Here is a 72,089-nt window from a genome sequence, read left to right on the forward strand (position 1 = left end):
TTCTTGTTCGGTGTTCTTCACACCAGTCGATTAGTTTTATTTTTATGGATTGAATGTGATCTATGTACCCTTAGGGGTCCCCCTTGTTATTATGTGCACATTCATCTTCTCCATCTATCATCGGTAATCTCTTTTTCTTTGTAAAGTTCAATCTTAACTTATCACTAGTGCAGTAAAATTATCTTTAAAAAGATTGAAAGTTAATAAACAAAACCAAGATAAAACCAACTCATAACTAAACTTCATTTCATCAAATATCACTTGAGATCATTTCAAAGGTCCAATGCCTTAACGATTCTCCCCGCTTTTCAAAATTCAAAACATCATTTCAAGGTCCAATGCCTTAAACGACTCTTTGTTCGCAATTAAAATAAATATTTCAAAAACATAAAATCAATTTAACACACAAACATTCAGACTTAAAGAACTACGTATGTCTGAATTTCTCATCGCACCTGAGGATAAATAGGAGCAAGGACAGCCCCTTTGTCGACGCCAAAAAAATAAAAAAATATAAAATGGGAAAAATAAATAATTTTGAAGTCACGTTGTGCATACTCGATTAAAGGTTGCCGCCTCTTGTGGCGGGCGTGTAGGGTGCTAATACCTTCCCTATGCGTAAACAACTCTCGAACCCTTATTTTCAAAATTTGCAGACCTCTTTTTAGTTTTTCTAATGTTTTCCTCGAATAAACGTTGGTGGCGACTCCCACGCATTTTCCTTTTTGGAAGACGCTCATTTGGCTTTTTCGCCTCGCCCTTCCGTCGAAGGGTAGGTTGCGACAGATGGCGACTCCACTAGGGAATGTTAGAGAGTTAAGTCATTCAATCAGTGTGCAATGTTTTATCGTGACCTTTTCTTTGTTTATGCTCATTCTTCTCTTTTATCTTTTGTTTTTTTTTCATATTTGTGTATAAACTTTGCTATGTTATTATGTTTGGTGTGTGTCTGCCTATCTATTACATTCGTAGTTTGAAATATTTTTGTTCTATGCACACATGGGACCTACAATTTTGCACACATGTTGAGATGTTAGGCCTTATACCCGGGTCTGTGTGAGACATAGGGAGAGGAGGTCGATCTGTGGTCATGCTGGGTCTCCAACTCTCTTGGTGACAGTGAAGCCTCGTCTAGAGTTTTCCTCTTTTGGTAAGGCATTGTCGCTAGTCCCTACCGTCATAATGTTGTTACCTAAGAGGATGATATCTCTAGAAGCCATTAAAGTTACATGAAAGTGCCATTGGGAGTTGTCACTAGAAGTGGACTTTTGGATCCTTTCCATTAGGTTCTTGAATTATGGGCACATAACAAACTCACTCTGGCTTGTTTCTTGATCGCATCATGCATCTCTTCATGGCATCATAATGGACATATCATTCCTACATTTATCATTTATCATATTCATGCATTGCATTTGCAAAGTCATTGCATTATCATACATCTTCATTTAGCATGCTTTTGTTCTGCCAATTGTGTACATTTTCATTGTTCGCATATTATGTTCACTCATGCATGATCCTGACATATATTTGCTCATGCCTTGCATTTTCTTAAAAAAAAAACAAAACAAAAAAATAGAAACAAAAAAAAGAGCAAAAAGAAAGTCATAATGAAGTGTGAAAGTTTACACCACATTCTTAGTTACATGTGTTGGGTACCATGATGATAGCTATAAACAAACCATGTTAGGATTATACACTCATTTCTCTTGAAAAATGATTGAAAATCACGTGAACATAGTACCTAACGCATTGTTAACTAGGAAATGATGGTTCTTTTCATGTCGATCTCATAATTACATTTGTCATGCATAGCATAAGTATGCCCCAATCATTCATCTCTATGATAGGTTGTCGAAGTATTGACAATCAACATTTCTATTCCGTGGATTATGGGGTCGAACCAAGCACGTGGTTTTAAGAAAAGGTTTTCATCAAGTCAAGGTCAAGTATGGAAGTAACCAGCTTGCAAAAGTTGGGGCAGAAGATGGATCGAGTTTACATAGCGTCTTTGGCTACTGCACTTTGACTCTGACAAGATGTATTGAACAATGTTGTTTTAATGAAAATCTGAATTGATTCGACCCTATGTTCTATTGAATGTCCTGTATAAAAATTTGCAATACTTCAACAATGTATCATCCATATACATCCATACTTATTTTTCTGTTCACATTGGTGGCATTGCTCATTGTATTCTTTCCTTGAAATCAGAACTGTAATCATTGTAATAAAAAAGAAAGAACGCGCTTTATGGTGTCCTTACCGAACACGTGCCAAAGCTAGAGTGATGAGTTAAATAGAGGAGGTACAGGAACAAATGAAGGCCGACATGGAGGCCATGAAAGAGCAAATGACCACAATGATGGAAGCCATGATGAGTATGAGAAAAATGATGGAGGTCAACACGGCTATAGTTGTTGTCGCAAGTACCGCCACTAAGGTGGACTTGACTCACCCATCTGGCCTCAATCAAGTAAATCGTCCAGTCTCTGGTATGGTAGGTCAGGGAGGCAAAGCATTGGGAAGTACGGGCGGTCCCCATTTTGTGCAGGTCCAGAGCAAGCATTCCTTCCCACCATATGGCTTGCCTCCCAACTATACACCACCTAATGTTGCACACGCTCCCGATGAGAATGTCGATAACTCTGCTCCCATACCCATTGAGAGCCAACATCCCTAATCTGGTCATGCATAGGTCCCTCAACCCATGGGAAAGACACATGAAGTACCCTAAGACCACACTCTAGCCGACTTCGAGCCTCACCTTGGATATGCCACTGAGGGGCACAAGCATTTGATGGCGTACCCCTGCCAGACACTTTAGGGGGCCCTTAGTATTGCCCACAACCATAACCCTTGCATTTTGCGGTGGGAAGAGTCCCTCCTGCTATGGTGGAAAGGGAGAAATTTCATCATATAGAGGAAAGGCTAAGGGTCATTGAAGGAGGTGGAAATTATGCCTTTGTTGACATTGCAGAGTTATGCCTAGTGCCTGACGTGGTCATTCCTCCGAAGTTCAAGGTGTCGGATTTCAATAAGTACAAGGGGACTACTTGCCCCAAGAATCACCTAAAGATGTACTGTAGGAAAATGGGGGCATACGCGAAAGATTAAAAACTATTGATGCATTTCTTCCAGAAAAGTCTTACTGGGGCAGGCGTCACCTGGTATACTAATCTGGAACCTTCCTGGGTCTATTCTTGGAAGGACCTAATGGTTGCCTTCATTAGGCAGTATTAGTACAATTCTAATATGGCTCCGGATAGAATGCAGCTATAGAACATGTGTAAGAAGGAGCATGAATCTTTCAAAGAATGCGCCCAAAGGTGGAGGGATCTAGCAGCTCAAGTAGCGCCCCCAATGATGGAGAGGGAGATGATAACAATGATAGTAAACACGTTACCGGTGTTCTACTAGGAGAAGATGATGGGTTACATGCCTTCAAGCTTTGTAGATTTAGTGTTTGCTGGCGAAAAGATTCAAGTGGGTCTGAGAAGAGGCAAATTTGATTGTCCTGCTTTGATGAATAGGAAGCCTGAGGCAAATGGAGAGAATAAGGAGGGAGGAACCCATGTCGTGACTGTCATTTCTACATGGCCAAATTTCCCACTAGCTCAACAATATCAATACTCAGCCAGTATCATCCCTTCTCATTACCCACCACCCTATTAACCAAGAACACCCAATCATCCATAAAGGTCACCCCTAAATCAGCCACAAAACCTGCTTGCTAGACATTCGAGGCTAGACACCACCCTTAATATGAACCAAAACACCAACCAGGGAAGGAATTTTCTAGAAAAGAAGCATATAGAATTCACCCCAATTCCGATGTTGTATGCTAACTTACTCCCATATCTACTCAATAATGCAATGGTAGCCATAATCCCAGCAAATATTCCCCAACCTCCATTTTCCCGAGGATACAACTCAAATGCAACATGTGCTTATCATGGAGGAATTCCAAGGCATTCCATTGAGCATTGTGTGACCCTGAAACATAAGGTGCAAAGTCTAATTGATGCGGGCTGGCTAAAATTCAAGGTGGACAATCGCTTGTGAATTCTGACGTTGTCAAGCGACACTATGCATGTGGCAATTTGAAGATTGTTGTTAGATGTCTCCAATGACTCATTAGGATTTTCAAGTTTATGCTGAAATTCTGATACCAATGACAGATGTCGTACCGGATGTCACGACATCACGCTTCAGAACATGCAGATTATATTTGACAGTATGAACAGATTAAACAAGTAAATAACACAAGAGAATTGTTAACCCAGTTCGGTGCAACGTCACCTACATCTGGGGGCTACCAAGCCAGTGAGGAAATCCACTAAAATAGTGTTAGTTCGAAGATCTAACAGCCACTGTTTACAACCTTCTCACCTAACCACTACCCATGCAACCTCTACCTAAGAGCCACTCTTAGATATGAGAACCCCTCTCACTCCCTCTCAATCACTCTCCCGTGTTTACAAATAAATCAAAGACACACCAGAGATTGCTCTCTGAACAATAGAGATCAACTCTACACACTCAGGTCCAACACTTGATGTTAGGGTAACATCAAGGTGGCTCACAAAACACTCAAGTCCCAAAACTCACAAAATAACTCTTCAATCTCGGACTTGGTAGAAAACTCGTGCAGCCTTCATGTTTATATAGCAGTGTGCGTATCTGGGCTGCAACAACTTGCGCTGGATAAGATCTATCATTCTCCTGAAAAATCTGCACTTAAAGATCTAAAAGATAAAGTTTGATCTTTTAGTTTTTATCTTTAATCTTTAATCCCTGAACGAACTATTCAAGTTTGTAATTCGAACTTTAATTATCTTTTAATTCGTTCCTAAAGATAGATCGCCAAATCTGTTGCTAACTGCACATTAATCTGTTAAAGATATAACAGATTTATGTGTCCAGTATTTTCGGGCAGGATGTCCTGGACATCGTATCCGACATCGTGGATCCTGCAGCTTCAATTCTTCATTTGACATTTTATCTTGCCTTGTGCATTGTGCAGCCCAATCTGATTCCTTGACATAACGTTGGACATCATGTGCAGCAACTCCAGCTTTCCTTCATTGTCTAAGTGCTTATGTTTTAACAAAATTTTAGCCAATCTTTTAAAACTCAGTAAAGCTAAGCACTAACATATGCCATTGTTGTAAACAACGGTCACAATGCTAATAATATGGATAAATTTGATGTCCTTGCCTCTAATTCTCTCACAATTACATCTTTGCATATTTATTTAACATTCACTAGAATGTGAATGTACGTCGTCTATTTGTTTTCTCAAGTGACTTGCGCTCCTGAGTTGATCTCCAAGTCTGTTCAATCAGAAATTGCTCATTCTACACGTTTGGTGGGGTGTCGTAAACGACGAGTAAAGTTCAAAAAAAAAAGAAAAAAATGTTTGATTGACTGGGTTTCAAATAAAAAATAAGAAGTACAGACATTCATGTGACCTCATTTTATCATTCTTAAAAGTTGTCTTTTTGAGAGAAAAGAGAGTTGTCAACAACAAGATTCATTTGACTTAATCTGTCAATCGAAAATCTTTTAAATATTTCTCATCCTTGAAAATTCATTTTCGAGAACCTGCACAGTTTCATTCATTTTTTCCTTGCTACCAGGTCATGACAATAGACATCCATAGATACCTCAGAGCCTTACAAGAAAAACACAAAAGTGCAATAAAGATTAATGAACAAGACAAAAGGAGTAGAGCCCAACCCAAAAAGAGGGAGTACAAGCGAGACTCTCAAGATTCTTACTCAATATAACTCTTAAACACTCTTTGATCCTTTCTTTCATAGCCCTCTTACCCCTGACCATGTTACAAGCCCAATAAAGCCCATGTGGATCAATGAATGAATAATTTTGCTTTTAAGTTTGGATTCTGGAATGGAACCCGCACACGCTTGTGATTGTTGAAAAAAAGATACACACACACACACACACACACACACACACACACACACACACACACACACATATATATATAAGGGAGAATCCTTGAGGTTTCGCACTTGCACATTTGAGAAGAAAACTCATTCGGCCAGGAGCTCATGGAAAATGCTCAAAGACGATTGTGACAGTAAGGTACATTTGATGTTAGCCGCTCATGCAGACTCCTTAGGGTTCCTTTTGAATCCAAAGGTGACCTTGTTGTATATTCTTTCAGGATCAGCCCATGTCATCAAGTTTTAGCAGGATTGACAGACCATTGGCATCACTCTATGACTTTAAATCAGGTCACATAGCAAAGGGTGACAATCCATTGCCATCCTTCAATGGGGAGCACGGTCGATCCCAAAGCCTTATGTTTCCTTGCCGTGCAGAATAATAGAACATTTTAAAATAAAGGAGCGAACTCTAAGATCAATATTTCAATTGATTAATTAAATGACAGATGGCTCCACTACCGTCATCCAAAATTGTCAAGTGATTAAATCAAAACATACACTTTGAGGGAGTCTCTGAAGAGATTTGATAAAGATAGGGTGAGGTTGCATGAGTTATCTCGTCTTTTAGAAAAAGACAGTCAATCCGTGTTTTTCACACACAAAAAAAAAGAAGGGGAAGAAAAAAAGAAAACAAAATTAAGATGATCAAAAGAGGAAAGAATGTCATGAACATTGCACAATTTTTCATTGCATTGCATTGTTGCGTACACAACCTACATTTACTTCATTTTAGGGCGAAGTCTGCATGCCTATGCATTCCAAGACCCATTGTCGCAACCTACCCTTCGGCGGGAGGGCGGCGCGAGACTCACGGGTGTGTCTTCCAAGGAAGGAAAACGCGCGGAGTCGCCACTTTGAGGGAGTCTCCGAAGAGATTTGCAAAAGATAGGGTGAGGTTGCATGAGTTATCTCGTCTTTTAGAAAAAGACAGTCAATCCGTGTTTTTCACACACAAAAAAAAGAAGGGGAAGAAAAAAAGAAAACAAAATTAAGATGATCAAAAGAGGAAAGAATGTCATGAACATTGCACAATTTTTCATTGCATTGCATTGTTGCGTACACAACCTACATTTACTTCATTTTAGGGCGAAGTCTGCATGCCTATGCATTCCAAGACCCATTGTCGCAACCTACCCTTCGGCGGGAGGGCGGCGCGAGACTCACGGGTGTGTCTTCCAAGGAAGGAAAACGCGCGGAGTCGCCACTTTGAGGGAGTCTCCGAAGAGATTTGCAAAAGATAGGGTGAGGTTGCATGAGTTATCTCGTCTTTTAGAAAAAGACAGTCAATCCGTGTTTTTCACACACAAAAAAAAGAAGGGGAAGAAAAAAAGAAAACAAAATTAAGATGATCAAAAGAGGAAAGAATGTCATGAACATTGCACAATTTTTCATTGCATTGCATTGTTGCGTACACAACCTACATTTACTTCATTTTAGGGCGAAGTCTGCATGCCTATGCATTCCAAGACCCATTGTCGCAACCTACCCTTCGGCGGGAGGGCGGCGCGAGACTCACGGGTGTGTCTTCCAAGGAAGGAAAACGCGCGGAGTCGCCACTTTGAGGGAGTCTCCGAAGAGATTTGCAAAAGATAGGGTGAGGTTGCATGAGTTATCTCGTCTTTTAGAAAAAGACAGTCAATCCGTGTTTTTCACACACAAAAAAAAGAAGGGGAAGAAAAAAAGAAAACAAAATTAAGATGATCAAAAGAGGAAAGAATGTCATGAACATTGCACAATTTTTCATTGCATTGCATTGTTGCGTACACAACCTACATTTACTTCATTTTAGGGCGAAGTCTGCATGCCTATGCATTCCAAGACCCATTGTCGCAACCTACCCTTCGGCGGGAGGGCGGCGCGAGACTCACGGGTGTGTCTTCCAAGGAAGGAAAACGCGCGGAGTCGCCACCAACGTTTATTTGAGGAAAATGTTAGAAAAACCGAAAAGGGGTCTATGAATTTGAAGGATAAAAGGTTTGGGAGCGTGGCTCAAGGGACGACAGCCTTTAATCAAGTGTGCAAAATCATGACTTCAATATTTGTTTATTTTCCCTTTTTTATGTTTTTTTTTTTAATTTTTGAGGTCTACAAGAGTGTGGCTCTTGCTCCTACGTATCCTCAATTACGATGAGGAACTCAGACCTACGTAGTTCTTTGAAAGCAAGAAAGTTACGCGTAGGGTTGATTTTAGACTTTTGAAAGGTTCATTTTAACCGATAAAAGTAAAAGAGACTGTTAAGGCGTTGGACCTTGAACGGATTCAAGCGATTTTTGTGGATAAAAGCTTGATTATGTGTTGATTTTAGCTTTGGTTTCACTTGGTTACTTTCAAACTCATTAAAAGAGGACTTGCAAAGTAAATGACCGGTTGAAACTTTATTTTTCAATTATTAACCGAGGTTACAGCATAAACGATTGATTGAATTTTTATTTTACGATGATTAAGTGAGATTACGACACAATTAATCGATGGAAACTCGCTTTACACAAGGAAATGAGATTATTGATGGTAGAAGAATAAAGATGAATATGCAAAAAATAAGAGTGGACCCCTAAGGGTGCATATAATGAATTCACAACTTCAAGTCTCCTTCTTCTTTCGATGAATATGTGAAAAACCAGTCGATGAATGAAGAATGAAGAACGATGAATATGCGAAAAACCAGTCGATGAATGAAGAACGATGAAGAACGATCACAAAATCGATCATGAAAACATTATGGAAGCGTTATGGAAATGCCTCAACTTTTTTTTCTTCTTCTTTCTACTTCTTCTCACTAATTTCACTGAAAATCTCTTAATCTCAGGAGTTGACCCCTTACCTCTACCCCCTCACGCCTTTTTATAGGAAATGAGGGGTGGAGGTTGCACAGCAACTCGCCCAGGCGAGCTGGTTACTTCATCCCTAAGCTTCCTAGTGGGCCCAAGGGCTGAAAAATGCCCCAAAAGTGACCCTTTTGCCCTCCTTTTGAGTATTTTGCACAGTTCCTTCCGAAATGTCGAAAAACCTTATGGATTGTCCTCGGACGAAATTAGGGTATGACAGTTGCCCCTCTTTACTTATCTTTTATTGGAAGTAAAATGGAAGTAAAGATAAAGACGCTAATTTCGTTCGAGCGATCTCACCATCCGACCGGCCACTAGCGGGAGCCCAGGCAATGAAACCTGTCAAAAGAAGGATTATAAGAGGCATCAGGTATATCAACAAAAGACCTTGAAGTCTTGCAAAGTAAGGGAGACATTGAAGTCTCAACAAAAGACTCTAATAGTCTTTGAAACAAAAGACTCTGATGGTCTTTGAAAGTGCAAAGGGCGGAAGACATTGATAGTCTCCGCAAGACAACAAACTTTGATAGTCTTGGAAAAGTAAAGAAAGCAAATGACCATGATTGTCTCTGCATGACGACAAACTTTGATAGTCTTGAAAATGTAAAGAAAGCATATGACTATAATTGTCTCCGCAAGCCAACAGACTTGATGGTCTCTAAGGCAAAGAACCCTGTGATAGTCTTGGTCGAAAGACAATGAAGTATTCGAAAAGAGACAGATGACCTTGATTGTCTCTACAGGCCAACAGACTTGATAGTCTTGAGGCAAAGAAGACTGTGATAGTCTTGGTCGAAAGACATTGAAGTCTTCGAAAAGAGGCAGATGACCTTGATTGTCTCTGCATGCCAACAAACTTGATAGTCTCTGAGGCAAAGAAGATTGTGATAGTCTTGGTTGAAAGACATTGAAGTCTTTGAAAAGAGGCAGATGACCTTGATTGTCTCTGCATACCAACGGACTTGATAGTCTTGAGGCAAAGAAGACTATGATAGTCTTGGTCGAAAGACATTGAAGTCTTTGAAAAGAGGCAGATGACCTTGATTGTCTTTGCATGCCAACAGACTTGATAGTCTTGAGGCAAAGAAGATTGTGATAGTCTTGGTTAAAAGACATTGAAGTCTTCGAAAAGAGGCAGATGACCTTGATTGTCCCTGCATGTCAACGGACTTGATAGTCTAGAGGCAAAGAAGACTATGATAGTCTTGGTCGAAAGACATTGAAGTCTTCGAAAAGAGGCAGATGACCTTGATTGTCTCTGCACAACAAAAGACTGTGATAGTCTTTGAAAAGTAAAGGAGTAGATGACCATGATTGTCTCTGCAAAACAACAGACTATGATAGTCCTTGAAAAGTAAAGGAGCATATGACTATGATTGTTTCTGCGAAACAATAGACTATGATAGTCTTCGAAAAGTAAAAAAGCAGATGACCATGATTGTCTCTGCAAAACAACAGAGTATGATAGTCTTTGAAAACCTTTCACTAAAACCCGAACACGCTTAGCAAAGAAACAAACCTCCAAATCAGTCAGAACAACATATATTTTTGAAGAGAAACAATGTGACTACTGGGGAATGAAAGCATGTAGATAGAATTTCTCATAACCAAAATGAGATTTAAGATATTAGCATTTCGTTTCTAAAAGAGCATTAGAAGAAACACTAGGTCCAACCAAATAGGGGAAAACTGCTTAAGGTGTATAAAATCTAACATAGGCAAGTGTTTCATCTTAATTCTATACCACAGACATGTCATAAATTGACTTTGCAAGTCATTTCCCATCAAATCATAATATGCACAATCATCATGGATCAATAGGGCTTTATGAGGTGGGATTTTGGTAGGGAATTTGGCTTTGGATATTCTGGCCTTTCCCTTTTCGATTTCCTTTTTCCTTTGGTTCGGTGTGGAATAGGAGAGGACACAAAGATTCGATTTGTAACTGAGACAGGTGATTGCTTTACACCCCCAAGGTCCAACCAAGTTATCATTGCTTTCCTTTTATATTCTTCTCTTTCGATAATTCTGCACATTGTTTAGATATTGTCAGATTCAAAGAGCCTCTCTTCTTCTTTTCTATTTTCCTTTCTTCAATCTTGATTGATTATTTTTTCTTTTTCTTTTTTCTTTTCTTTCTTTCCTTTTCCTTTTCTTTTTTTCCTCTTTTTTTTTTTTGTTTTGCACATCTCTAACCCAAGGTAAGAGAAGTTTCTCTTGGAAAATTTTCCTGTCCTCTCTTCCTAAGGTTGGAAATTTCCTTCCTAGGTCAAGGCTATCGCCAAAAATCGACACTTAGCTCAAAAGGCCTACAAATGGTGGGACATTGAAAGCTTTTACTCAAGTCAATTTTGTTAACACAAGTATAATTTACATTTTGACCACTAATTTAAGTAAGATTAAGAGCAAAAGAAGAAAGAAAGAAAGAAAGAAATCAAGAGTGAGAAATGGGATGAAAAACGTTGCATGATAGAGAACAAAAATGAAATGGCTCCTGAAGAATCCTGTCACAAGTGAAGCAAGAGTTGGCAGGATCTTTGCATGTCCTTGATTGTGACCTTTGATCTAAGAATATTACTTTGGCGCAGTTTATAGTATAGGGCTGCCATGTATCCAATACAAACAAGGAATGTCTATTTCAGTCTCATAACTATGATTATTCTTCTTTCAAAATAACAAAAGGATTATACAATTATTTTTTCAATCTATTTATCACAACCTGAAATTACTTCGATATTAATTTAATAATAATGCCATCAAATATTAGTATTTAATTGCATTTACTTTCTCGATGAAAATTAAATAATTAAAATATAGTATTGTGGACAACTCAATTGTTGTAGTATATAAATCTGCAAACTTTTTTAATGTTGTCCCTTGGCAGAAATTTGTCTGACCAAAATATTGGATGATGTACACTTTTGACACGCTTGGAGTTGGGTGATGTACAATACTTACAGTTACATCCACAGATAAATATAACTTGCACTTTGAATTTTCACAAGATGCGTGCCAAACTCACCTTTGCATGTAGAATTTGCCACGCAAGATAGATAAATTTGAGTGTCATCTCTGTAAATCTAGATATTTAAACTTGAATTTTCAGATAGGACATCTCAATCTTATACTACTGTTTGTTAATTTTTAAGTGAAATCTAGAAAACTAAATATGGTTTCAGTAATTATTTAGTTGCTTGTATTTTTAACTTTTGGCGCTATTGCAGTCTCCTCCACCATTACTTGCTCAGAAGGTTTCTGCTATAGCTGTAATTCTAAAAAGGTAATAATAGTAAGCATATTACATTTCTTGGCCTTTCACCTTTTCCCCTGTTTCCACTGGATGGTATTGTTTTCCAACTGAGTTATGTATGTGCCTAATGTATCATATAAAGACAACAAAGTATTATGTATGTGCCTGCTGATATAATAATAATAATAATAATAATAATAATAATAATAATCACTTATTGTCATCATTAGGTTTTTTACCTTGAGCTGCTTCCTTTAAACTGGTGCCTAATTGTGTCCAGCTTGTTGAAATCCACTGGGTTCCTTTCCCTGCCATAAGCCCAGAGATAATGTAAGGAATGACATGACCCAAAAGCATAAAAACGAACCTACGTACCTACAAGGAAGGTTATCAATCAACTATCAAGCAAACTAGTACATCTTATTTAGTTACTTGGTAATTAATTAATTACTTGCAAATATATGAGACTAGATGATTAATCATAGTTAAGTCTATGATATCTTTGTATGTACCATATGCTACTCATAAGGTACGTGCATGCCTTGAATATATATCTTCTCCACCTCAAATTCTATGAATATGAACTAATTCTAATCAAGGAATTTACACACTAGAAAAATACATAGTATAGTAATATAAAGCTTGTCAATATAGTTGTCCCTTGCTTAAAACTTATTTGTCTTTTTGTTTTCTTTCTAAATTTTAAGGATATGAATTTAAGTATCACACATTCATTACATGTTAACATTTTCTATATATGAAAAATATATCAGGTGATGAGAGTATAACAAAAGAGCTAATAGGAGGAAAACAAAGCATTTCCATAATTTCTTGCAACTTAGCTTGTTTTTTTGTTATGTTTCTCCTCATCAAAACTTGTATGCTGCCAATGGAAGTAGCTCAAGCTTAATGGTGGCTGTGGATTGAGATGGAATACATCTGATGTGGCCAATGCATGGTTTTAAATTAATCAGTGTTAGTTTTAACAAAGTCATAGAAATAACAAAGTCAAAGTTAGATCTTCAGAGTTAAAACCTGATAAATAAGAAACAATTAAACTGATCAAATTGTAATTTAAGTAGGAAAAATATTGAAACAAACTAAATATGAGCTCCAATGCAAGACCCTGACTCGACATAGTCAATAGTAAAACATATATTGACCTGCACAGGAAGTTGAGAATTTCTTTCAAACTCTTGTGACATCTCAGATGCAACAGAGATTATAATATCCTTCGGTGAACGTTGTCGCCAACTGGTTGCTTGCTTAAAGAATAATCTTGATGTAGTATTAAGCATAAAAACAAGGAGAAAACAACTAATTAACACCTTAGATTCAGATAATACACTAACAAACCAAGGAGACAAAAAAAGCTTACCTATATAATTGCATACTGATTGTCAATTGAAGCAATCAAACCGAATTATCTTTTAGATGGTATGTGAGGTGTACCTTTTTGTTCTCTCTTTCAAGAATTACAAGTATTTTTTGAGACAAAACTTTTTAATAAATATATTCTACAAATCTTTTTAATATTTTTTAAAAAAAATTATTAAACAAATATATATTTGTTGTCTTCAAAACTTTTAAAAACATTCAATATAATTATTCAAAATATTTTGCAAATTATTATTCAATAATAAAATGAAAACATTAAAACCCAATAATGAATGCTATGAAAATATTTAAGTAAATAAAAAATGCTATGCAAATATTAAAACAAATAATAAATGCTAATCAATATTAGAAAAGATAGTAAAAGCTATGCAATGTATTAAACCAGATAATAAAAGGATATGTATTAAAATACATTTAATCTTGTGATGTAAGTAGAGTACTCAACAAACCAGGGGAGGAAGCCAAAAGCAGAGTACTATTGTGATGAAGCCAGAGCTTTATGTATACCAAAGCTGGTCCTATTTATGTACCAGAAGAAGAAAAAAAATGGGGTAGGTCCAAACTAATAGGAAAAAAACTAAGCTTCCAACAAGAAGAAAAAAATGACGGTCCGAATTAATAGTTGAATTTGAAATTTGCAAATGTAAAAGAAAAATGCCAAAAGACCTTAAAAAATTATTGAGGTTCCAAGGCAAATGTAATAATTCAAAAATCTTTAGAAAATGAAAAGGCTGACAAAACAATCTTGGAAAAGTAATTCGAAAAACGATTATGAACTTGTCAAATTTCATCCAATGATGACAAATCATTAATTTAAAACTTCCCTCACGACTAGATTTCCAACACTAAAACCACTAAGCAAAATAATAGAGGTGATATGCAATCATCCACCACACAAAGTAAGGTATTTAGTCAAGAGCAGTGGAATAAAATTGTTCTTATTATGGCAACATAACACAGACCCAATTTTAGACCAGCGAAAAGTAAAAATCAATACATACAAGAGAAAATACAATTTCCATGAAGCCCTAAAACTTAAAAGTAGCTTTATTTTTTATATAGCAAGTCACAAAAAAGAGTCTTCTACAAAAGGCTAATTGGAGGAACTTCTTTTAAGGAAAAGGGAAACAAAAAAAAAAAAGAAACTGAGCCAAACATTGCTAGTCTCTCCTACAAAATGTACAACTTAACACTCATCTAAAATTATAAATTTTTTTGCAGCAGCCATAAATTTTCAAGGCTCCAGCTACTCATAGGGAAATTACACCAACTAAAACTTGTAGGCAATGAAAATTCATGAAGTAAACTTCTGCAGATTCCACCTCAGTGTATCTTCATTAGTTTGGACTTACAATATAGCCCCAACTTTTTAAATAGTTAAAGATTTGTGCATACATGTAATTATTTAATGTTAATTAAGCCTCAACTAACAAACACCACAAGCACGAGAGTACAATAATGCATTTAAGACTTGCACAAGATGGAACAAAATTAGAAGAAACTAATAAGAGACAGTAAGACATCTATCCCTAACCCTCGTAATCAACTTTTTTCCCCTCCTAAAACTCTTCCAAGGAGCTTTTGATTATAAGTTTTTTGAAGTACAAAATAATCTAATTCAAACACATACTACAATCAAATGATGACATTCCATACCTTGAAGACCATGCAGAATTGTCTTGAATTCTATTGCAACTATCTTCATTGCAGAATTGACATTCCATACTACAATCAAATTATACACATGTAACACTGCATCCCCCGTTCCATACATAATTACTAAAAAATTAAAACCATACTACTAAGTAGTTTCTAAAAGACGCAATTAATGAGATAACACGATATCCATGGTCTAAGGGTGCTCCCAATTACACAAATCAATATAACATGCTAGAATTCACACTCGAGCCTACCTTTGTTCTTCTATGCCTTTAGTGACTACTATGCAGCAGAGGAAAAAGGAAAAAAAGACCCGACAAAGTATATGTAACTGGACCACGGTTCTAAATTGTAACTGAAATATTGTTGTTGCAGTGCTGTCCGCAACCGCAACAATCCGCAATTGCAGTGTGAATTTCAATCACACAAAATTTCGCAACGCATCTGCTGCCACCTAGCCACAATAGAACTGTATTGGAGCAGCAATTTAGAACCATGGACTGGACTCATCTCCAAACCAATTGATTTTCAGAGTTAAAATAATATTTGTGGCAAATTGAAAGTGTCTATATGTTGAACACATGATATAAAACTTAATAGGACAAGGTCATATCAATTCTCACCTGAAAAAGAGCAAGAGCATTGCACACTCGAGTTGATTGTGCTGGAGTAAGGTTTGGAGGTGAAATAACAGGGAATATTGAAACTATTTCCTGGAAGAAGAAAAAAATCCTAGTGAGTGGTGGGCAACAAAGGTCAAAGATCTTGAAATAACTCCTAAAATATATAAAATATTAACCGTGTGAGCCTTGAAATGACGAGAGTGGGAAAATGACGGAAGATAAGTACTACCTTGAGAGTTCATGGAGAGCATTTTCTCAGAGATCGGGGTTGCCGAGTTCGAGAACGTGGTGTTCCATAGACGCCATGCATCCTGCCGCGATCCTTGTTGGTAGTAGAAAGAGCTCCAAACGATGTGCCGCTTGTCAATGGGGTCTTTTTCTCCTTTGTTTGCGACTATTTTCCTTCTCTGACCACCACCGACGAGAGAGCTCAGAGTCTGAGAATCGTTGTGCAAAGAGGGTTATCTGAAATTGAAAGGGGGTTTGAAGAAGGGAAGTCGAGGAGTGTGAGGATGCATTTTAGCTAGGGTTTCCAACAGGTGCGCTTATGTGTTTATTTAATTAAAAATACTGAAAAATATTCTAAGACGATTTTGTAAATAATCGTTATCGAACAACTCATTTGAAGACGGGTAAACAAAACCGTCTTTGTTTTGAATCTCAATATTTACAAAAATGTCACTGACATATTTTCTAAGATTGGTCTATGACAACCATCGTCAAAACCGCGTTATAAAAAATAATTTTTTTAGTAGTGGAAAAAGAAAAGGTAGGATCCAAGAAAGAAGAAAGTGTTGGAAGAAAGTCCAAATAATATGCATGGATCCCGATGCTATAGATTTTTCAAGAAGAAGACAATGAAGTATCAAATGATCCCAAGCAATGTGTCTTAGAGATAATGATTCCAAATTGGAATCCAAACGCTAAGACTCTCTTCCCATGAAGGAAAACATCATCGTGTGGGGCTTGGTACATTTGATACTAAGAAAGAGGCTTCAATTGGCTCTACAAAAATATTTTCTCATGTAGAGCCATTGAGCCAATCAAATATCATGTTGTGCATTTTGGTCTTGTCTCTTTTTTCTCTTATATGATATTCATTTTTTATCCTTTGTTGTCTTAACTTTATGCACAATATCCATTATTTTGTCTTATGGCTTACCTTGAATTAGATGGTCAAATTAGCAGATATGATAGACAAAATTGTCTTCAAATGACACGTGCACTACTAAGTGGTCTTGGTTTATGACCCATAATTTTTTGTCTTTGGTTGTCTTTTTAGAATGAGACCCTTTTATGACCTACTACCGAGTGGTCTTGGTTTATAACATAGAGAATTTCCTAACAATCAAATTGAAGATAAATAATAAGGAAAAAAAAGAAAGTAAATTGAACTAGTACTTAATGATAAAGTCTTGATAGTATTTGTGAATAAGATAATTAAGCAGTGAGCTCAATTACTATTGCAAAAATTATAGAGTAAATTAGGGTGCATGACATAAATTAGTCCACAGCAAAATAAAATTGGTCACCATTACTTGTCTTTGTGAACAAAACTTGGGGTCTTTCAATGAACTAGGAACCCCAAAATTAAAGTTTGGAGTAGACATTTTGTTACTTTGTATATACTAGGTGACTACTCAGCAAACCCAATTTATGCTGCGGGAGCATAATCATAACCACCATCATCATCGTCATCACCTTCCATATATGCAAAAACATAATTTATATTCCCGTTATAATCATCTCCTTCGGCGCAAGCTGTGGGATCATAATGATACGAAACACCGTCTTTCTTGTCACATGCATGCTTCTTGATTTCTGGGGTCATGGCCTTGGACATGGATGCCATATAGCTTGGTCGACTTGATATTGAATAGGGGTTGGAAAAGAACAATAAGTGGAAGTTATAAGATGCTACTAGTGAGTGGTGTGAGTTGAGTTGTTATGGACTTGTTTATATAGGAGAATAGGAGGAAGCTTCCCTTAAGGGAAGGTGTTAGACTCGTTTTGGCACATGCAAACCTCATGGAGAGCGTGTATTTTTACTTATGACTCAGTGCCTGGGCGTGTGATGCAATTTTTTGGAGCCACATAGAAAATTCTCTTTACAATTCAGCAACACGTTGGAGAGAGGGTGTAGTCAGGAATTTCAGGTATTGTCTGGGTTGTCAACCACTTAGCTTGGAATATTTGTGGCTCTTATTATGGTAAATCTATATTCTATACTATATATAATTTGTTCTTGGTGTGGGGTGAATGTTATCACAAGATTTTTTTTAGATGTATATATATAACATTTATTTTTTTCCCCATAAAGTATTTAATTTTATCCCGTAAAACATTTTTTTTCTTTAAATGAATATAAGTTATAAGAGATAAAAGAGAGAATAAATTGATATTAACTTTGTCATTTTAAATTTTCATTGTTTTTATAGTTTTAACGATAAAAAAATCATACAATATTTTCAAAATATAAAAATATGAAGAAATATAATTGAGAATTTTTGTTTGCTTTGGAAACAAATTTGAACACATATATATTCTGAATTTTATTTTTGAGAAGCACGAAGTTAGTTTAAAAAACAGTCTTTAAGGCCCCCAGAAAGCAAAAGAAAAAAAAAACACTTTTTAAAACTAAAAAGTGAGAAAGAAATCAAAGAAACCTATAAATTATTGGACTAAAATTCACCTTCAACGTACTATGGAATTTAGAAAAAGTTTGAAAGAATCCAAGGGAATTGGGGTATGCCACTAATGGGATTACACGTGGATGATTGAGAATAATGATTAGTGAAAAAGTTTGAATCAAACGGTGCAGATGGGAAGAAAATAAATCTTTGGGGTGTGGTTTCGGATTTGGCATCCGCTGTTTGAGAAGGAGCTAGAGAGGTAGGTCGCGACATCATCACAGAACGTTGCAGTGGCCATGGCAGTTGCCCAAATAGAAAATGTGGCTTCCATGGAGACGAGAAACAGTACAAAGACGATGACAGCGACACAGAGAATGATGACGGCATCGCAAAGGACAATGGTGACGATGGTGACATCGTGGAAGTGTTCACGGGGGACAACGACGATGTTGATGGTGCAAATGAGTTGAATAACCATTTTTCATAAAAGCGGTTTGTTGAACACCCAAAAATGTAGGTTGCACCTGGAAGATTGGATGCGTGAAAAGGGTACGAGGTTTCTTGTCGCCTTCCATCTAGATTTGCATTGTTACTGGCTTTGTCTTTGCTTCCATTTTGGTCACGAACTTTACTGTAGCTATGGGTGATTGTGATCAGGGTAAAAGGGTGTTTTGGCAATCAAAAAGTTTAGATGGGGCAGGCGGGTGTTTTGGAAGTTGCGGGTGGTAGGTGGGTTGATGATGGTGTATTATTGTAGTGATTTGTTGGCAAGGATATGGGATCAGTGGAAAACTATGTGACGTTTGAAGGTGTGTTTGTGAGAGATGATTAATGAAATGATCGTGTGGGCGTGGGTGTGATTTTCCAGAGAGAGACTCAAGCTTCTCTAGCAACCGTATCATGCCTGACATCAAGAATTCATAGTGCGAGTCCATAGTGGATTGAAGCTTGGAATATTGTAATTGCTACAATTGATGGTGTTGTCAGGTTGTGTTTGGAAGGCAGCCAACTTTTTGGTGAGAACATGGAGATGGTGGTCTTGAAAATTATCCAGCTAGAGTGTGGAGGTTTGTTAGCTTAGCGGTGATGTTATGGAGGTGAAGGTCGTCCATGATTGTGAAGATGGGTTGGGGAGGAGAGTAAGCATGTGAAAGCACCAATTGATAGAGTGCTAATTCTACTCTACCACTACTCTTAAGAAATACCATTAGAGCTACAAATAAAAAAGCTAAAGAGAATAAAATAAAATTTTGATTTCACTGCTCATTAAATTGCAAACCATGTATTAAATAGGAAATCTAATGAATGACAATCATACATGTGTAAACATCTTACATTTTAGGGAACAGAAAATATAACTAAATAATATAATAAAAAGATAATATTTAAGATATTTAATTCATAAGCCAAGTATTTGGGTCTTTCAAGGCCCATGCTATCATGACTGATTACTCTCTTTAGAATAGAGTCCGAAACACATAACCATCTCTGATGGTTCCCCTTTCATTTGTCATACTTTAATTTTTTTAACAACTCCTTTCATCAATCAAAAGCCTTCCCATCTATTTTTGTTTCACACCAAAGGCAAAATGGCGTAAGCGGGATCCTTTTACAAATAATTTATCCCAAAGGGTCTGTTTTGAAAGAATTTTTTTGGAGGGGGTTTGTCATTTCTGTTGGTGGAACCGTTATCCCGCCATCAGTTGTAGCGAGTTATCCCAAAGAATTACGCCAGCACGACTTGCGAAATACATGCATGTGAGTTACGCCACCAGCACTGGCGAGAAACCATGCATGCATGCATTCACCCCATGCACCCCACTTGGACACCAGCATCAGCATGGGTTATGCCAATATGGTTGGCGAAATACCCCTTTTATATATATATATATATATATATATATATATATATATATATATATATGAGAAAGTTAGAGAGGAAAATGCAATAGCTTAGTCGTGTGTTTCTATCTAAGTTGGGTAAAATTTATTTTGGATATTGGTCTACCTTCAACTTCAACTGTTGTTATTTTTTTTAGGTATGTTTTGTGCTATCTTTATTTTTAAATTTCTCACATTTTGTCATTTTAATATACGTGCTATCTTTATTTTTAAATTTTAGAGATCATTTATAATTTTTTTTAGAATTAAGATTTAATATTAAGTATTTTTTAGATTTAGATTATTTAATTTTTAAGGGATTAAAATTGATACCAGTTAATATTTTGTCAATTTTCGTATGTCACACATTTTAATATTGGTATTAGTTGTACCTGTTAGTTTTAAATCGTCATATGATTTACAAATTATTTGTTAGAATTAAGTTTTCTATCATATTATTTTGTAGATTTAGAATATTTAATTTTAAAGTTATTAAAATTGCTCCGAGATGAAGTTTTATTATTTTTTTGATATGTCTCTCATTTTATGGTATCTTTCATTTTAAAATGATGACATCATTTATAATTTTTATTTAGGATGAAATTTTATTCTGTAGTATTTATTAGATTTAGATTATTTAATTAAAGATTTGTTATTTTTTGGTATGTCTCCCATTTTAATATAGGTGGTAATTTTTTTTAAATGCTCACATCATTTATATATATATTTTTTAGAATTAACTTATAATTTGTAGTGTATTATTTTTTAGATTTAGAGTATTTAATTTTGAAGTTATTAAAATTGCTTCGAAGTTGAATTTTTGTTAGTATGATTAATTATTTATAATTTTTTTGTAGGTATATTTTGGTATAAGATGAATTCTGTTATAGCAGTCTTATATTTCAATGGAAGGGTATTTGAAGAGAATGATGATATAATATTTGAAGGTAGTAAAAAAGAAATTCAAATTAATCGTGGAATGAGTTATAATGCTTTGGAAAAAAAATAGGAGAAAAGGTAAGGTTAGCAAATAATGAAATTATTTCTTGTATAAGTTGCAGATTTTTAGTTTCATGAAAATATATTACATTACAAATTTGTGATGATGAAGATGTTGAAACTATGATCGAAAGTTTTCGGCAACAAGAACAAATGTCAGTTTTAGAATTATACATAGAGAAGTATGTTGCTGGTGGTTCTGCGTGTTCTGTGTTTCATTCTGCAAATTCTGTTAGATCATGTGGAAATAATTTATCTAATAATGAGTTGGAACTGCCAAGAAATGTAAGCAATTTACATGAGGATGAAGATGAAGATGATGATGATTATCTTGTGTCTAATTCATACATTGAAGACACTTTAGATGAAGATGATAGTGTCGATGGTATATCTAATACAGATGATGAAGTCGCCGACATGGTTCAACCAGTTACAATTGTTCAACCAAAAGAAGGTATATTTAATTAAATTTTAAAAAGAGTTGAATACATTAATCATTTTATAACATTTGTATTTAATGATAAATAAAAATTTTGCTGAAATTGACATGAATTTTATTTTGTTACATATTTGGTGTAGATGGAATTCAAAATCCATTTTGGAATGATGCTTTCCATTATAACAATATCAATTGGAGTCATCCTGGTGAGGAGGACATTTGCGGTTTGGAAATGCCATCTACTTTTAATGTTGGGTAAGAATTATATGTTGGTATGAATTTTGATAGTAAAGATGCTTTAAAAAATGCACTCAAACAATATGTTATAAAGGTGCATCAAAGTTTTAAAGTTCTTGAAACCAAATCGCACAAATATATCGTTTGTTGCCTAAATAAAAGCGCAGAGTGTCCTTGCCCATTTTATATGAGGGCAATTTTATCTAAAAAAACCGATTCATGAAAAGTGACACAATGGGGTGGACCACACACATGTCTGAATATGAGTATGACACAAGATCATGAGAAGCTTGATTTAGGTTTCATTGTCACTTATGTAGTAGGTATGTATTTTATGTTCATATTATCCTACTTTTTCGTTTTTTGGTTATTTAAATTTTTTTTATTTTATTAACAAACATGATTAGAGAAGATCCATCAATAAAAGTTTCTTTGATTCAAGAAAGGATAAACAGTGCATTTCCCTATAAGGTTTCGTACAAAAAAGCATGGATGACGAAACAAAAAGCGATTGCAATTGAATATGACAATTGGGAAGAGTCATATGCGAATCTTTCGTCGTGGCTAAAACACATGCAAAATCACTCTCCTGGATCCTATTTTCAAATATTACATGACGATTTTATTGTTGGCAACACGGTGAATCGTGAATACCGTCAGTTTGATAGAGTATTTTGGACTTTCGGTCAATGTAAAAAGGCTTTTAATTATTGTAAGTCAATCATACAAATTGACGACACACATTTATACGAGAAATACCATGGGACTCTGTTGATGGCCACATCACAAGAAGGAAATGGTGGTGTTCTTCCTCTAGCATTTGCCATAGTCGAAGGTGAAACGTTAACAGCGTGGTCATGGTTTTTGGCACACTTGCGTGAACACGTGACGAATAAAAATGGTATTTGTCTCATATTTGATCGTCACGTGAGTATAAAGTATGCTGTTGCTAACGAACATCTTGGTTGGAAAACTCCCCACGCTTATCATGTTTACTGCATCTGACACATAGCAAGCAATTTCAATCGCAAATTCAACAATGCCAAACAAAAAGAAATGTTGAAGAAATTGGGTAAGATTTAATTTATAATATGATGTTAATTGATGTATCATATATACTTCAAATTGTTGTTGCTAACAAAACCTTCTGATGCAGCCTACACTCCTTGCAAACATACATTTGATCAAAATTTAGAAAAGTTTTGTCAGTTGAGTCCAGTCATAGCTACATGGATTGATCACATTTCAAAGGAAAAATGGAGCATGGATTATGATAAAGAAGGACGTAGATATGGTCACATGACGACCAACCTCTCAGAATGTGTAAATAAGGTATTGAAGGATTGTCGCAACCTACCGATAACAGTTTTGGTGAAATCCACATATAGTAAGGCTTTATCGGGTTGGTGCCACTCAATGACTTGGAAACAAATTAGTGGCTCCCAGACAAACTACAGATAATTCCAATTTTGATTAATTTAAATGAAATATGAAATTTCAAATTGTTATTTAACCAATAAATTTAAATGTTTTTACCTCATGTTGTTTCATAATATCTAGTTTGCGACGAAAAAGTATCAAATCATCATTAACAATATGTTGATTTTCCCGTCGCAGCCACCTTAAAAAATCATAAATTAACATAACTTATATTATTAATTATTTTAAAATCAAATCTAATTTTTTAAACAACTAACCTGTGTCCAAGTGGTTTGTTTTCTATTATGGGAGGAGTCCTTCTTGGAGTCAGAGTTGTACATCGTTCTCATGCCCACATTTGTATTAAGATGTACATACCTCCAATTGATTTAGTTTTATAATTGGTGGCGTTGTATATCTCTCTATATAAATAACTAAGTACAACAGATCCATATGCATACGTGTTGCACTCTCTAAATTGAAGGTATCTTACAGAAACTTTGTTACTGCTTTTGTCAATAAATAAGACGCCTCCAATGAATCGAAGGATCCATGCACGGGTAAACCTTTCTACCTATTTTAAATTACCGACATGGTTATTTAAATCTAGAAAATGGTGAGCCAACCAACTTAATTTAATCATATTGCCTTGAAGTTCACCTTCTTCTGGTCTGACTCCTAACAATTCTTCACATAAATCAGCCCAACTAAGGTTTGTTGGACCAATTAACTGTGACCCATCCACATGGAGACCTAATAAAACAGAGACATCTTGAAGAGTAATAGTACACTCTCCGCATCTCATGTGAAAAGTATGTGTTTCCGGCCTCCATCTTTCAATCAATGTAGTGATTCATGCCGCATTTATTTTTAAATCTCTCATCTTCATAGTCCAGTAAAAACCAGATTGACAAGGTAGAGGAATAATCTCTTCTGGTATTTCTTCTTGACCTTGATATGTGGGGACAACTCATCTAATATGTAGTTTTCTATCTTCTTTCCCCATTCCAAGTATGCTGTGAAACATACTTATCTTGCATCCACAATACGTCACCATCAATAGGACCATAATTAATTGAAATATTTGACGAACATGATGAAGAAGTCATTAATACTGCACCACAAAAATTATGTATTTAGTTTAAAAAATTAATCTTGTCCTCTGAAGAAAAATGTCTTCCTACTTATTCATATTCAAATATATTTAAATAAAGATAATATTAATACCAAATTCTAGTCCTAAGGCTTGTCAAAATACACTAAGGATTGCAATTTCAACATTTCAATTAAAATTAGTATTAATATTAAAAATTCTAAAAATTTATAACTTGACAAAAAATTTCATTCAAATTTTACACTAAAAATAATTATGAAAGATTACATATAGATAATATTTTTTTAAACTCACCTACCTTATACTATCGATAATTTTTTTTATAACAAATGACATTAATTTATTTTTACACTACAAATAAGTACAAAAAATTAAAAACACATAGTATTTTTTAAACGCACATAACCTAATACTATCTATAATTTTTTTATGACAAATAAGATTGAATTATTTTTATATTAGAAATAACTACAAAAAATTATACACATATTTTTTAAACGCACCTACCTAATACTATCAACAATTTTTTTATAACAAATGACATTAATTTATTTTTACACTAGAAATAAGTTCAAAAATTTAAAAACACATAGTATTTTTTAAACGGACATAACCTAATATTATCTATATTTTTTTATAACAAATAACATTAATTTATTTTTACACTAGAAATAATTACGAAAATTTAAAAACAAATAATTTTTTAACGCACCTACCTAATACTATCTATAATTTCTTTTATAACAAATAACATTACGAAAATTTTAACACAAATGTTTTTTTTAACACTAGATATATGTATCAAAAATTAAACACATAGTATTTTATAAACACACTTATCTAATACTATCTACAATTTTTTTATAAAAAATAAAATTAATTTATTTTTACATTATACATAATTATGACAAATTAAACACACCTACCTAATATTATCTACTTTTTTTTTAAACACATCTACCTACTACTACCTATAAAAAATAATATTAGATTATTTTTACACTATAAAATACTTCGAAAAATTAAATACATCTACCTAATACTATCTAATATTTTTTTGAATTTAATTATATTTTATTTTAAATATAAGTACTAACTAAAATAATTACAAAAAATTAAATATAAATTCTAATTATATTACCTGATTCAAAATTTAACTAAAATCATTATTAACTAAAATAATTACTAACTAAAAGAATTACTAGCTAAAATTCAATAATAATAATATGAAAATTTAAATTCAATAATAATAATATGAAAATTTAAATCATACCTGATTAAAGCTTTCAATAATACCACCAGCAAATTTTTTTCAAGCACCACAAACTCTAACTCAAACTCAAAAAGCTCAAACAGAATAGAAGAAGAGAATGCGTAAGAAGAGAGTGCGTATTTGGTGGATATTCTAGGTGCAAACAGTCCTATTTAAAGGCAAAGGGAAGAGGATGGCTTCCCCTATTACGTTCAAAAAAATTAAAGCTTGTTCTGAAACCCTGCACCATGGTCAATTTTTTCTTCATTATTTCTGCAAACCCTATACCTGAACCCTAGCAAACAGTAGAAAGTCATGCATGAACCCTATATTGAACCTACTCCTTTGCATGTTGCATTGTTACTGCATAGCACGAACCAATGGAAGCCTATCTCGCCAGTACGACTGGCGGAACCAATGGAAGGCTATCTCACCAGCATGACTGGTGGAACCACGTGGACTAGCATTGCATGGGATCTCGCCAGTTTGACTGGCGGAAACAGCATGGATGGGCTGGATGGAATGGGGGTATTTCGCCAGTGGGATTGGTGGAACCCTTTGGGTTGCTTTACGCCAGTGGTATTGGCAGAACCATGCATGCATGGGTATTTGCGTTAACAAGGGTTTCGCCAGTCCAAGTGGCGGAACACCTTTATAAAATAGACCCCCTCGAGAAATTCTTTCAAAACAACCCCTCTGGCGTAAATTGTTTGTAAAAGGAACCTGCTTACATCATTTTGCCCACACCAGACATACCTGACAACAAACGCCGCACCACAACAGCTGCTTTGAATGCAGAGTTAAAATGGTCTATTAAAATATATTTCATTTTAATATAATTTTCAACCAAATTATTAGTTAGTACTTTTTAATCTACACCATCCAATCATTTTATTTTATATCCAATTGTAAAAAATGAGAGTGAAAGTGACTTTTAACTAATAAAAGAGAATGGTTCATGGGTGAGCCACCATAGAATTTGCTTTATATTTAGAGGCAGAAAAAATCTATGTTAACTAACTTTTACCTTTAATTTAGGCTTAATTGCAAATTTTATTATCAAAGTTATATTATTTTATAAATTTTACCACTCAACCTTCAAAATTTCACCGATTTTACCATCAAGCTTTTTTTCATTAATCTTATTATCCAACTTTCAACATTTCGTAGATTTTACCATTCAATTTTTTTTTCAAATTTTGTGCATTTTACCATCACGTTAGAATTAAAATTGTTGAGTCAAAAGATATTTATATCTTAAAGATGAATCATGACTCCTAATTATTTTGATTAGATGCAAATAAATACAAATCGTAAAAAGGTGTTTGATATGCTATGAAATCATTTTCTGTATCTCTACGACTGTATTTTCAGATGTTGCATCCATAAGACGATCTAACATAGCATTTAAGTAGTGTATTTAAGACCTTCATTTAATACTCTGTGTGTGAGATTCTTTTCTGCATAAAACATTCTCCTGGGATCTTTCAAAGTCTTAAGAATAATAAATGGAGACCACTGTTTGAAAGACACACATCCTCATCAAAAGGCACACTCTATTGTTACAATCATGTTATGTTGAAAGAAATGACTTTCCTGCTAAAGTACAAGACACACTAGCCTATTGGCATGGACTTTGAATGAAGAAGGGATGTGCATTTAGTACAAGCACTAAATGCTCCAACAGGCTCAAGACTTCAAACGAAGAACAAGAGTGAAGAATCCAACCGTTGTGACACAATAAATACTTGAATATCAAGGTTATAAATAGAAGAAGCTTTGAAAAAACAAGATATGAATCTACTTATAAATCACCCATTCATTTTCTTTTGTAGAAAGATTTCTATAAATTTCTGTATATATACAAAGCTCTCAAAACACCTTGTAAACCATAAGAGAAAATACTAAAAGTGTTAAGTGGTATATCTGTCTGTAAGACGGTCATACATTAGTCATTGTGCAAACTTCCAACAAATCTTGTTGATTTGTTTAGAGCCAGTAACGACTTGGTAGGACAAAGAATATTAAGTCAAGCTTGGGGTAGAACCTACATGTGTAAAGTTAAAAGTGATAGTGAAAAAAATACTTATAACTTCGATAAGTTAGTGGAAACATGGTGTGTTCCCAAGAACTGGATGTACTATTAGGTTTGAGATGAACCAATATAATTTTGTGTGCTTCTTCGTAGTGCTTTAATTAACAAAGGTTTTGAATTTGTTTTTAGATCATATATCTTGTTTTGTTTAACCAAGAAAACTTTTTTCTCATTGTTTGATAAAGTTTATATTAAAACCTTTTTTATTTGTTTAGATTGATCTGCATCAGATGATAAATGTGTTTTCAGTCTTAGAAAAATTTTAAAATTTCTAAAAACACAATTCGATCCCCCTTCTTTTGTTATTTGTTTCTATAAAAATGTTGTCATTTTGTTTTATCTTTAAATTTTTTTTACTAAAAATTGGTCCCTAAAAGATGTAAACTTCAAATTTAGTCCCCGAATATGCAAAAAGTTAAAGAAATTGGTATTATCGTTAAATTTGTGAAACCATTTTGTAATTAAATTATAATATTCAAGGACCAATTTAACAATAAGTTGTATCCACATTTTTATTCAAGGACCATTTTGTTTATGCAGAAAATTCTTCCAATTAAAAAAAATCAGAGATGAAATACCCTTCATCATTTCTTTCTCTTTCATACCCGTCATCTTTTTGTTAATGAAAAAATTAGGACAAGTATTATAAAAGAATTTTGATGTATTTGCCTGTGCCACCTAATAAAATTAGATGTCTGAAAGTCCACTCACATGTGTTCACTTTTAACTCTTCCACTCTCATATTTATATGCTATTATCACTTGTATCATCGTGCATAAGATTGTTGGACTCAGGCGAAGTTATGAACAATCCTTCATACATATCTCTCTAATCCTTACTCATACATAAGTGCAGTGAACTATCATTATTATGTTTTCCTCTATCAAAATGTATATAGTTTGTCATCATCAAAAATGATAATTTGTTAGAAATGGACGATCCATCATTGGACGATTGACACATCTCTTGAGTTTTGATGAAAACAAAGATATAAATTTATGTTGACTGATGGTCTAAGTCTAAGTAAATAAGATTGATCAGTGGAAGCAAACACATGGTAAAATCTATACTATTTTGTATACTCATCCACTGTCTATGAATGATAACATGTTTATTTTCAATAATAAGCAATCGTCCATTCAATCCAAACACTTATCATGTACCTGACTTAATTAAGTGTAATCCATTTGTGCTAAGTTATAAATGCCTTATTAAAAGGAACAAATTTGATAAGTGGTATTATCTTTCCTTTTACATATGTTTAACGTTTGAATTGAGATACTAAGGATAAATTTAGAAATAATTAATTCAAGATCTATCTCGATGTGCATATTCCAATATCATTTTTCACCAGCCAGAATCAGAGGATCAAAGATTGGTAACAATCATATTTTGAAGGCTCAAGATCCTACACTGATATGCTCATCTCTTAGTATAAAGAATGCACTAAGGCTTTGCAAAAGACTCATGAACGATTGATAGAAAAGAACATACAAAAGTCCAAGAGAAAGAAAAATAGAGAAAACACTTTACTCATAGAGTACATCCTTTGCTCAACAAAGTTACATGGAAACATCTCATTGTAAACACACCCACTAAGTGTTAGATTCAGTGACTGTAAAAAATGTTGTTTGTGAAAACCATGAGTGCTTAGTGACAAAATAATACATGGGTGTTCTTAGATTTAGGAGGAGTTTAAGGGTTGTGCCAATAATGGCCTAGAGAATACTTGTAAGCCAAGAGTGACAAGATAAAATACTTGCTATAATCAAGATTGATTAGTGGAACTAGTTAGCAAAGGAGAACTGGACGTAACTCAGGTTGAGTGAACCAATATAAAATTAAGTGCTTCAACTACTCTCCTTCGAGCTTGTCAAATTATTTTTAAACCATGCTATTGACACATCTTTGCACACAGATTTCACTTCAAAACACTGATTATAAAATGTTGGACGATAGTCCATTGCTTTCTGTGAAAACATAAGACTTGTTACTAGACGACAATCTTTGTGAACTTATAATTTTTTATAAAATCACTTTCATTGCAAAAAGTTTGTAAAGGAACCCTCCTTCTATTGGGATTCATTGTATTTTATTCCTTACTCTATAAAACCATGGGGGGTGTGTGGGTCTGTTGGACCTTGGCTCCCCATATGGATCCTATTATATTATTTTCATCGAATCCTATTATAAGGTAATTGTTATTGATAATGCCTAAGAGTATCCATTATCCCTTTCTTATAAAAGCTATTCCTTAAAAGATGTCTTTTGATTATTATTTCTAAAGTCCATAAATTCGAGATGTTACACTAGCTCTTTGTGCTTTCTTCTCTCGTGCAAACACATAAGCCCCTTTCCAGTCTATGCTGGTGTTTGGATGAGCATTGACATAATTGAATTTGTAAAATTTATTTTTGTTATAACTGATTTTGTAGTGATGTGATTTATGTTTGGATGCTTTTATTATAAAATCAAGGTAGGAGTAAAACTTGGATACAAAATAATTTTGAACTCTTCAACATAAAATCAAACAAGTAAAAACTTATCAAAAATCAATTATGGACTTAGAATCAATTCTCTAATGTGAAACCAAACACGCACTTCCTCAATTTTCTATCTTAAATCCCATTTTCCAAACACGTTAGTTTGAAAGGATTGTAATCGAAAAACACTATAAAGGGTAGTAAAAAGTGTTTTCTATTTCAATACTTAATGTGGGCTAATATTATAAGACAATTATATTAGCTATTTATCATTAGTGAGTTTTATTTTATGTGATCAAATTAATTGAGCCCATTAGACAACTAAACCAGATGATATGGACTTAAATGAGCAAATGTCAATGTTGTCCCATTGGGGGATAATGGGAATCCTATTAGGTTAATTTGCTATAAGAAGACTATGGTCCCCAATATACCGAGCCGTCACATATAGTTTCTCTTCTCCCCATCTAAAGAGTTACGAAAGTCCTATTAAGGAATAAAGAGGTTCTGGTTGAGGAAGAATCATGAAGCCACTAGTTACGTTACTAGCCGATTATCCGTTTCGTAACAGGTCCTAAGAAAAATATATAGATCAGAAATCACCTACGGATTCAGATTCCACTGCATTTGTTTGATCAATCATTATGGATTCAGATATTCCTAAAACTCTTCTTAATAATCTAACGTAATATGTTCCTAGTGGTTATATTGATATTTTATAAGGATCCTCTAAAATTTTAACAAGTGGTATCAGAGCCACCATTATTGTTAGATTATTGGGAATTAATTTTTTTTTTTTGCAATAGACTGGTTTGTAGGAATTGAGTTGTTTTTCTGTTTTGTAAAAAAAAAATGTTGCTTTTCTGTTTTCTTGATCATGGTTTTTGACGACTGGCTTTTAACATCATCTAATCGTGTATTGGTTTGTTTCACTTCCTTTTGGATAAAATTTGTGTTTCATGTTTCTTGTAATGCTAATAAATTAAAGGAGAAATATTATTATATATTTTATTTATATAACTCTGGTTTTCTAACATAGGAGCAAATTAATATTGAAGGTGAAGTGAAGTTTCTATGGTCTCCAAGGTGCATTGCACAAACATCACAAACATAAATGAGTACTAAGGAAATATTTTGTATGAATAATCATATTTTTTTATTTATATAAAATCTTTTAAAGATTTCTTTTAGGAATTTATACATAATTTTTTTAATTCCTTTCATAAATTTGTGATAACGTTATTTACGGATGCAATATTTACTTAGGATATTTTAAGTATAAATCAATTATAGCATTAAATATAATTTAAGGATATGATATTTATTTGTCATAATTAATGTTTTATATTTTTTTGCTATCATGATTGAGTGTAAATTTAGCACTAATAGATCCTTCCAATTTGTTTGTATGTCTAGTATTTTTTTAATTAAATTGATTGACACGATATATTGCAAAAGTAATCCATATTGTGAAAATTGATTTAATTAAAATTGCATAGATTTTGTATGAAATTATTTATGGGAATTATGTTTGGCCCAAAGGAAGACGCAATCTGGCCAAATAATATTTTGTACCTATGATGATAAATGTGTGACAATTATAAAGGTATTTTCATGTGAATAATAGTCCGTCCAAATAAAGGCTATTTGATAGAATTTATTGTCAATATTTCATCATTACGTTGAGAGTTACCAATTACAAATTAATTTTTCTAAGAATTAATGTTGTGCTAGGCATCTTGTGATGGGTCTATTCTGTAAAATATTTGCATGTTTTCTTATATATTTTTTATATAACTAAATTATATGTGAAAGTTGTGTAATTTTAAGACCTCCCATTTATCATATTAAATTGTTTTGTATTTTTTGATTAAATTGATTGAAATAACATGTTATCAAAATAACCTCTATTGTGTAAGTTGATTTGATTGAATTTACATGGATGTTGCATGGAATTATTCATGTGAATTGTGCTTGCCCAAAGGAAGACACAATTTTGCATAATAACTACATGCTTGCGATGGTAAACATGTGGCGATTATAAATAGTGTGATTTTCCATGTGAATAATGAAATGTTTAGAGACAAACATTATTTGACCGAAATAATCATCATATAAGTTTTCCATGTAAGTAATGAAGTGTACAAAACAAACTTTATTTGACAGGACTTATCACCAATGTTTGATCGATGCGTTGAGAGTACCACTTGCCGTTAGTCTTTTTCAATCCAAAGATTGAGGATTAATGATGCGCTAGGTATCTTGTTTGGGTCTTGAAATTTACCAATATTATTTGTGCATTGTATGTTTATTGTTCTCTTCTTTAATTGTTGTTGTTGTTACTACTATGGTTTAAATTACTCATATTATTTAAATCCCAAAGTTGCATGTATAAAATTTAGAGTTTGAGGGGAGTTAGTTGAGAGTTAAAGATATTACATAATTTTTTTTCAAGAGAAGAAACAAGAGAACAAAATAAAGAATTTCCTTTTTGCTTTTGTAGGATGAGACATATAAAAAAAAAGGTTCCATTTACACTATTTAGTGTGTGAAAATGGTAAGCTTCTTATTTTTGTTTGTTTTAAAGTTAATTTAGTTTTGTATCGAATGACGTTTGTGGGTGGATTATAGTTCTACTACTCACAAAAGCATGTCTATACAATGCTACCTATGGAGTCATCCGCCAAGTGATAATACAAGATTCTTCTATGCGAGAGATGACATAAAGTTATAGTTGAAGCTATGAGAACTTTTATGTTGCTTTAAAAGACTCAATTTCATTTGAATTTGGTTGAGACATATATCGAGCTATTTATTAAACCAATTTTTATTTCTAATTTGGACAAATTCAGTTACTTTTGTTCAATTAGAAATAATAAAATTAGTCTCTCGTGTGATTCAAATGTTGCAAGTTATGAGTTCTTTTATGGATATTTGAGTGTTCCTATTGCAAACATTTTTTGGGTGGTACAAAACTTAAAATTAAATGAGAATTTCATTACTTTATAACATAAACGCTAAGTCATATCTCTTAATAGAGAATTTGGATGCTTGTGTTAAAGGAAATTTTGGATCCTTTATATTGGTTGGACCTTATAGTCTATATTAAGTATATAAAGGGAAAATAAACAAACAAAATGAAATTCAGGTGTTGAAAGAAATAAGGATGTCTTAGAACTAATACATGCATATATTTGTGTTCTATTTCTTATGAATTCATGGAATGAACAAATGTATTTTATTATGTTCATAGATGATTCCTCTTTATTTAAATTGTGAGAAGTTTTGACCTCTAGACATTTAGTCTTCCAAAGATGAAGTTGAACTTCAACTAAGAAAAAGAAAGAAAATTAAAGTTGTCAAATGTGACCGTGGGGAATACTATGGTATATATGACATAAGGTACAATGTTTGGAGTCACCCATGTGTTTTTCTTCAATAATTGTGAAATTATTTTTACAACATGTAATGTTAGGCAAACCTAGCATGAACAAAGTTACAGAATGATGAAACTAGACTTGTATAAATATGGTAAGAAGTTTATTTCTTCTCTACAAAGTCGCTTTGGGGAAAGACATTAAATAATGCAATTTATATTCTTATAGGGTACCAATTAAAGTAGTCACTATCCTATAGGTATGAGTCGGGAAAATTCCAACATTAAGCATATACACTTTTAGGGATGTTCAGTCGAAGCAATGTCTTATAGGCTGCATAAAGGTAAGTTGGACTTAAAGATAACTAGTTATAATTTTTTTGTTACATTTAAAGCTCTCACATGTATAAGTTTTATAATCCTACTTTAAGATCATGTTTGAGACATGCAAGACTCCTTGAGGAAATTAAGTTTGGAGGGGAAGGAAACATAAGGAGTGTTGTCTTTAAAGAATAATCTATTATTGACAATAGATAAGTCTTTGTACTTATCATTGTTCAAGAAATGGATATGGTAATTAAATAATGATGTTACTCCTAACATTATTAAAAGATAAGACAACACTAAGATTTCCTCTCAAGCACCACCTAAAGTTCAAACTCAATAACCTCAAGAAGTGTCATTAAGAAGATCCACTTGAGAAAGGAAAAATGTAATTTGATATGATTATGTCATATTTCTTTAAGAGCATGAATATGGCATTAGGTTGACTGAGAAGGTCTAATTGACCTTAGTCAAGTCATGTTGTGCTCTAATTCTCAAGTGGATTGATGCTATAAATGATGTAATAAAACCGATGGTTGAACATGACATTTGGGATATCATCAAATTGCTTGAAAGTGTGAAACCCATAAGTTGTAGATAAAAATCTATAGTTGAAAGGGATTCAATGAGTAATTTTGAGATATATAAAGATTGTCTTGTCGCCAAAATTTTTACAAGAAGGAAGACATTAATCACAAAGAGACTTTCACTCTGATTTCTTAGAAAGACTTTCTTAGAACTATAATGACACTGTAGATCATTTTGATAATTGTTTTGCATAGATAGATGTAAAGATTACATTTCTAAATGCAAACATTGATGAAACAATTTATACGGTGCAACCAGAAAACCTTGTTTAAGATGATCTAAAATCTATGGTATGCAAACTAAAGAAATCCATTTATGCTTTTAAACAAGTCTCTCGTCTATGGTATTACAAAATTCATCAAGATTATCTCTTATGGTGTTGAGGTAAATTTGGTTGATGATTGTGTGTGCTAAAATTTCAATGGAAGTAAATTTATTATTTTGGTATTATATGTTGAAGACATCCTACTATCATCATACAACTTATTGTTGCAAAACATTTATATTACAATTTATCATGTATGCTAAAGTTTATTTTTTTTATTGTCCTAAAATAATTTTGTGTGAGTCCTAAGGTGATATATGAGTAATCTTGGTATGCAACACTAGAAAGTAGTAAAGCGCATTATGCGTTAATTGAAGAAAACAAGAAACTACATGTTATCATATCGAAAGTCTAGAAGTTTAGAGATTATTGGGTATTTTGACTTCAATTTTTTCGAAATGTCTTAATAGCAATCACTCCACATAAGGATCCACATTTAACCGTGTTGGTGGAGTTAATATTTTTCTATAAGACATACTAGAATTTATGATTGTTAAATTATTGTAACTGGCTTGCCTGTTGTCGCCAACATTAAGTAGCCATCAGATGTTTATTGGGACAATATCTTAGCGGTATTATTAAGGATTCAACCAAGTAAAAGTTTGTTGACATAAAGTATTTGGTTGTTAAATAAAGAATTCAGAAAATACAGATTTGTATAAAACATATAGGAACTCATTGAATGCTAGCTGATCCACTTACTAAAGGTATGACACTTAAAATTTTTCATGAGCACACTGCTCATATGGGTGTAATTCCTAATAGTACCTTAGTTTAATGAGAGTCTTACTTATGTTGTATATCTTATGGTTTACAAACATTTAGTTATTTAGATTTTCTACAGAAATAAAATTGAAGTTTATCATTTCATTATCAGCTTGTTTTGTTTGTAATATTTATGTTTTTGGATAGATCTCTATAAAGAATAAAGTTTGGATCAGTTAGAAATAGGCATGACTAAGATCACGTTCCATGTAATTTTCATACTGCTTATCCATATTGACCTATGTCATTGAGTGTACTGATGTGGTAGTCATTGGGGTCTAGTTATATTTGTTGTAGTGACGAAAGCTGCAATGATTTTGTTATTGATACATGAGATGGAACAGGTTGCTAAGGTGGAAGTCTAAAGGTAAATAACATACAAATGTGCGCTTAAGAATTTTTTATATAATTGTTACAATATGTAGCCCAAGTGGGAGATTGTTGGAATTTTCTATTTTAATAGTTAATGTGGGCTAATATTATAAGACAATTATATTAGCTATTTATCATTAGTGGGTTTTATTTTATATGATCAAATTAACTAAGCCCGTTAAACAACTAAATCAAATGATATGAAATTAAATGAGCAGATGTTAATGTTGGCCCATTAGGGAATAATGGGAATCCTATTAGGTTAATACGCTATAAGAAAGTTATGGTCCTCAATATACCGAGCCGTCACATATAGTTTCTCTTATCACCAACTGAAGAGTTAGGAAGTCCTATTAAGGAATAAAGAGGTTCCGGTTGAGGAAGAACTATGAAGTCACAGGTTATGTTGTTAGTTGGTTATCCGTTCCATAACAGATCCTAAGAAGAGTACATAAATCAGAAATTACCTATGGATTTAGATTGCGCTGCATTTGTTTAATTAATCATTGTGAATCCAGGTATTCCTAAAACTCTTCTTGATAATCTAACGTAATGTATTTCTGGTGGTTATATTAATATTTTATAAGAATCCTCTAAAATTCTAACAAAAAGTTTGTTGCTTCATCACCATAAAAACCCATCGAAAAAGGAAGGAGATAGAGGAAGAGGAAGAAGAGACGGGATGGTACTTAGAGGCCGTGAGCCAACGAGGAGCAGGGTTCTGCTTCATTCGCAGCGGTGATGAAAGGAAAGGTTTGCATAATGGGTGAGAGAGATGAAAAGGGGAAGAAAATAGAAATAAAAAAGGGGATGAAGCTAGAAATAAAAAAGGGAGGGGAAAAGTATCCGAGAGAGGGTTTTGAGCGGGAGAGTTGACAAGAAAATAAAAGTATATAACTTAAAAAGAAGTGAAAAATTAAAATGTTAACACCTACAAAGTTGTCTCTATTGCATGAAAACTTGATAGGTGTCTCTCGAAAGATTTTTAAATTTAGATACTATGAACTTTGGATGACTCTTTTATGAAGTTCCAAATACGTAGTAGAGTTTCCGATCACTCAAAATGCACATAAATAATAGCACAAGCAACGGGTAATATGAATTAGTACTTAATGATAAAATCTTGATTATGTGTGAATAAGAAGATAAACAGTGAGCTTACTAGTACAAAGATGACATAACTTAGTCCACTGCATAAAGTGACACCTAATATAACTTGGGTTCAAAACTTGGGGGGTCTTTCAATGGATTGCAAGCCCTAAAATTAAACTAACTAAAATTTGGAGAGGTTTTGTTACTTAATACAAGCTGACTACTAAGCAAATGCTGTGGGAGCATAGTCATAATCATCATAGTCGTCACCTTCCATATATGCAAAGGCATAATCTCTATTCCTGTTATAATTATCTTCTTCAGTGCAAGTTATGGGATCATAATGATACCAAACACCGTCTTTGTTGTCACATGCATGCTTCTTGAACTCTGGGTTAATGGCCTTGGATATGGATTCCATTTAGCCTTGCAGACTAGGTATTGAATAGGTGTGGGAAAAAAAGAATGAGTGGAAGTTAAAAGATACTAATAGTGAACGGTGTAAGTTGAGTTGAGTTGATAGGGACTACTTGTTGTTTATATAGGATAATAGGAAGAAAGGAAACCGTTAGACTCGTTTTGGCACATGCAAGCCTCATGGAGAGTGTGAATTTTAACTTATGACTCAGTGCCTAGACGTGGGATGCAATTTTGTGGAGCCACATAGGAAATTCTCTTGACAATTTAGCAACAAGTTGGAGAGAGGGTGTAGCCAGGAATTTCAGTATATGTGTGTGTTGTGTTTGTGGGGTTGTGAATAGCTAGCGAAGATAATTTTGGGTTTAAGGTGTGGGTCATGTGTGAAATGTAAAGTTAGGGGTAAAACACTACTACAAATAAAGCTTTTTAAGTTGGTTTTGAAGGGCATTTTACGACGGTTTTGAACCGTCATAGCACGCAGTGTCGTAAAATGGACCAACCTCTACAACAATGGTTTTTGAACCGTCTTTAAAGACTGGTTTTTCTAAGACGGTTTTGAAAATAACCGTCCTAAAATGTATTGCTTATTTAAGGCGGTTCTCAACTACTAACCGTTATAATAGGCCAACTTTCTAAGACGATTTTTGCTAAAACCGTTTTAGAAAGTGAGACTTACTAAGACGGTTTTGCCTATAACCATCTCAGTATGTCATTTGTTTTGAAGGTTTTTTAAAACGGTTTTGTCTGCAACCGTCTTAGTATGTCTCAATTACTAAGACGGTTTACGTCGGAACAGTCTTAATATGTCTATTGTTTTGAAGGCTTTCTAAGACGGTTTTGGCTGAGACCGTCTTAGAAAGTGAGACATACTAAGACGGTTTAGGTTGAGACCATCTTAGTATGTCCTTTATTTGGAGCAGTTTCTAAGGCGGTTATTCTTAAAACCGTCTTAGAAAGTTTGGCATACTAAGACGGTTTTCCAACAACCGTCTTAGAATAGTTCATTTTTTTTTTAATTTTTTTTGTGCGGCTTTAATTTTTAGGTGGTGTTTTAATTATTCTATACATTGATTTGAAGCAAAAGAATTTACATAATAAAAGAATTTACATAATTAAAGAAAGAATTTACATCATGTTGAAGAATTGTAAAATCGTTTAATCACATAATAAAAGAATTTACATAATTAATGATAATATATAGTTTTGCAAGAATTTAAAATTACTATGGAATATCTAACATTGTTAACTTCAGTTGTAAGTTATCCACAAATTACAAGCAGTGCTGAAACCTCCCTCACCATGTAATGAGTCCATAATTAAGGGCAGATGCAATAAATCCCTGAACAAAAACAAGGACATTGATTAAAAGTTGATATAAGGATCACCAAGTGTTTATCAGATAAAAATAAAATAAAGATCAACACCAGCAAGAAAATATTAGTTACATAAAATTTTTAAAAATCAAAATACATTTAAAAAAATTGTGAGCATAAGTACATGATACTTTGACAGATTTCACTAAATGGTAACAGAAATTCATCAATCAACCTATTTTTGTAAAAACATTCACCTCTCACACTTCATTTGCAAGCAGTTCATTACACAGGTATATGCAGTTCATTTGCATAAATACATGATACTTTGACTAGCAAATAAAATTAGATCTATACAGCTAGTGGCGGAATTAAAACCATTTCATTGACATAGGAGTGAACTTAGGAACAAATCAGCCAATGGGCTAGAAGCCTAGAACACCTGATGACATTGGAAATCATCCCTTTCAGTTATTGTAGAAAACTGCATGCTAGTCATACCTTTCACGTTTACTTTCTATTCTCAAAACATTGAAGGCATTGTTAATCCTATACAGTGGTTTTTCTATTATAGCGATATTAAGCTTCTTTTTACTATCTGCATGCAAGTTGTCCAAAGGTATTTAGCTAAATTGCAATATTTGAATGCCTTACCGAAGTATGGAATATTGCGACAAGAGAGTTGTTCTGCAGATTTGTCTTGATTCCTGGATACAACAGGGCATTGAGAAGAATTTTTCCTACCTGCAGTATAGTTAACAGAAATGGAAACAATAAGTGAAGTTCTCAATTAAATAACTAAGACTATAGATTACATTTAGATTGATCCCCTAAAAACATACTAGACATACAACAGGGCATTGAGAAGAATTTTTCCTACCTGCAGTATAGTTAACAGAAACGGAAACAATAAGTGAAGTTCTCAATTAAATAACTAAGACTACATATTACATATAGATTGATCCCCTAAAAACATACTAGACATACATCTTTATCTGCTGGATCACTTGACTAAAAAAACCAAGGATAACAGAAAACTATCATTGAGATGAACATTACAAAATCAAGCTGAATTGAAACAAGAGCAGAAAAATAAAAACAATGATGCCCCATATCTATACTCTATAATGACATATTCAGTATATAATTAACCTATTAAAAAATACCTTCACATAAAATTAAAATTTTGAGTTGTATGATTAAAAAAAATCAGATAATAAAATTTACCAAAATAAATTGGATGGTAAAATGTATAAAAACAATTGGTGTAAAATTTGAAAAAAAAAGATGGTGAACTTTGTGAAATCATGATAGTTGAATGGTAAATTATATAGTTAAATTTTTAATTTTTTAGTTTTATTTTACACAATAGTTTTAAATTATATCAATATTTTTTTTCTTAACTCTTCTATTTATCAGGAAAAGAGATCCCGTTTGATTGAAAAATAAGTAAAGTCTAATAAAAAATTATTTTGTTATAGGATTAAAGTCAAATATTATTTTGTGAGGAATCTAACTAAACCGGTGTTCCAACAAAGCAAGGTATAGCTCAATGGTATTACCCAACCACTTCACACAAACCAAACACTCAGCTGTTCCTGCAAGTAGATCAGGTGCTCCAACAAGGAGGAGAGTGCACTTAGCAACAACAAAAGCAGAGACCATGACTACTGTCATAGAAAAACTGGGCATATGCCCAATTAAGATTGAGAGGAACCCTCCTGAGTCCAAGCTCACTCAACTAGGTGTTAGGCAATAGCCCAAGTAATATACTACTTCTTTTCTTTACTATATAATAATATTTCTCTTTTTAGTTTCCTTGTAATTTCTTTTCTCCATTTGATTTCAATTATTCTAGTGGTATTTAGTTTCTCCTTTTATTATGCCTATGAGGTTAGGATTTTTTTTCTTTCATTTTTTATGAATTAATCACAGTATGTGCCTAGGTTTTTATGGGAAGTGGATCGTCTCCCATCCAAAATAATTGGAGAGTCTCCAATTAGAAAAGGACAGACCTTCCAATTAAGTGTGTGACTGAAATCAAATTGAAGAATTACCCCTCAACTCACCTTCACTTACACACTCTCAAACGTGACTGCTTCTCTTTTTTCTCTTCCCCTGAACCCGTGAACTCAACGCGCCGACTGTGATAGATGAGAAACAGATGATAAAAAAAATTAACAAAGTTTAAGATCTACCACAAGCAATAACAATCACCAAACCAAATCAAAGTCAACCTATGAATGCTTTGTACCATAACAGAATTAACAACCCTGAAATTGTCGCCGCCACAGATAACTGGTTTGGTGATGTGAAAGTACATAGCCATCGCCGTCGCCACCGCCATCGATACTGGTGTATTGATTTGGAAAGGGGGAAGCTGGACTCGCTGGAATGAATTGGGGAAATTAGGGTTGAGAGTGGCTGTGAGTGAAACAGTGAGTTTAGGGGTAACTTTCTAATTTAATCTGAACCACACATTTAATCCGATGGTCTATCTTTCTCTAATTGACACTCCAATTATTTTGGATGGGAGAGGATCCAAATCCGTTTTTATGGCCTTTTCTCTGAGTTATACAAATGCCATGGGATTGAGATTGATTTTGTTGTGTTGTTTGTATCGTAGGAAAAGATGTTGTTAAGAAATTTAAGAGGTTCTTACTTCTTGGCCATTTAACAAAATTAAGTGGACATGAAAGAATGTAGCTATCTTTCTAATTGACTCTACAAAAGTTGCAATATACAGGCTTTTTATCTTGGAAGTAAATGTTCTCAATCAAATATATGTTTTATTTTCTCCTTTCAAATGTGTTTGATCTCTCTCTCACTTGGTGTGACATCCATTTGATGTTATTATAACAGATGGGGTTGCCCTCCAAGTAAGTTCCCATGGACATATGAAGCCAAAGAGACTTGCTATCTTCTGGAAGGAAAAGTGAAGGTCTTTCCTAGTAGGTCAAATGAGTCAGTTGAAATTGCTGCTGGTGACTTGGTTGTGTTTCCCAAAGGGATGAGTTGCACTTGGGATGTGTCTGTTGGTGTTGACAAACACTATAATTTTGAATAAATCCTACAAGGGGTGCCTAATGAATGAAGAAGAAACAAAACTTCCCCTGCTCCAATTCATTTTCTGAGACCAAATCACGAATATTTTATTGATCATCCCCTAAGTTCTTTCTGAGAGAAGTTATATTTTATAAATGTCAAGAATATAATTAAACATAACTAAGGTAGTGCAAATATGGGCAAAAAAATTGACTATTTTGGGCTAGTTTGTTTAAGCTTATAAAAAGTGGTTTAGTGATATAGCTTTTGTATAGCCTATTTTTTTAGCTTATGAGAAAAACAATACAACGTCTTTTTTTTTAAAAGTTTTTCTTTTTATTCTTTTGAAGAAGCTCATTAATTGATATAATTTTTTTGAACGTACCTTTTAATTAGAAAAACACTTTTTCTTTTAGAAAACTCAAACAAACAGATAATTTATAAACATGGCAAGGAATATTATTTATTGCTTCCATGTTGCTGAGCCACAATACAAGGTCAAAAGTAACAATGAGTAATATCTAAGGCTCACCAATCAACTTGGCATGAGCAACCAAAAACATTAGGAGAATTAAAAATTCAAAGAGATGCCATTTATTCATGTTATTCCCAAAAGCAGGGGGCACCCTGCCTCCTCCCCGCAGTTAACGTTACCATTTTCTCCAATAAAGATTATTTGGACAAAAATGTCCCTTTTACCCTGAGTGAAGTAAGAAATTAAGTAGTCAAAGGAGAAGAATAGACACACCCTTTATTGCTGTTCCAGCAGCAATTTAAAGAGATTTTTATTTTAATAAAAAAAGAAATGAAAGAAATAAGATTACTTAGATTTGACAAGATAACATGTAACAATGAAAAGACCAGTCTGAAGTACTCAGTTCAGTTTATAGGGATAAATAACTCAATTGTTGTATCACTCCTTTTCCTGTTTAGTAATTAAGAGTTTCTTTCACTATTCAATAGGGAAAAAAATTCCATTTTTGTCTCACAAAAGCTGCATACTTAGTTATGTTCTTTCGGCTTATAGGGTATCTTTCATCAAAAGCATTGCATATTGAGCGAAAAAAAGGTTATCATACATCCATACAATAGCACGCATCTATAGCCAGTCATTAGTTATCAACACCATCTACCACCAAGAAAAGGAAACAACCTTCCTTTATAAACATATAAATAAACGAGAATAACTTGGACAATAACAGACATCATCAGAAAAGGTCACAATCAGCAAAATCACAATACAAAGTATAACTTGGTCTAGAATTGAATACTCACGACCGTCTACATCATCTGAAGCATTGTGGTTAGAGGGAGCCAAACTTTGATTAGAGGGGGACAAACTCTGATTAGAGATGGCCGAACTTTGATTTCCTAAAAATGGAGAGATGGAAAATTAGCAGCCAATTCCAAAAGTGATATAATTTACTGCCAAAGTTGAAGGAATATCATTGAACTGGATAAAATAAATAGCAAGTAAGTCAGTAAGATTATTATGCATGTAACATTAACTTTGCTAACCTTCATTTTTAATTGTCAAAAGGTTTTTTATTTTACAAATTCAAAAGCAAATGCAATATGAAGTTACAACAATTATGTGAGCACCTGTAGAGGGTATAGAGAATTGGCTTTGCTTAAAAAATGGCAGGACTAAAAATCTATCGAAAATTTATAGGGACTAAAAACTGGATTTCAAGATATTTAAAAGTAATTGCATAATACTAGTAAGTAGCAGAATCATGACAAATGGACATCCAGCACCAACGAAAGTCATCGATGACTACATAATGAGACATACCGTTATAGAACCTACAAGGGAACAAACACCGATATAAACCATTATGTGTGTTTGGCCATAGAGAGGAATGAAGTGGAAGATAAGGATAAAAGTAGCTATTATTACGAAAGCTGCATAAAAGAGAAATGCTGCAGTAGAAAGATTATGTTCTTGGTTAGTCGTTAAATTATGTTCTTGTGTCGTGGAAAAAATGGAAAGAAGCATAATCATGTTGTCAAGTAGAAACAAATCTCATAGATGTTGCGGTTTGAGATTATTGTAACTTGTCTGCAGTATAAGATAAGACAGAATTTCATCTATATATTATATTGTATATATTCATTTAATTTAATTTTTTTTAATATTTTCTTCTTTTAAATATACTTCTTAATTTTAATTTCAAATTTTATTTGGTTTAATTAATAGTCCAGAAGATTTATATATCAATTATTTCAAACCACTTTTCCTTTTTATACTTTTTTTAACTATTTATTTATCTCTTTCAATTTACTATTTCATCTTTATTTTTAAAAATAATTTCAATAATAAAAAATGGCATTTATTTTTATGGTAAATTAAAAATAGTATATATATATATATATATTAAAAAATTCATTGATAATAAATTTTAGTTATATAAAAATATTTATTTTTCCTATAATATATATATATATATATATATATATATATATATATATATATATATATATATATATATATAAAGGATACAATAGATAATATATATTTTAAAACTGTTTTACAAGTTTAAAGAAATGAACTGAAAATCTCTTAATAAATTAATTTTTACCCATTTTAAAAATATTATTTTTAGTATAACCAAGAAGATTGATTTGTTTGTGGGATACAATTATCACTTTATGTTTAAACTAAACATTGAACTCAATATTGATCAAGAGATTCAACTATTAAATTATTTGTATTAATAACTTTTAATTTTTCATTTTTTTAAAAACATAGAAAAACGTCCTTTATGAATCACAAAGATTTTGATAAGAAATTATAATACAAAATTGCATTTAAAAATGAAAAAATTAGGAGAAAAATAAAATAATAAAAATCAAAGAGAGGGAAAGAGAAATCTAAAATAATAAATATCTATTGAGTAAAGACAGTGATATATCAAGTAGGAACATGGCTACATGGTTCCATAGCAAGATCCCACACTTCTGAAAGAGATTCAATTTCCCGTTCTTGAGGAGCATGCAAAACAATTGTTGTACATCCCACGACACACAAAATGCAACCAAGAATTCGAAAAATATGTAGCCTCTCCCGTAAAATAATTTGAGCAAGAGCAGCACTGCAAGCAAACATCACAAACCATAATTTACCATGAGTCTAGCATCAATTTGAAGCTAAATTTATATCATGCCTGATAATAATGGTAAGAGCACCAAGAGGGGTGACCAATATAGCTGGGGCAAATGCATAAGCTGCAAAATTGGCAATCTCCCCAACAATCACTGTTGAAATTGCAAATGTGTTGCAAAATTATAATAGAAATTTTAATCCACTTAATAGTATATGCAAATCATAGCATAGCATCCTTATATGCCCTTTGTGTCCATGCTGAGATATTCCCTTGGAAAATATGTGAAGCAAAAGAAAGGATATAAAAGACTAAGTTAGGATGAAGGTACAGGCTTTAGCAACTTTTTTTTTATTTATTCTTTATTTTGTGCAATGCATAAATTTGGATAATAAGTAGAAGAAACATGGATTATACATGGATGAAGGGGAAAACATACAAATGAGTGTCCCTCTTTGGATTTGTTAAGGTTCTACATAGAACTCAATCTATAGTCTACAGAAGTATAGTAACTACATTACTTTCTGCACTTGTAAAATAACTATAAAATATATATATAAAAAAAAGGTAGGAGCTCAACGGATACACTTGGGAAAGGAAAAATCAACAATACATTCAATTCACTTGTCATTCCAAAACCAAACAGAATAATATGTTTTACTCACTTGTTATCATTCCCACCCACCAAAGCGGCTCATACAAGTAAGAATAACCTCCACTTCCTGTTAGATATAATTTTGGATAGTCAGTCACTATTGCACATGATCCATCACGGAGACAATGAACCAAAAAAATAAAGGAATGGCTAACAAAATTGGTAAAGGCAGGTTAGGAACCAAAACTACCAGAGGTAACAACCTCAAAATTCCATATTCAACTTCTGCAATTCCCTACACTTCAATCCTCTTAGTTGAAGGAAAATTCAAGTTCAAAGTCCATTTATAGATTTAAAGTTCAAGAAAAAATTAAACAAACGCAACCAGTGTGAATAATTAATTGCCTTTCCATATAAAGGCTAAAATTGCAAGCCAAAGTCACTACCCACATCACATTAAAAAGTGCAAATATTGTAAAGCAGAATTACTCCACTACCCATATGAAATCACAGACCTTCCTCTAACTTGATCGAGAATTTCTGTTGCTTTAGCACCATAACCATTCTCGGCACCATCCTGCAGACAGATACGCCAATACAAATTTATTGGAGAATGCAACAAGGACAAAATTTACAGCATCAAATGCATTAAAAAAGAAATGGTGAAAAACTAAAAATTTATCACACCTTTGCCCAATAAGAGTATTTAATATTTTCCATCCAATATATCAGTTAATGCAGCATTTCAGCTAGTACAAGTTGAATTTATCACACCTTTGCCCAATAAGAGTATTTAATACTTTTATAGAATTTGCACTAAAGATACAATTTGCTGATGAGAAAAATTTGAAAGTTGAATTGAATAGAAAATAGAAGGACAATAAAATTTGAATTCTTGTTTCTAAAAGTCAGCTTTTCTCCCCATTATATTTTCTCTTCAACATAACAAAAGAAAAATACATCATTATCCCTGTTTTCTCTCCTCTATATTTTCTTTCTTCTCATCCAAACATACCATAAGCATAAGACATCAAAAATAAATTATAATAAAGAAATATAAAGAATCACATACACTGATTTCCTTTTTGGTAAGAGGAGCAAATGTTGTATCATCTTTCACTCCAGCAATAATGTAAAACCTAACTCTCTGTTGTCCAAAAATAACTTCAAGGTATTCATCCTTGTTTAGAAGTTTTGAAACATCAAAACCTGTTTCTTCCATGACCTGCGTTCACCACAAAAAAAAAAAAAAAACAAAACTAAGCCAAGACTCCTAATAAGACGTGAATTAGCCAATTAATATTACTTAGATTTTCAATCTATATCAATTTTTGTTATGAACAGAATACAGATAAGTATTTTTCCTAGACCTACAGTCCAAAAGCACATAGAAAAAGAGTCATTTACTGAGAAAGTGATAATTCTAAAGAAGCATGCTTACTTCTCTAATGGCACATGCATGATCTTCTTCGTCTTTGCTCTTTTTTCCATGAGGGAAGCTCCAGCTTGAACCTTTCCATCCCTTCACTAGCAAGCACTGTCCAGTGTCCACAGCATGCATGTAAGTAAATATGGCTTAACATAACAATAAATAGCTCTGAAAGAATCTCTTAATACTATTATATCACAATCATTGATAGAACCAAGTTTATCAACAAAGGGTGAGAGAGAAGATTCTGGTGTTCCATTATCTCAAGAAACTGTGTTGGTGGTTCCAAAGGTGGCAGCGCAGAGGAAAGATGAATCTCCCTAGAGCAATTAGAAGATGAATTGACAGTGTTAACATTATATATTTTGTAGAATTTTGAAGGATATACATCAGCAGAGTTTCTAATGTGTGGCTTTGTTGCTGGTGGTCATGTTTTGATCAAATAAAGATAATAGTAATCTTTTCCTTTTTAATTTTTCTTTTTTTGCAGATGTAAATTTTGGAGAAAGAGAAACTAGAATTGGTTGCTAGAGATAGTCTCAAACTTCATAGAACAAACAATTGGTAGGGGATCTTAACCGTTTTTGTGCTGCCTTAGTGGGAATAGTTTACCATTACTCTACAAAGAGAATGACATCTCCCTTCTAACATCTGAATGAACTTGTACATGATTTCTATTTAAGTTAAATCTTTTGATCATTTATGGGCCAACTCTTACGTCTATATTTGGATTGGCAATAAAGAATGGAACAAAAAGGATCAAATATAATGAGTCATAATGTATTAGAATAGAGCGAAATAAAAATATCATTATATAGTTTGGATGTTTTGTAATGACATCATTTTGGAAAAAGGAAATAATGGAATGAAGTTATAATACTTTATTGGCTAAATTAGTGGCTTTTGGATGACAAATACTATCCAGAAGAAGTTCAAGGTTTCTTCCACCCAGCTTTTGTATCAATCAAGTCCATATCAGGCAGCAACCCTGTTAATCTCTGGTCCATATCTGGATAAACTTATGACCAACCAAAATGTATTTGGTTTCAAGTGTACAACACAAGTGAACTTGGTAAGAGGTAAATAGTGTTCCCAAGTTCCAACTCTTATTTATTTATTTATTTTTTAATGTGTTCTCAATTATTTCTTTCTGCATTTTTCATCTCTGTCAATTTCAGTATGTTCCTTGTTATTGGAAAGACATCTCCAGTCGCCTATCATTTATTGCAGATCATATCAACCATTCTATTTCTGGAAAAATCTAGCTCCTCATCATGTATTCTATCTATTAAAGAATTGGTAAAGCTTAATACATGTATTCTATCTATTAAATCAATATTTTTATAAATATATCTATAATTATAGACACAATTCACCTTAAACCTATACCTACCTATAAGTTAAAATAAATCTATCATATTCAATTGTTTTTTGATGATGGGGTTTCTTGTTTTCAACCAAGCCACTACAACCTTTTCTAACAAAGTTGAATCCCACTCACTACTCAACCTCCTATTTAAGCTATACTCTCTAAATAGTAACTAACTGCTATTATTTGGAAATCTCTAGGCTACATATCAAGCAACAATGTAATAAATGAGGACATAAGTTTCAGAATCACATACATACCTCGAAATAGGCTACTAACTAAAGCTTTGCTTGCGGTCACACTGCAGATGAATGGATGAGTGAAGAAACTTGTCCCACAGAAACCTTAACTATGAGCAAGAAAAAAAAAAGAAATGAAATTTAGATTTCAGAAAAACAATATTATCAGAAAAATCCACCAGTAATCTAACATTCATTTGTTATTGCCTAAACTTTAAGCATATTGCAACCATGTCCTTTGACTTTTCCAAGAATTTTGGTTACTCTTTTTTTTGGAACAAAAAGAAAAGGGTTTCATTTCTAACTTTCTAATGGATGCAACACATCTTATATTATATGATTTGAACTATCCGCACAATTCAGCTACACCAGTAACTGAATGACAAGGAATCAATGATTGTTGAGTAATACACATTAACGTACTCTTCAATTACTATGATAAAAAGTAATGGCCTACCTAAACAAAATAGTCAACCTTGATATTTGAAAAACTACCCAAAGACAAGAAAATTGCACTTTAACACTAGCAAGCCAACCTAAATTGAACTCAAATGAAACTTTGGGTTGGTGCTGCTGCAACAAAAATGACACCACCAAAAGCAGAGAAGCAAATTCTATCTTAGACTCATGATTTTTGGTTATAAGGATACCTAGATCAAATTTATACAGTTTGGTGAGGAGTGATTAGTTATTAATGGTCTATCTTAGACTCTAAAAACTAGTAGAGCCCTATAATAATATTGTGTTATATATATCAGAACCTTGATTTCTTAGGTAAAGATAGAGAAAAATGCAAGTTGACATCATAAATCACTGTGAAAGTTCCACTAAATGTTGAAGATAATAGAAATAATAAAAAATACATAATTAAATGGCATTTAAATCAGAAAACAAGCATCTATTGTTTCTTTAGTGCTGCAGATATTGTTTTGTAGAATTCAGAATATAATCTGATTAAAAAGAAAAAAAAATGTCATCCAACCAAATATCTCCTATAAGTATCAAATTGAAGCAGTATTAGCCTGATCTTCTGAAGCAATACAATGGGAAGCTAGAAAATCAAATTACATATTAGAAGAAAGAAAAAGGTGTGGCGTCCCTAAATTAATGACTGGTTTAATGGTAATGATTTAAATGACAAAAACCATGGTAAATTTTTTTTTCTTCTTTTTCCTTTTCATATCTTTCTCTTTTCACAATAACTAGGTTTAGAAGGAAAATCCTCACTATAAAGTCCTGAATGGCCAGTTCACAACTCTATTCGGAGTCATTTCTTTCTTACCGCTCATAACCTCTAAATATTTGCTTTTTCAAAAGGAAAGGTATACCAGCCATTACTTTAGGTCGTCACGTGAAAATAAAGAATAAAATACGGTCGATAAACCCTTTTACAAATAAAGTTTGCTAATGCTTTCTTTTCAAATAACAAGATTAAACATGAGTACATTCATCATTTAAAAGCTGTCCAAAATATGGGAGTTTTACAAAATACATAGTGTCATCCAGAGCAAAGGTGTCCACAGTGATGGCTTCAGCCACATGTATACAATCATCAAATTCCTATACATCAGGTCTACCCATACAAAAACAAAAGAGTAAACCTAACAGTCAGTCCTAGATACACCCACCCTCAAAAAGTATATAAAACTAGTCCATGGAACTGTCCACTATGATGAAGAGCCTCCACTGGTCGCCATCTTTCTCGGGCCACTATCCTCCGTGGAGTCTGCCTCAGATGCCGACATGACTTCCTCGGGAGAATCCACCTCGGGAAGTGGGTCCTCATCACCCTCTAGAAAGTCAAGAGCATCCACAGCAGGCTCAGGAGGTAGCTCCTCAGGATCCTCCTCAGGGTCTTCCTCGGATGACGTCACCTCGATCACTTGGACTGGCTCCACTAGACGGTATGGTGTAGGCGTGGGTAGTATCCACTCCACAGTACGCTGAAGCGTGCGCACGGGTTCATCTGGATGCACCAATGAAGTGGCCGTAAATCGAATAGTGCCCCGAAATCGGCACCTCGTGTTGCCTTCGAGGGTCTCCCAAGCTCCCTCTAGGCACTCCATCTCTACTCGATCATGGATTAGCTGCGCCGCCATCACGATCTACAAGGAAGAAAAGAAAGGGGTAGACTCTTTCACAAGAATCTAACTATGCCGCCGCACAATGCGTCTCATAACCACTACATGCAAGTAAAAGGGGTATCTTTAGGCTTTTCATCTCTGGTAATCGATTACACAGCCTTGGTAATCGATTACCAGAGGCTAAACTCGAATTACATAGCCTCAGGACATGAAACTTGCAAAAATGCACTGTGTAATCGATTACACCTAACTGGTAATCGATTACCAGTGACCCATTCCTCTATGTAATCGATTACACAGACTGGTAATCGATTACCAGAGGCCTCCACAGCTTGCTACCTTCATTTCTAAGCCTGGTAATCGATTACACCCCCTTGGTAATCGACTACCAGAAGCCCTCATAGCTTCCTGACCTTGTTTTCAAGCCTGGTAATCGATTACATCCCTTGGTAATCGATTACCAGAGACCATCTTAGCCTCCTGTCTTCATTTTTAAGCCTTGTAATCGATTACCCACCCTTGGTAATCGATTACCAGAGGCCATATCTCACATATCAATCAAGTTTCACAGCTGGCCAGCCACCACAAGCCTCCTTGCTTTGTGATCTTTGTTCCTTTTATCTGTTGACTGCCAGGAGCTCGCCTGTTTAGGTACATCACAGGTTCTCACTGACCGACTATGCCCGGGTTGGGTCGGGATTGGTCAAGCTTGGTTTTGGGCAATAGCACCCCACCTGACGTCCCCAAGGTCTCCTGACCCCCGCGACATATCTCCAGGTATCACTCTGTGGTCAACAAATAAAAGCAGGAAGTTTCACCCTTCTACACTTCCTCATCTCAAGCTTGTAGGATTATGGGGTACCCATCACATGTGGTACTAGGTGGCGGTCGGGCGATGGTGCACAACAAGTTTCCCACATCCACAAATCGCGCATAAACCCACCATCCCCTGTTGCCCACCTCCAACTGAGCTCACGTACTCCCACGTAGCCCATATCCTCGTTTCTCTCAACACCGGGTCCCCATCAATCCTCCTAAGCTTCCCCAACATCCAAGTAACTCAACATTCAAACAACACAAACCATCACAGCCAAGAAAACAGGGCAAAGGCAAAAAACTATGCCCAAAACACCAACCAAAATCACAGCTTTTCTCACTTAAAGACCCCAGTAACAATTCCTTCGTTCCAATTCGTTAACCGTTGGATCGACTCCAAAATTTTACTGGAAGTCTCTAGTACATAAGTCTACATTTTGACCGTTGGGATCTACTAGGAAACATCCAGAACTCATTCTACATTACTCTTTCCACAACCAGCAAATACATAGCATTTTTCTGCACTTATGCAAAATTCTGCTGTACAATTTCACAACAAAATTCTGCATAAAGTGAAGATTTCGAAAATCACACTTCCCCTCATCCAACCTTGCCCAAATCAAATCCTACAAGTTCCAAATCATGTATCAATCATGTCTAAACCAAAGTCAAGCTTCAAACCACAGCAACACAAAATCTAGGTGTCCAAAACCCCTCAATTTAATGGATTTTCTAGGCTTGAGAAGTCAAATTGAGAATGAGACAAATTTGAAGCAAACTCTCACCTCACACAAGTCTATAACATCAATTTAAACTTGTTTAAACTGGATTTATGCTTAAAATCTCACCGAATCAAAATTTGACTCTTCAACACCCAAATTTACCCTAGAAATGACTCTTTGTTCACTTTGGTCATTTGTTTTTTTCTCTCTAGCACAGCCTAACCTTTCTCCTAAGTCCTAAATGGCATTTCAAGCTAGGATTAACTCACTCTAACCCCTAAATACTACCAATTCCAGATTTGGCCTTCCAGCCCTCAAAAATTCACTCTTTTTCCACTCATAACACCCTATTCTCACCTTCTAACCCTAGGTTAAATTCCACCCTTCATCTCTAACAGTTTTCCATAAGCATTTTCAGCACATAAACATCACAAGCATCATCATGAAAACCCTAAAACAGAATGGGTATGTTTAACTCTTCCAAACATGGCAATTTCAACATGCTTTCAACAAGTTTCTTCACAAATAACTATCATGAAGCAGAAAACTAGCAAAACTACCCATCATATCTCCCAAAACCCCATACCCACGAAATTCAAGAGGGAAAGAAGTCCACCCAAACCTGAAATTTCGAAGTCCCACACGTAGAGACGCGCTTCACGACTCCGGAAATGCCCTCCTTTCGCGATTTGGAGCAGAAATGGGCACCAAAGGTTGAAGCTTTGTTGGGCAACAATGGTGGATGAAGAAGAAGGAGAAAAGCAACGTGAGGGAGAGGGAGAGAGAGCTGTCTGAAATTTTTGGGCTGAGTGAGGAGAGAGAATACAGCTTTTTGGTTTTAAATAAAAGGGTTTTCTCTTTTTCTATTATTTTATTTAAGCTATGCCACATGTCTCCATTTGAGTGGAGCAAAAAAGGGCCCACTTTCCCTTTTGATTGTGACCCATACTCAGCCACAAAAGTGAGAAAAATCTGACCTTTGAAACGCTAAAATTCTGCCTCGATTTGCACGTCGTTTCTCTGGTTCCAGTTCCTCGTGTTTCTTTGCGTCCGTCGGGGCCAGTTTTCGAAAGTAATCAATATATATATCAAAACGCTCAGAATAAGACCCCGAGTGTGGTTCAGAGGTTGGTTTCGTTAAATTCTAAGTTGCACGCAAAACGATAATTTTTAAACTAATTAATTAAGAATTAACCCATAACCTCCCAGTTATGGACTTCTCTTCCTTAATCAGCCTAACTCGCATATCTAGCCCCCACTATTCCTACTTCTATCAAGAACACATATGCATATACACTGAATAATACATATATATATAGTCATTCAAAATACATCGTTTCCAAAATTTCCGGGAAGAATTTTCCAGGATGTCACAAAAGGCACTAAGCTCTCCCATGATATACATACAACATAATACTATTTCAGATAGAGTTAGTGACTGGTTATTAATTGAACATATAGTTTCCACATGTTAAGCAGTTGTAGGACTGTTATGATGCATGACAAGATACTTTCATGGGAAACTTTATAAAATTAGAAGATAAATATACCACTCGTGTATTTTAAAAGTATAATTTACTCATTTAGATAATCAACATGCTAAAATAATTAAATGAGAAAGACTAAACTAGAAAGCACTAGAATATATATACAACTTTCTTTTTTTTTTTAGGAAAGAAATATATACAACTTGAAGAATGATATTTACACATTTGTTGAAGTTACAGTTAACTAAAACAAATTATAACTAAAGAGATAAATGCATAAATAGAATTAATTATACAACTAGTTGGTGTTAGATATTCATATCCTTATATTATTGCAGGCCGGTTACACATTATTTGAATAAAACATAATTGCAAATACTGCTATATGAATTAATCTCTAATTGACAATAAATCTTTTCTATGGTTAAATCCAAATTAGGCAGAATTTTTTCCTTTTTCACTTTTCTCTTTGTCAACTCATTTACTAGCTAGCGAAGCTGTAATCCCCCTACCTTTGAGACAAATATCTGCATTCTATATACTAGCTTTTTATAACACATACAAATATCTAGCATCTAAAGTTCAACTAGTTGAAGTCAGCAAAAGGTTGGCAAACCACATGATATATAATAGATATATTTTTTTTCTTATTTCTTTTGGATAAGACAAAAGTGTATTGATGATAAATACAGTACCAGGGTACGTCTAGCTAGCCCAATTACAAAAGGCACTGTTCTACATCAGTGAACAATCTAGTTATAGCTCAATTACACATCAATGAGAATACCTAATTGCAGCAATGCAGTATCTGCTAATTAAAATGCCCTTCCTTGATACCACTACCTTCAAATATCAGTGCATATTTTTGTGAGATAATGAATAGATCTTAAACAAAAATAAAACATCTACTTCTATTACACACTTAATATTAATTTATATTAATACAAAAGCATAAACATGTGGTTCAAAATAAGAACGTGTGGTACCTTTAAATCCCAGATGAGTAAGGGTTTGGTTAACATATATATATTGAAGCCGCAAGCAACCTGGCCTTCGTCCGTGTCTTCAAAATCGATAAAGGCAAAATAAAATGATGGTGAGAACCCAAATACACTCAAAATGACAATGACATTCATTACAGAGTCAAAACAAAACCCAAAACGATCGAAGCAAAAAGGTCACATATGTTGGCAAAAAGACCTAACATATAACTCTTTCATCTAAAAAAGAAAAAAAGTATTTTATCAACATTTGCCTCAATTATGTACAAATGCATCAGTATGGTAAGGTACCATTTGGTATATGGACAAAATAGAATGAAATGTTGCATTTTGTTCAGTTCTCCTTGATTTCACCCATTCTATAGAACCCCAATGTGCATTTGTTTCAACTTTAAGTCTTGTTGTATTTTTAAAATGAAACATAAAAGGAAAACTCACATACTATGTTTTTTTCCGTTTCAGCTGACACATATACCAAACACTGCCTAAATTTGGTTTGAAGAATTCGGGAAATTAAGTTTTAAAAAACTACAAAGCGGAAATTTCACATTAGTTGTGGTTTCAATATCAACAAACGAGTGATTACAAAAGTTCTAAACCAGAATGGAACTGACTAACCCTAATCAACCATTCCAGGTCCAACACATACAGGAAAATGGCCATAATTAAAAAAAAGAGAGAGAAGGGGAGAGAAAGGAATAAGAGAAACCTGTAAAGGCGAAGGGATCAAGTGAGTGTGGCGTTTGATTTCATCCAATGCAAACTCAACAAACTTTTGATAAGATACTGAACAACTTGGTATACAATTACTCCTCCTCAAGGCACGAGTAGAAGTGGCTATCGCTGTTAACGGAGGAAGAAGCGCCGCCACACACCTTGAACAGGGCCTGAGTAGGACAGAGTTCTCTTTGATAGAGCTTAGTGATGGGTCACAGAGTTATGGGTGAAGACCAAAGCTGGGTTGCATGTATTCGAAGATTGGGTGAAGACCAAAGCTGCTGGGTTGTATTCGAAGATTGGGTGAAGACGGAAAGGGCTAACTGTAGGTAGTATGAAGCCCTAATGTAATTTAATTTTCAGGAAATAAAACAAAGGCGGTTCTTGTCAAAACCCGTCGTTGAATTTTTTTCCATAATTACAAAAATGCCACCCTAAAACATTCTAAGACGGTTTTTCATAACCGCCTTAAAATTTGTGTTGTAAAAATCAATTCTCAGCTTTAATAATTACAACTTTGCCACCGCGTCACTTTATAAGGCGGTTCCGAATAATCGACTTAGAAACCGCGTCGTAAAAAAACACATTTTTAGTAGTGAAAGATGCTGGTGGACGTGTAATGCAATTTTGTGGAGCCACATAGGAAATTCTTCAACGTTTGGCTTCTCATTTGTCAACCACATAGCTTGGAATATTTATGACTAGCTAACCAATAGTCTTTATTATTTCTTTTTTCTTTTTTCTGTTAAGGGTGTTGCTATTTGAGTCCGATTGAGTTAAGTTTTATTTTCACCAAATATTTGGGTAAGTTGAATATTGTCTTTTTACATTTATTAATGCATAATAAATTTCAAATTACATAGCATAAAGTAGAAAACGTTAAACTTATGTCAATGTCATAGGTTTTATCGTTGATCTTTGCTCTAGAACCTAGTTTATCCTTCTTTTCCACCAATTTCCAAACACTTGGAGGTCGATGAAACTGCTGAACTTACATAAATTTAAATACAACTTAAAATTCTAATATATTCAGCCAATTATATTAATTTCAACAGTCCCTTGTCATTCCCTAGGACTCCCATGTAATCTCCAATGTATAACACGCGACAATTTGCCATTTGCAACCATTCGTTGAAAAAAAAAAGTCACATTTGCATGTTTAAAATATTTAGCTAAATATGACAAGTGAAATTGAAGTTTAATGGGAAAAAACAAGAATACTACTTAATAAAACCATTAGCACGGAAGAAAATAAAACCAATGCAAGCAATATGAAATTGAATCTAGACTTTACTATCACTACTAGAAAACAAGTTTTTAACATTGATTATTTTTAACTTTCAACATCGATTTTTAACCATTGAAATCATCAACATTAACATTATCAATGTTAACATCGATTATCAAAAAATCGATGTTAACATACACTACACAACATCAATTTTTACGAAAAAAAGCAAAAATTACAAAAACAATATTGGTTCTAAAAAAACTAATGTTTAATTGATATCCTAAAGTGCTTTCTACATCAGTTCTAAAAAAAACTGATATAGAAAGTGCTTTTACAACATCAATTTTTGACAAAATCGGTGTTGAATGTGCTTACGACATCGATTTTGGTAAAATACTTACTTGGAATGGAAAATCAAGTTTAAGAGGGGGTGTTGAATATAAACTTGATTTAGCCCATTAATCAATTGTTAGGCCCATTTAAGTTTGTGTTAATACTCTGAAGAAAATTCTAGAAAAGTGTAGAGATAAATATAAACAATATTTAATAAGTAATTGGAAAAATTGTGTAGAACTAAGTAGTTGGGAGAAGTGTGTAGAACTCTCCCTTGAAGTGTGTTGAATTTTTTCTTGATGTATCTAAAACTCTCCCCTGGAGCCTACAAGAAGGGAAGAGGTTGTCATTTGTAAATGAAGCCAAAACCAAAGTATTTCTCAAGTAATAAAAACTAGTCTTCTTTCAAATATCCTCTCATCCTCCATTTCTCTCAAATACTTCCTATAACCTTCTCCTTTCCAACAAAGTGGTATCAGAGCTTAGGTTCTTATACTCTATAGTCATGGCAAGCAATGGAGCAACATCCATCCAAGTTCCACATCTAAAGGGGAGCACCTATGACAATTAGAGCATCAAAATGAAGACCCTTCTTAAAGCACATTCTGTTTGGGAAATTAATGGTTGAAAAGGCTATAAGGAACCACAAGATGAGACTTCACTATCCCAAGCACAAAAGGAGACTTTTAAGGATTCAAGAAAGAGCGACAAGAAAACTCTCTTCCTCATCTATGAAGCATTAGATGATGATGCGTTCGAGAAGATTTTTTATGCAACATCCGCTAAGGAGGCATGAGATAAGCTTCAAACCTCTCACAAAGGAGAAGACAAAGTAAACAAGGTGCATCTCTAAACTCTAAGAGGTGAGTTCAAATGCTTACATATGAAACAGTTCAAGTCAATTTCCTATTATTTTTCAAGAATTCTTACTGATCAAATCAACTAAAAATAAATGGTGGAAAGTTAGAAGATGTAAAAATTATGGAGAAGATACTATGCTCGTTAGATCCCAAATTTGAGCACATTGTTGTGACAATCGAGGAAAACAAAGATTTAGAAGCCATGACGATAGAACAACTTCAAGGATCACAAAGTATTTCTTCAAGATGCAACTAAAGGAGAAGAAAAAAATTCAAGGAAATGAGATAAGTCAATGAGGTCGTGGAAAAGGTCGAGGTCGCGGCCGAGGATAGGTTGGATGTGGCAACAGTGAATGAGGTTCAAATTCATCAATAACAATTACGAGAAAGGAAAAAGCTCAAGAAGAGAACGTGGAAGAGGCTATACAAGCACAAGGTACAATAAATCTCAAACCCGATGCTATAACTTTCAGAGGACTGGTCACTGCACTTCAGAATGTAGATTCACCAAGAATAGAGCTGAGGAGGATACTAACTATGTGGATCAAAAAGAAGAAAAGTCTAAAATAGTGCTCCTAGCACATAGAGGTAATGAAGGTAGCCTAGAAAACACATGGTACCTTGACATTGGTGCAAGCAACCATATGTGCAGAAAAATAAGCATGTCCATGGATCTTGATGAATCAATAAGTGGTAATGTCTCATTTGGTGATAATTCCAAGATTCCTATAAAAGGAAAAGGTAAGATCTTAATTCATTTGAAGGATGGAAGACATGAGTTCATATCAAATGTCTACTAATTCCCAAATATGAAGAACAATATTTTGAGCTTGGGACAATTACTTGAAAAAGGCTATGATATTCACATGAAAGATTCCAGTCTTTCCATCAGAGATGGGAGAAACAGTCTAATCACCAAGGTACCAATGTCAAGAAATAGGATGTTCTTGTTGAATATCCAAAATGATGTTACAAAATGTCTTAAAGCTTACTACATTGATGCATCATGACTATGGCATCTTCGATTTGGGCACTTAAATTTTGGAGGCTTAAGTTTACTATCAAAGGAGAAGTGGTAAGAGGACTACCCTCTATTAACCACCCTGATCAACTCTATGAAGGATGCTTACTTGGCAAGCAATTCAAAATGAGTTTTCCAAAGGAGTCAAACTCAAGAGCTAAGAAGCCACTCGAGCTAATACATGCTGATGTCTATGGGCTAATCAAGTTAAGCTCACTAGGTAAAAATAACTATTTTTTCCTTTTTATGGATGATTTTTCAAGAAAAACATGGGCCTATTTCTTAAATCAAAAATCATAGTTCTTTTCTGCCTTCAAGAAGTTCAAGGCTACAGTGGAGAAAGAAAGTGGTTGAGAGATCAAAGCCATAAGGACTGACCAAGGAGAAGAATTCACTTCCAAAGAGTTTTGAGAGATCTGTGAAGAGAATGGAATTAGATGTCCCCTAACGGTTCCAAGATTCCCCCAATAGAATGGTGTGGTGGAAAGAAAAAATAGAACAATCCTTGATATGGCCAGAAGCATGCTCAAAAGCAAGAAACTGCCAAAAGAATTTTGGGCAGAAGCTATGGCATGTGCAGTTTATCTGTCCAATCAATTTCCAACAAGAAGTGTATGGGGAAAGACACCACAAGAAGCAAGGAGTGGAAGAAAGTCTGGTATCTCTCACTTGAGGGTCTTTGGGAGTACAACTCATGTTCATATCCTAGACGAGAGAAGAGCAAAACTTGATGACAAGAATGAGATATTCATCTTTATCGGTTATGATTCAAGCTCAAAGGGGTACAAGTTGTACAACTTAAACAACAAGAAAAAGGTAGTCAGTTGAGATGTGGTGTTCAACGAAGAAGGAAAATGGGACTTTGAGACTCATGAAAAAGAATACAAATTATTTCCTCCACTTGAAGAAGAGAAGACACATCAACATGTTCAGCAATAGCTCACCCCATCACCATCAACCACTCATAAAGACACTTTGCAGATTGTGAACCAGTAGACTTTGAAGAAGTTGTGCAAGATAAAAGATGGAGATGTGATGGACAAAGCAATTGGATCCATCAAGAAGAATGACACAAGTGAACTTGTCTCCCTTCTAAAAGGGCACAGGGCTATTGGTGTCAAGTGGTTGTACAAAACACAGAGGAATGCCAAGGGAGAAATTGAAAGGTTGGGATTAATTATGATGAGGTGTTTGCTCTGACCACTCGCTTGGAGACCATAAGACTAATCATCTCTCTTGCAGCCCAACACAAGTGGAGAATTCATCAGAAAAACATGAAGTCTGCCTTCTTGAATAGAGTCCGTGAGGAAGAATTTTACATCGAGTAGCCGTTGGGATACAAGGTGGAAGGAGAAGAAGACAAAGTTCTCAAGCTAAAGAAGACACTTTATGGATTGAAACAAGCACCGAGAGCATGGTACAGTCACATTGACAAGTACTTCCAAGAAAATAACTTCATAAAGTGTCCACATGAGCATGCCCTGTATGTGAATGACTTCATCTTCGCAAGAAGTAATCCAAGTATGTTTGAAAAGTTCAAGAAAGTAATGATCAAGGAGTTCGAGATGACCGATATCGGACTAATGTTATACTATCTTGGCATTGAGGTAAGACAAAAGGAAGATGGAATCTTCATTTCATAACAAAACTACGCAAAGGAGATGCTCAAGAAATTCAAAATGGATAGTTGCAAGCCAATTGGAACATCTGTGGAGTGCAAAATGAAGTTATCTAAGTTCAACGAAGCAGAAAAGGTGGATGCTACAAATTTCAAGAGTTTGTTGGGTATTTTGCGATATTTGGTATGCATAGACCAAACATTCTATATGCTACTGGACTCATCAAGCGATACGTGGAGACTTTAACCACTACTCATCTCAATGCCGCAAAATGAATTCTTCATTATATCAAAGGAACAATTGACTTTGGCTTATGGTTCTCAACAAGTAATGACTATAACACTACTAGAAAATAAATTTTTTACATCGGTTATTAAGGACTTTTAACATCGATTATTAACTGATGTTGAAAGTATCAACGTTAACATCAATTGTTTAAAAATCGATGGAAAAACCGATGTTGTTTACTAACAACATCGATTTTTCTTAAAATCAATGTTGTTTTTTTGGTTTTTTTCAATATCCTATTTGTTTTTTTTTAATTAGCAGCCTGTAATCACAACTTATCATTCAAAGTTGTAAAAAAACACAAAATTAGCCATGCACCAAAAGTTATAAACAAAGTATATCAATATATCATGCACCAAGAATAGTTATAAACATTTATAAACAAAATATACCATAATTGTGTTCAACATGTTCCAATATTTCTCACAAAATAACTTATAAACAAAAATTTACAAATTGATAATAGTAGAGTAGTAATGTACTTTAATTACAAACAAAGCCAAAATAAAACAAAGTTAGAAGTTGCATATGGGAACACAAATATAATTTGAGTTCCAGTAAGCAAATTTTGTGATTGTGCAAAATTCTTCCATCCATTTCCAATTTTTGCAGTCTTCCTATGATGATTATAAACTATCCTACACTCTGTAGTCCCTTCCAAGTTCAAATGAGTGCATGGTACTTGGCACATCCTGAAATTCATATTAGATATGTATATGATTTTAAAATTTGACATACAAAGGAGTGTTTAATTACTCACCAAATTGTTGCAAGTCACTTTGTACTCAGTTAGTAGGACTTTAAAAGTGACTGAGTTAGGAACTTGGTGGTACAAGGAGTGCCATTTAGGGTAAGCTTTTGGTTCAAAGGTGCTTTTGAAGATGGTGAGGAGGAAAACACTCTGTCCATAGTGGGTCAAGGTCACCTGATGATTTCCAGTGAGCCCATAGAACTCTCTGAGTTTTGTTCATCCATCAAATAGAGTCAGGCTCACCATATCTTGGTTATATGTGACAGAGTGCATGTTGTCACTAGAGTGTAGCAGATGTCAAGTAGACTCTAGTTCATCCTACAATCTTACTGCAAATGACCTACTATTTGACTTCACCATAAGGCTACATTTAGCAAGCAAAGTAATATAAAAAATGTGTTATATCAAGTCATGTTTATTTTAGAATAGTCTTGAATTTTCTAACCTGATCAATAACATGAAAAATGTTGAACATGTTCTCTGCTTTTTTGTTAATCTTCAACATTGTGTTAGCCATTTCCTTCCAGTTTTGTTGATGTTCATCCATCGTTTCTAAACTCCATTTACAATATAAACATGACATTAAGTAGATTTTGTCAAACCATCTAAATCCACTTACTGATCCATGCATAAACTGACTGCACCATGCTTATCTAGGAGCTTATTCCATGCAACTAATATAATTAGGAGGAACCAGAACCATGCAAAACAGAACCTAAGTTTAATCTGCAACCAAAACAAAACCTAACCTAAGCAAAATTTCACTCTCAAAAAAGGCCTACATTGTCCAAAACAAGCAGAACCATGAACAACCAACACAATGTTGATAGTGGGTCAATGTCGATAGTGACACCTACACTATGAGCGAGAGTGATGACACCGTGAGTGACATAACAGTGGTTTCACCATGAGCGAGAGTGGTTTCACTGTGAGCGAAGGGTGGCTTCAGCGTCGCAAGAGTAAGAGTGACACTGTGAGTGAGACACTATCAGCGACAGTGGTTTCAATGCCGTAAGAGTGAGAGTGAGATTAACAAAGTAGGGTTCGTGAGGGAGAGACGAGTGAACTGGCAGAAGCGCGAAAAAAATTATAAATGGGACAATACAACGTCGGTTTTTTTTTTTCCAAAAACTGATGTTAATGAGAATTGGTTAACATCGATTTTTGAAAAAACCGATGCTAACCAACTCACGTTAACATCAGTTTCTAGAAAACTGATGTTAGCAAATTCACATTAACATCAATTTTTTAGAGAACCGATGTTGACGAAATCATGTTATTTACGATTATGCCACCACGTTTTGGTTTACATCGGTTTTATTATTCTAACAAAGTGAAAAGTAGGTTTTGTAGTGGTATAAGCTTGTAGGTTACAGTGACAACGATTGGGCTAGAGATAAAGATGATCGGAAAAGTACCAATGGATTTGTGTTTTTCATAGGGAACACAACGTTCACTTGGATGTCAAAAAAGTTTCCAATAGTCACTCTTTCGACTTGTGAGGCAAAATACATAGCAGCTACTTCATGTGTTTTCCATGTAGTTTGGCTCAGGAATTTGTTAAAAGAGTTGGGCATGTCACAAGAAGAGACAACCAAGATTTTTGTGGATAATAAGTCAACCATTGCTCTAGCAAAGAATCCAGTGTTCCATGATCGAAGCAAACATATTGATACATGTTACCACTACATAAGGAAGTGCATAGCAAGAAAGGATGTACATATAGAATATGTGAAGTCTCAAGACCAAGTAGCTAACATCTTCACCAAGCTGCTCAAACAAGAAGACTTTATCAAGTTATGAAACTTACTTGGAATGGCAAATCAAGTTTAAAGGGGCTATTGAATAATATAAACTTGATTTAGCCCATTAATCAATTGTTGGGCCCATTTAAGTTGTGTTACTACTCCAAAGAAAATTTTAGAAAAGTGTAGAGATAAGTATAAACAATATTTAATAAGTAATTGGAAGAAGTGAGTAGAACTAAGTAGTTGGGAGAAGTGTGTATAGAACTCTCCCTTGAAGTGTGTTGAATTTTTTTTCTTGATGTATCTAGAATTCTCCCTTAGAGCCTATAAAAAGGGGAGAGGTTGCATTGTCATTTGTAAGTGAAGCCAAAACCAAAGCATTTCTCAAGTAATAAAAACTAGTCTTCTTTCAAATATTCTCTCCTCCTCCATTTCTCTCAAATACTTCATATAACCTTCTCCTTTCCAAAAGTCGTTGATTATTTTATTATTATATCTAATGATAAAATTGATGAAATCTTGAGTAAGAAGATAAGCAATGAGCTTACTTAATGTCTTAATGATAAAATCCTGAGTATTCTATGTGCCGATAAGAAGATAAGCAATGAGCTTACTAGCTAGTACAAAAATTGTAGAGTAAAAGATGGTGTATGACATAAATTAGTCAATTGTATGACAGCAAGGTGGTTGTTGTCACCTAATATTACTTGCCCTTGCGAACAAAACTTGGGGGGTTAATTTTTCAATGGATAGCGAACCCCAAAACAAATTAAAATTTGGAGTAGAGGTTTTGTTACTTAATACAAGATGACTACTAAAAAAACAGAATTTATGCTGCGGGAGCATAGTCATAACCATCATCATCGTCACCTTCCATATATGCAAACCAAGAATCTACATCTCCGTTAGGATCATCTCCTTCTGTGCAAGCTGTAGGTGCATAAAGATACCAATCATTGTCTTTGTTGCCACATGCATGAGTCATGCAGTCTATAAGGTTAATGGCCATGGAAATGAATGCCATTTAGCTTTTTAGACTGGGTATTGAACTACTGGGTGTTCTGACTAGGGATAGGAAAAGAACAAAATGTGGAAGTTTTAATTAGATACTGTGAGTGGTGTAACTTGAGTTGGGTTGTTTGAGAGTTATTGTTTATATAGAAAGGAAGGAAAGTGTTGGACTCATTTTGGCACATGCAAGCCATGAGGAGAGTGTGGATTACTCTTGACTCAGTGCCCAGATGTTGTGTGATGCAATATATCCAGCCACATAGGAAAGCCTCTTGACAATTCAGCAACACGTTGGAGAGAGGGCGTGTAATCAGGAATTTCAGTATATATTGGTATTGTCGGGGTTGTCAACCACTTAATTAGCTTGGAATATTAATCTATGGCTGTTATGGTAAATCTATGTTCTATTATAAATACATGTCTAACCACTTATTGGTTTGGCTTTGAATCACGTCAAAACTTCCTCTCTCATAAACCTTGTTTAACATGCTTTAATTTGTAACGCGTAATTTGTATAAAGCAAACATCTTTGAGCTGGGACCGTACCACAAAATAGAAATTTAACAAGTGAGAACATGTTCTGACAGTACTACAAGCCATCTAGTTAGTTAAATTATTACCAGGACAACGAAAAACCTTAAAAACACACTTTCTATGGGCACACTTTTGAAGGTCATATAACTTGTCTTATAGTTTGAATTGCTTCTTGAAGAATAGGAGCATTGGGAATTTATATTTTCAGTTATGCTACCTGGTAAACACAATGCTTGATTTCAGACGTCACAAAGTAGTAAAATAATACTTGTTAGGGAAGATGGTATAGCAAATAATGCATATCTTTTTGTGTTAATTTGTTCAGGAGAGAAGGTATATATATAGTCCATATCCTGTAGGTGCACTTTTTTTACTCTCCCTTCTTTCAAATGATCTCCATCATAGTTACCTAGTTCGCAATACGCTCCATTAAGTGGTACGTGGTACGTGGTACACGACCTTACAATGAATTTGTACGTGGGATTATATAGCTGATACGCTTAGATACGCTATTTAAATTTATAATATAAAAATTAGCATGCTATTAATTATTTTGTATCCGGCTAAAAATTATAAATTACACAAAGCAAAAAATATAAAATCATAAATAAAAAATAACTTCAAATATTAAATAGTAACATTTCTATAAAAAAAAATTGCACAAGTTAGTAATGTTATATTTAAGAGATGGAAAAATAAATCATACACTTATGTAATTAGACCCACACATTCTTTTGCAGTATTATTATTTTTAAAATAGACTTAAATATAATTTTTTTCCTGTAAGTTACTGTTTTCTATTTTTGTCCTTGTAAGTTAACTTTTTAATTTTAGTCCCTCTAAGTTGACATTTTTTCAACTTCATCAGTTCCTATAAGTTATTTGTTCATTTTTAGTTCTTATAAGTTTATATTTTTTCAATTTTAGTCCCTTTAAGATTCTAATTTTTTTTCATATATAGTCTCATAAGTTCACACTTACGGGAATCAAAATTTAAAAATACAAACTTATAGGATCAAAAAATAAGAAAAATATCTTAGAGAGACCAAAATTGAAAGACGAAAACTTACAAGGACTAAAATTAGAAAAATGAACTTATAGAAACCAAAAACATATTTAAGCCTCTAAAATATTTCAATCATTTCAAATATTATTTAAAATTAGGAACAAAAATTCAGGGCGGCTAGGGGTGGGGGATGGTGGTTTGGTAACCTATTTTGTTTCATTGGTGAGTTAGGGTTCTCTGTTATAGTGATGATGGAAGAAGCAAGAAAAGGGGCGGCTAAGGTCTCAAGAGGACTAACAGTGGAAGAGAAGGACTTGGTGGATAGGAGTAAGAAGAATATCGAAGGAGAGATTCATGGTTTCTCCGGTGACTCTAGCTCATCTCATATGCTGAAATTTTAAAAGAGACAATGAAACCTCCATAGGGAGGGCAAAATATGGATGGACTACATGAAAGATTTTGTTGGGGAACCGAAAGATGCTAAAGCCTCACTAGAAGAAGAGACATACATGGAAGATAAGATTAATAAAGATGAGGGTTATGAGTCTGATGATACAACAATTATGGTGTAGAGGAAAGAAAGTTAGGTCAGTATGATTATCATGCCTTCATTTTATCCAAGTTAAGCTATCAGATTGGCCCTTAACCCTGAGGCCAACCCATTTGCCCCTCCTACTTTGCACTATTTTTGTAACCCACATATAGAGGGCCTTAAAACGGCCCCAACACCGACAACCACAAATAAAGGTTGGGCTAGGGTCGAATGGGACCAGCCCACCATGTTTCAATAGCCAACAAAAAACAACGGATCCTATCTCCAAAAAAAAATCATGTTCTGAAAGCCTCCTCAATCCTCAACTAAAATCAATGACCCCAACTCCTTTTTCACGTTCACACCTCACTTTCTCAAAGAACCCTAATTCCCATTTTCAATTTCTACAATTTTTTACTCAATTTCTAAATTGTTTGTGAATTTTGGATGGGTGAGTAACGTGAGTTTCGCTTTCCTCTTTTTTGTCTCCACTATGTGTCTCTGAGTTGTGTTGTTTTGCTTTTCAAGTTTTTGTATTTGAGGCTTTGAGGAGATGCGAATTCACTTCATTAGAGTTTATTGTGCAGGGATCATTTGCGAATTCAATTCATGGAAGCCTTCACGTGAAACCCATTTCGGGTAAGATTGCAAAAGAGTTCCCTACCTTTGTTGAGTTTGTTTCAAATCTGTAATTTTCTTAAGCGTGGAGCCATAAACTTGCCATGAGCACGATACAGATAGTGGAATATAAAGAAAATCTTGGAGTGGATAGTTGGGTCATATATATATAAAGTATATATACACAAATATTTTTGGGTAAATAGTCATTTTTGTTCCTAAAAGTATGTGTCATTGGCAAACGTGTCCTTGAAAGATGAAAACACAAAATTTAGTCCCTGAAAGTGTAAAAAGTGAAACTTTGTCCCACCATTAACTTTTGTTCATTAACGTTAGGGAGCTCGCCTACATGGCATTCAGGGATAAAAATGTCAAAAAATAATTGTTCACACGACATTCGTTGGTTAGCACTAATGCGTGACTCATAGGGACAAAAATGCCAATAAAATTTTAGCTTTTGTTACTACTTCAATCAGACCCAAACACAAGGGTCATTTTTCAATGGTTACTTCTCCTTTTTCCACCTTCCCCTTCTAGCCTTCTAAGACTTCCAATGACCTCTATAGCCAGTGTGTCCAAACCCACCATCTTCAACCACCACCAAGCACCATAACTAGATCTACACATCACGATATCACCCATCACCGACGTGTCTAGACCTATCATCTCTGGCCATAACCTTTCCAAACACCAACCTGGGCACCCATCATCAACCCTCGCACACCACCCATTGCCAATCGAACCTCTTTCATAGCCACCCATCATCACCGCAACCAACCAACATAAACCACCTGCACCATAACCAGAAAGCATTCAACCTACACAACCAAACCCTCACCACCGTGCCACCATTGCTAGCACAACCAACGACCTTAACCAAACTCACAGCTGTAGCACCAAACATCGGTAACCACCACATGCTCCACCATCTTCGAACATAGATTTGTGGTGGTACAATAGTGATAATGGCTTGCAATTGTGTGACGGTGCATGATGGCGGAGGTGGTAGTCTTTTTTTCCTCTATAATAATTATCTTGTTGTTTCTATGGAACCCATTGATGACCTTGGTAGTTTGGCTTGAGGAGAGGGAAATGGTTTCACTGGTTTGTTGAAGCAATAATTGTAACAACAGCGGAATCCCATTTTTGAAAATGGCAATGGGAGGTGATGGAGAAAGAGGTAACAATGGATATGGAGGATAGGGGAATAATTTGGGAAATTGGAAGAAAAAGTAAAAATAAAAAGGAATAAATGAATTTTTTTTACCATTGATTTATAATTTAGAGAAATCTAACAGAATCAAATTGAGAGGATCCGTGTCTTGATATTTTGATGACAAATTAGTCCATCAACATTTGATGACAAATTGGTCCTGCCAAGTCAGCATCCCATGTGGCACTCTTTTTCCATGACAATTCAATCCTCAGTTGCCACGTAAGCATCAACATTAGACATTACGGGCGAAACTAACGGTAGGACTAATATGTCACCATTTTTGCACTTTTAGGGACCAAGTTTTATTTTTTTCATCTTTCAGGGACGAATATGTCACCAAACTACACTTTCAGGGACGAATTTAGGTATTTTATCAATATTTTTCAAACCACTAAAGAATATATGATACAACTTTTGTTATTTATTCTCTTCAATTTTGAAGGTATTTCTAAGATATATTATCAAATATAAAAATAAATATAGAACCTAAATCAGTAAATGACCAATTTATTTCGTGAACATGTATTTCATTGGCATCTTAATCCATGAAATTAAACTAAGAAAAACTCAAATAAATCCATGAAATTATTTAGGATTTCATTGTTTTTGAAATTAACCCATTTTTTCACTTTGATCTCTAAACTCATGTTATTATTATCACTTAAGTATTTAAACTAGGGACTAAAATTATAAAAAAAAAATCATTTTAGGGATTTTAATGAAATTCTAAGTATTTTCAAGCTATTTTTTTATTTTTTTTATTAGTTTCAGGACTAAAATATAATAAAATACAAATCTGGGGACTAAATTAGTAATTTAGTCTACAAGGTTTGGGTTGAAAGTGGACAAATAGGAGTAGGTTAAGTTGGTAATTCAATCAATTCATCCACCAATCATACGAGTGGTTAGGAGGGTATGGCGGTAGAAATTAGACAACCATACTAGTGGGTGGATTATAAAAGGATTAGCTAATCATTTAACTATGTTAAGTTTATCAAAGGATTATCTAGCTTGGAATCTTCAAAACTTCATTGGTAAATCAATGGTCTTTCTCAGTTTTTTTATTCATATTTTTTCTTATTTAATTCTCTTTGTTTATATAAAAAATTTGCACTAGGACATGTTGAAAAAAATCAGAATATAAAATAAATCAAAATTTTCATTAAGTTAAAAATAAATTAAATGCTTTAACTTCAAAAGCAATTAAATGGAAAAGTTTCTAACAAAGTTAAAGTGTATAAGTTGATTTTAATCTAATATAGAAGTTTAACATATTTCATCACTTTATTTTCTCCTCTTATAAATATTTCTCAAGAAAATTATTTAAAATAAGTTTACTTTTTTCCTCTATGTCCTCATCCTTTGTAACAATAGTCATTGGCACCCAATCCAGGTGAAGGAGACTTGTACTCCTAAATGCTCTGGATAAGTATCGGGTAAATTCGGTCTACATGATGCAAATAAAATATAATATTAGAAGGTGAGTGAGAAGACTTTGGCAGTTTAGCGTATGCTGGTGTTTGAGACTAAGTCATGATGACAATGAAATCCACATAGATGGGCCTAGTGAGTGGCTCATCACCACTGGCGCAAAACCATAACGAACATAACAAGTGAAGGTGTCCTCAAATAAAGAGTCATGGGTCCATCGATCCTCCACCGATGGGATTCTCTGATGGAAAACTAGCTTCATCAAGTAGTTCATCTTCCTTTAAAAAATAATTAAAACGTTATGGGTGTGTCCTCCATCCATCCATCGTCATGTTCCAAGCAAACAAACCATACGATTAACAAATAATTTATACTACGACATATTAGCACACTTGATCAACTGATTCTTTACTAAACTCATTTGGTTTTACACTATGTATTAAGTCAAAAGACATTTACATCATAAGATAAATTAGGATCTTTAATTTTTTTAATTGGATACAAATAAATACAAAGGTTAAAAGTTACGTCTTATGAAGCATTAGACTATAAAGAATGATTTTGTGTATAATACATTAGACTGAAGTAGACATCACTCAAGATCTAATAGAGCATCAATGAATGACATTTAAAACTTCATTTAATATTTTGTGTATGAGTTTCATTTTGCAGACAATATTCTCTGGATCTGTCAAATCCTATGAAGCATAAATGAGACTCAAGATTTGAGAAGTACCAAACAACCATTAAAAATGCGCTTTATTGTTACTTATTGTTCGAACCAACTTTGACCTATGCGAATTGACTTGTTGGTGTAGTAATCTACACGAAAGCCAATAAAAGGGGTTCATCTACATGAGAATAGGATGTGCATTAAATGTTCTAACGACCATAAGATTTCAAATGAAGTCCTAGTGGAAAAATCAAACCATTGTGAGATAATAGATACTTGAAGAAGGTCTATGTAAATTATAAGCATTGAAGAAATGACATGAAGTGAAATATATGTGAATTCATTCTTTCTTTCTTCCATTATTTTTGTAAAGCTTTCTATAAATTCTAGTAAAGTTAGAAAAAAATTATCAAAACACCTTGAAAGAAAAGACTAAGTGTTAGATTGTATATTCGTCTTTAAGACATTAGCCAAGTTAGTCATTGTGCAAACACTCAAACAAATCTTTTGATTTGTATAGAGCCAGCAATGACTCGATAAGACAAAGAATATTAGGTTGTATCAAGCTTAGGATAGAACTTGAATTGTAGAGCCAAAAGTGGCAATAAACAATACTTGTAACTTTGTGATAAGTTAGTGGAACTTAGTGGTTTAGTCAAGAACTAGATATAGTCTGAGTAGCCTAATATAAAATTCTCAGTCTTATACTTATTAGGTTGTGTCAAGCTTAGGGTAGAGCTTGATTTGTAGAGGCAGAAGTGACAGTGAACAATACTTGTGACTTTGTGATAAGTTGGTGGAATTTGGTGATTTAGCCAAGAACTAGATGTAACCTCGGTGGTAGAGATGAATCAGTATAAAATTTTCAGTCTTATAATTCTTTTCTTTCATCTGTGTTTTTCAAGTGACTTAGAGTGTGTGAATTCGATTTTAGATAAATGATTCAGTTTTTTTTTAAAATTTGTTTTTCAATCGTCTGATTGTCATTTTGAAAATTTGTTATCTATTTTCAAACAATTCTTTTATCATACCATAAAACTTGTTTTTTTCTAAAAAAAAAAAGTTTTAGAATTACTAAAATCATAATTTAACCTTCCTTCCTGTGATATTTGTTTTTTACATGCTTCTTGATTGTCTAGGTCACATAGGAGAGGACCATGAAAAAATATTATTGATTTATAATTTCTTGAAAACCCTATTAGAAATCATGAAAAATCAATTGTCACATTTGAGAAGGTGAACCCTTTCATTGATCTAAATTTATATGATATGCCAATTTTATATAAAATAAAAGTCATATGATATGGAATGGGTCAAGCTATGTCAGAGTACTTTTGGCTATAGCTTGTTTCATTTTAAATTGGTCATATCGATACAAATCAAATTCAAAATGTTATACAAAAGTTTTCCATCTCAAACATTTTATGTCTCTTAATTTCATCTCTACATTTTTATTTCACAATTAATATAATTAAAAAATATTAAATGCCAAATTTTAGAGATGAAATATTTATATTTTAACTTTTAAAATTTTATAATAATTTTTAGATTGTATTCATCAATACTATTATTTTCCTTCACCGTTTTATAATTTTATTTCTAGTTATTTTTTATTTTAGTTTATATTATATATTTTACATAAATTTTAAAACATGCATTTATATAATAAGTATAACATTGGCTTTTTACTTAGTTTTAACTAAGTTTTCATTTTAATGTGTCTTACAAATTATACAACATGCTTATTCTTA

General features: G+C 33.8%; 2 protein-coding genes across 4 annotated transcripts; both read right to left on the reverse strand.

The window, feature by feature from the left end:
* Positions 1 to 11,620: 11,620 nt before the first annotated feature.
* Positions 11,621 to 16,299, reverse strand: LOC114416699. Of its 3 annotated transcripts, none has more exons than XR_003667554.1 (6): positions 15,961 to 16,297; positions 15,732 to 15,821; positions 15,106 to 15,174; positions 13,215 to 13,329; positions 12,291 to 12,990; positions 11,621 to 12,175 (listed from the first exon to the last, which is right to left on the reverse strand). XR_003667554.1 is itself a non-coding variant. In XM_028381671.1 (5 exons), the coding sequence occupies exons 1-5, from the start codon at positions 15,980 to 15,982 to the stop codon at positions 12,117 to 12,119; spliced, it is 309 nt and encodes a 102-aa protein (XP_028237472.1). In that variant the 5' UTR covers positions 15,983 to 16,296; the 3' UTR covers positions 11,621 to 12,116. The 3 variants fall into 3 exon arrangements, 1 of the variants encoding a protein (XP_028237472.1); XR_003667555.1 differs by lacking the exon at positions 11,621 to 12,175 and adding an exon at positions 12,205 to 12,216 and having other exon boundaries at positions 15,961 to 16,299; XM_028381671.1 differs by lacking the exon at positions 13,215 to 13,329 and having other exon boundaries at positions 12,291 to 12,359; positions 15,961 to 16,296.
* A 26,997-nt stretch (positions 16,300 to 43,296) lies between these two features.
* LOC114415999 (probable magnesium transporter NIPA4) lies at positions 43,297 to 47,192 on the reverse strand. Its single transcript, XM_028380876.1, has 8 exons — positions 47,044 to 47,192; positions 46,675 to 46,827; positions 46,118 to 46,179; positions 45,673 to 45,812; positions 45,071 to 45,161; positions 44,838 to 44,998; positions 43,699 to 43,826; positions 43,297 to 43,356 (listed from the first exon to the last, which is right to left on the reverse strand). Exons 1-8 carry the CDS (start codon positions 47,161 to 47,163, stop codon positions 43,297 to 43,299), a joined length of 915 nt encoding a protein of 304 aa, XP_028236677.1. The 5' UTR covers positions 47,164 to 47,192.
* Between the last annotated feature and the right edge of the window lie 24,897 nt (positions 47,193 to 72,089).

This window comes from Glycine soja, chromosome 6 (genome assembly GCF_004193775.1).
Source record: "Glycine soja cultivar W05 chromosome 6, ASM419377v2, whole genome shotgun sequence".
In the NCBI taxonomy this organism is placed as follows: domain Eukaryota; kingdom Viridiplantae; phylum Streptophyta; class Magnoliopsida; order Fabales; family Fabaceae; genus Glycine; species Glycine soja.

Coding starts and splice junctions, on each gene's coding strand:
- LOC114415999 (XM_028380876.1), bottom strand. CDS start 47,163: ATGCATGCTGTGGACACTGGACAGTGCTTGCTAGTGAAGGGATGGAAA. Junction 46,180..46,674: donor TTACCAAAAAGGAAATCAGT/GTATGTGATTCT, acceptor ATCTGTCTGCAG/GATGGTGCCGAGAATGGTTA. Junction 45,162..45,672: donor GTGGGTGGGAATGATAACAA/GTGAGTAAAACA, acceptor CAATTTCAACAG/TGATTGTTGGGGAGATTGCC.
- LOC114416699 (XM_028381671.1), bottom strand. CDS start 15,982: ATGCTCTCCATGAACTCTCAAG. Junction 15,822..15,960: donor GCTCTCCATGAACTCTCAAG/GTAGTACTTATC, acceptor TTCTTCTTCCAG/GAAATAGTTTCAATATTCCC. Junction 15,175..15,731: donor ATGCTCTTGCTCTTTTTCAG/GTGAGAATTGAT, acceptor ATTTGATTGTAG/TATGGAATGTCAATTCTGCA.